The sequence below is a fragment of the Oreochromis aureus genome, linkage group 3 (assembly GCF_013358895.1).
Source record: "Oreochromis aureus strain Israel breed Guangdong linkage group 3, ZZ_aureus, whole genome shotgun sequence".
Lineage (NCBI taxonomy): Eukaryota > Metazoa > Chordata > Actinopteri > Cichliformes > Cichlidae > Oreochromis > Oreochromis aureus.
In genome coordinates, this window is record NC_052944.1 from 7,147,458 (window position 1) to 7,219,546 (window position 72,089).

General features: G+C 47.9%; 1 pseudogene; it reads left to right on the forward strand.

Moving 5' to 3' along the window:
- The first annotated feature begins 20,650 nt into the window (after nt 1-20,650).
- On the forward strand, nt 20,651-22,506 carry LOC120439112 (annotated as a pseudogene).
- Nucleotides 22,507-72,089: the final 49,583 nt, after the last annotated feature.

A 72,089-nucleotide genomic window follows, 5' to 3' on the forward strand; every position in this document is an offset into this window, starting at 1 on the left:
TCGCCGATCATAGGCGTGTCTGTCACGTGACGTATTAGCTATCGCCAATGTCAGGGCGTGACTGTTTTGTGACTTATCAGCAATCGCTGCTCGCCGGGCGTGTCGTGACGTGACGTATTAACGATCGCCAATGTCAGAGCGTGACTGTGATGTGACTTATCAGTAATCGCCACTGCGCAGGCCGTGTTTGTTATGTGACGTATGAGCAATCGCCAGTAGTTGGGCGTGTCTGTGACATAACTTATCAGCCATCGCTGCTCACACGTGGTGTGTCCGACGTGAAGTATGAGTGATCGCCGATCACAGGGCGTGTCTCTGACGTGACTTATCAGCAATCGCCGCTCGCCGGGCGTGTCTCTGACGTGACGTATTAGCGATCGCCAATTTCAGGGCGTGACTGTGATGTGACTTATCAGCAATCGCCACTCGCAGGCCGTGTTTGTTATGTGACGATGAGCAATCGCCCATAGTTGGGCGTGTCTGTGACATAACTTATCAGCAATCGGCGCCACCGGGCGTGTTCTGTGAAGTGTCGTATGAGCGATCGCCAATGTCAGGGCGTGACTGTGACAAAACTTATCAGCAATCGCCGCCGCCGGGCGTGTCTGACGTGAAGTATGAGTGATCGCCCATCACAGGGCGTGTCTCTGACTTGACTTATCACCAATTGCTGCTCGCCGGGCGTGTCTCGTGACGTGACTTATTAGAGATCGCCAGTGGCAGAGCGTGACTGTGATGTGACTTATCAGTAATCGCCACTCGCAGGCCGTGTTTGTTATGTGACGTATGAGCAATCGCCAATAGTTGTGCGTGTCTGACATATAACTTATCAGCAATCGCCCCTCACACGGGTGTGTCTGATGTGAAGTATAAGTGATCGCCCATCACAGGGCGTGTCTATGACGTGACTTATCACCAATTACTGCTCGCCGGGAGTGTCTGTGACGTGACGTATAAGCGATCGCCAATGTTACGGCGTGACTGTGATGTGACTTATCAGCAATCGCCACTGCAGGCCGTGTTTGTTATGTGACGCTTTGAGCAATCGCCAATAGTTGGGCGTGTCTTTCACATAACTTATCAGCAATCGCCGCCGTCGGGCGTGTCTGTGACGTGACGATTAGCGATCGCCAATGTCAGGGCGTGACTGTTTTGTGACTTATCAGCAATCGCCACTCGCAGGCCGTGTTTGTTATGTGACGAGGAGCAATCGCCCATAGTTGGGCGTGTCTGTGACATAACTTATCAGCAATCGCCGCTCACTGGGCGTGTCTGTGACGTGACGTATGAGCGATCGCCAATGTCAGGGCGTGACTGTTTTGTGACTTATCAGCAATCGCCACTCGCAGGCCGTGTTTGTTATGTGACGTATGAGCAATCGCCCATAGTTGGGCGTGTCTGTGACATAACTTATCAGAAATCGGCTCTCACCGGGCGTTTCTGTGACGTGACTTATTAGCGATCGCCAATGTCAGGGCGTGACTGTGACATAACTTATCAGCAATTTCCCACATGGGGTGTGTCTGACGTGAAGTATGAGTGATCGCCCATCACAGGGCGTGTCTCTGGCGTGACTTATCACCAATTGCTGCTCGCCGGGCGTGTCTGTGACGTGACGATATAGCGATCACCAATGTCACGGCGTGACTGTGATGTGACTTATCAGCAATCGCCGCTCTTAGGCCGTGTTTGTTATGTGAGGTATGAGCAATCGCCAATATTTGGGAGTGTCTCTGACGTGACTTATCAGCAATCCCCGCTCGCCGGGCGTGTCTGTGACGTGACGTATTAGCGATCGCCAATGTCAGGGCGTGACTGTTTTGTGACTTATCAGCAATCGCGGCTCGCCCGGCGTGTCTATGACGTGACGTATTAGCGATCGCCAATGTCAGGGCGTGACTGTTTTGTGACTTATCAGCAATCGCCACTCGCAGGCCGTGTTTGTTATGTGACGTATGAGCAATCGCCAATAGTTGGGTGTGTCTCTGACATGACTTATCAGCAATTCCCGCTCGCCGGGCGTGTCTGTGACGTGACGTATTAGCGATCGCCAATGTCAGGGCGTGACTGTTTTGTGACTTATCAGTAATCGCCACTCGCAGGCCGTGTTTGTTATGTGACGTATGAGCAATCGCCAGTAGTTGGGCGTGTCTGTGACAAAACTTATCAGCAATCGCCCATCACAGCGCGCGTGTCTGACGTGACTTATCAGCAATCGCCGCCGCCAGGAGTGTCTGTGACGTGACGCCTTAGCGATCGCCAATGTCAGGGCGTGACTCTGACATAACTTATCAGCAATCCCGCCGCTGGGCGTGTTTGTTATGTGACGTATTGTGGTCGCAAATTTTGAAGCCATCCTGATAACCTTCTTCCACCAACAATGTGGTGATCCAAATCCAATTAAAATCAAGACACTCAAAAAGATGCTCTGTAAAAGAGTAGAATTCTTGGAACAGAGTTTAATACACTGAATCATATGAACAGCAGGAAAAATACATACAGACATTTAGCAAGAAAATTACAAAGCAGAAAGCAAGCAAAGCAAAAAAACCCCGGGGTGTACAGCCTTAAGCACAGACAGCAGAGCAACACAGAGATGGACAGGTAGCAGCAGCAGGAGGAAAAGAGCCCTGGGGGTGTCCTCTGGTCCCCTAATATAGGGACCAGTATCACCGCCCCCTGCTGCTGGGTAACTTTCCCACACGCCCGCACAGCTGCTGGGGTCAGATAGCGCCAAGGTCTTGGCCAAAGGCCAGTCAGGACTCTGAGTACCCCTGCTCTGGCTTATCACAATAGGTCATGACACGGTCAAAGGTCACACATTAATCCTAATTATTAAATCTTATACAGCAAGTGGCACAATCTTATAACATATAATACACAGGTTACATGCTTACAGTGTGGGTTCAAAGTGTGTGTGTGTGTGTGTGTGTTTATTTTGTATGGTATTTTATCGTGATGTGTTCAGGATCTCTGTTACAATGTTACTGTTTTGGTTGTGCTGCATTAAAGATGTTAAATTAATTAATTATTAAGTAAATTATTCAAGAGAACTCTCCCCTACATTAACTGCCCTGATACAGTACCAACTTCATAAACCTCGGTGAAGCAAAAATGTCTTGTGCTTAAGACTCTACATGAAAGTTAAAATATATATGTTCAGTGCGCATAGATATATAGTGTATATAGTTACATAGTTATACATATCAAACAAAAATCCACCACAGTATGAGCAATCGCCCATAGTTGGGCATGTCTGTGACATAACTTATCAGCAATCGTCCCTCACACGGGTGTGTCTGACGTGAAGTATGAGTGATCGCCCATCACAGGGCATGTCTATGACGTGACTTATCACCAATTACTGCTCGCCGGGTGTCTGTGACGTGGCGATAAGCGATCGCCAATGTTACGGCGTGACTGTGATGTGACTTATCAGCAATCGCCACTGCAGGCCGTGTTTGTTATGTGACGCTTTGAGCAATCGCCAATAGTTGGGCGTGTCTTTCACATAACTTATCAGCAATCGCCGCCGTCGGGCGTGTTCGTGACGTGACGTATTAGCGATCGCCAATGTCAGGGCGTGACTGTTTTGTGACTTATCAGCAATCGCGGCTCGCCCGGGCGTGTCTATGACGTGACGAATTAGCGATCGCCAATGTCAGGGCGTGACTGTTTTGTGACTTATCAGCAATCGGCGCCACCGGGCGTGTTCGTGACGTGACGTATGAGCGATCGCCAATTTCAGGGCGTGACTGTTTTGTGACTTATCAGCAATCGGCGCCACCGGCGCTTCTGTGACGTGACTTATTAGCGATTGCCAATGTCAGGGCGTGACTGTGATGTGACTTATCAGCAATCTTCACTGCAGGCCGTGTTTGTTATGTGACGATAAGCAATCGCCAATAGTTGGGCGTGTCTGTGACATAACTTATAAGCAATCGCCCCACACGGGTGTGTCTGACGTGAAGTATGAGTGACAGCCCATCACAGGGCGTGTCTCTGACGTGACGATAAGCGATCGCCAATGTCACGGCGTGACTGTGATGTGATTTATCAGCAATCGCCACTGCAGGCCGTGTTTGTTATGTGACGATGAGCAATCGCCCATAGTTGGGCGTGTCTGTGACATAACTTATCAGCAATCGCCGCCGGGCGTGTCTGTGACGCGACGTATTAGCGATCGCCAATGTCAGGGCGTGACTGTTTTGTGACTTATCAGCAATCGCGGCTCGCCCGGCGTGTCTATGACGTGAGGTCAAATATCAATACAAGACTTATCTCTCTGCTTTGATGTCAAATATCAATTCCAGTCTCATCTCTCTCCTGCGATGTCAAATAGCAATACCAGATTCGCCTCTCTGCTGTGATTTCAAATATCAATGCCAGACTTGTCTCTCTGCTGTGATGTCAAATATCAAAACCAGAATCATGATTCTGCTGTGATTTCAAATAACAATTCAAGACTCGTCTTTCTGCTGTGATGTCACATATTATTGCCAGACTTGTCTCTCTCCTGTGATGTCAAATAGCAATGCAAGAGTAGATTCCCTGCTGTGATGTCACACATCAATTCCAGGTTCGTGTCTCTGCTGTGATGTCAAATATAAAAACCAGACTCGCGTCTCTACTGTGAGGACAAATATCAATTACAGATTCGCCTCTACTGCCATTTCAAATATCAATACCAGATTGCTCTCACTGCTGTGATATCACATATCAATAACAAACTCGCGCCTCTGCTGTGATGTCAAAAATCAATACCAGACTCGCATCTCTTCTGTGAATTCAAATATCAATGCCAGACATGTCTCTCTGCTGTGATGTCAAATATGAATGCCAGATTCGCCTCGCTGCTGTGATGTCAAATATCAATACCAGACTCACCTCTCTGCTGTGATTTCAAATATCAATGCCAGCCATGAATCTCTGCTGTGATGTTAAATATCAATGCCAGACTCACCTCTCTGCTGTGATTTCAAATATCAATGCCAGATTCGCGTCTCTGCTGTGATATCAAATAGCTCACACGGGGTGTGTCTGACGTGAAGTATGAGTGATCGCCGATGATAGGGCGTGTCTCTGATGTGACTTATCAGCAGTCGCCGCTCGCCGGGCGTGTCTGTGACGTGACGTATTAGCTATCGCCAATGTCAGGGCGTGACTGTTTTGTGACTTATCAGCAATCGCCGCCGCCGGTGTGTCTGTAACGTGACGTATTAACGATCGCCAATGTCAAGGCGTGACTGTTTTGTGACTTATCAGCAATCGCCACTAGCAGGCCGTGCTTGTTATGTGACGTACGAGCAATCGCCAGTAGTTGGGCGTGTCTGTGACATAACTTATCAGCAATCGCCACTCACACGGGGTGTGTCTGACGTGAAGTATGAGCTATCACCGAGCACAGGGCGTGTCTCTGACGTGATGTCACATATCAATACCAGACTCACCTCTCTGCTGTGATGTCAAATATCAATGCCAGATTCGCCTCTCTGCTGTGATGTCAAATATCAAAACCAGACTCGCGTCTCTGCTGTGATGTCAAATATCAAAACGAGACTTGTCTCTCGGCTGTGATGTCAAAAAGCAATGCAAGAGTAGATTCTCTGTTGTTATGTCAAATATCAATGCCAGATTCGCCTCTACTGCCATTTCAAATATCAATACCAGATTGCTCTCACTGCTGTGATATCACATATCGATACCAAACTCGCATCTCTGCTGTGATGTCAAAATCAATGCCAAACCCGCTCTCTGCTGTGATGTCAAATAGCTCACACGGGTGTGTCCGACGTGAAGTATGAGTGATCGCGATCACAGGGCGTGTCTCTGACGTGACTTATCAGCAATTGCCGCTCGCCGGGCGTGTCTGTGACGTCACGTATTAGCGATCGCCAATGTCAGTTCGTGTCTGTGACATAACTTATCAGCAATCTTCACTCGCAGGCCGTGTTTGTTATGTGACGTATAAGCAATCGCCAATAGTTGGGCGTGTCTGTGACATAACTTATAAGCAATCGCCCCTCACACGGGGTGTCTCTGACGTGATGTCAAATATTAATACAAGACTCGTCACTCTGCTGTGATGTCAAATATCAATACCAGACTCACCTCTCTGCTGTGATGTCAAATATGAATGCCAGATTCGCCTCGCTGCTGTGATGTCAAATATCAATACCAGACTTATCTCACTGCTGTGATGTCAAATATCAATACCAGACTCGTGTTTCTACTGTTATTTCAAATGTCACTACCAGACTTGACTCTCTGCTGTGACGTCAAATATCAATGCCAGACTCGCGTCTCTGCTGTGATGTCAAATATCAAAACCAGAATCATGATTCTGCTGTGATTTCAAATAACAATTCTAGACTCGTCTCTCGGCTGTGAGGTCAACAATTAATTCCAGACTCGACTCTCTGCTGTGATGTCACATATCAATACCAAACTCGCGTCTCTGCTGTGATGTAGAAAATCAATGCCAGACTCGCGTGTCGACTGTGATGTCAAATATCAATACCAGACTCGCGTCTCTTCTATGAATTCAAATATCAATGCCAGCGTAGATTCTCTAAGGTGATGTCAAAAATCAATGCCAAACCCGTCTCTCTGCTGTGATGTCAAATAGCCCACACGGGGTGTGTCTGACGTGAAGTATGAGTGATCGCCGATCATAGGGCGTGTCTGTCACGTGACGTTTTAGCTATCGCCAATGTCAGGGCGTGACTGTTTTGTGACTTATCAGCAATCGCTGCTCGCCGGGCGTGTCTGTGACGTGACATATTAACGATCGCCAATGTCAGAGCGTGACTGTGATGTGACTTATCAGTAATCGCCACTCGCAGGCCGTGTTTGTTATGTGACGTATGAGCAATCGCCAGTAGTTGGGCGTGTCTGTGACATAACTTATCAGCCATCGCTGCTCACACGTGGTGTGTCCGACGTGAAGTATGAGTGATCGCCGATCACAGGGCGTGTCTCTGACGTGACTTATCAGCAATCCCCGCTCGCCGGGCGTGTCTCTGACGTGACGTATTAGCGATCGCCAATTTCAGGGCGTGACTGTGATGTGATTTATCAGCAATCGCCACTCGCAGGCCGTGTTTGTTATGTGACGATGAGCAATCGCCCATAGTTGGGCGTGTCTGTGACATAACTTATCAGCAATCGGCGCCACCGGGCGTGTCTGTGAAGTGACGTATGAGCGATCGCCAATGTCAGGGCGTGACTGACAATACCAGACTTGTGTCTCTGCTGTGATGTCAAATATCAAAACCAGAATCATGATTCTGCTGTGATTTCAAATATCAATGCCAGACTCGCGTCTCTCCTGTGATGTCACATATCAGTGCCAGAGTAGATTCTCTAAGGTGATGTCAAAATCAATGCCAAACCCGTCTCTCTGCTGTGATGTCAAATAGCTCACACGGGTGTGTCTGACATGAAGTATGAGTGATCGCCGATCACAGGGCGTGTCTCTGGCGTGACTTATCAGCAATCGCCGCTCCGGGCGTGTCTGTCACGTGACGTATTAGCTATCGCCAATGTCAGGGCGTGACTGTTTTGTGATTTATCAGCAATCGCCGCTCGCTGGGCGTGTCTGTGACGTGACTTATTAGAGATCGCCAGTGTCAGGGCGTGACTGTTTTGTGACTTATCAGCAATCGCCGCTCGCAAGCTGTGTTTGTTATGTGACGTATGAGCAATCGCCAATAATTGGGCGTGTCTGTGACAAAACATATCAGCAATCGCCACTCACACGGGGTGTGTCTGACGTGAAATATGAGCAGAGATGGGCAGTAACGCGTTACAAGTAACGCGTTACTGTAATCTGATTACTTTTTTCAAGTAACGAGTAATGTAAGGGATTACTATTGCAAAAACGGTAATTAGATTACCGTTACTTTCACGTAGGAACGCTGCGTTACTGCGTTACTAAAACCGTGATTTTTTGAGAACGTCTCATGACAGTGACGTGGCGAGTGCGACGTTCAGTGACAACAGCTGTCTGCAGATCATAATATATCGAAAAGGGACAGAGTGTAGCATGCAGCGTTTAAAGCGTGGAAGTACTGACCTTATTTTGAGTTTGATTCCATAAAAGTGACAAAAACATTAGTGTCCGTTGTGCGTGGGAAGAAAACTTCTTTTACAGCGAAAAAAACCCTAAACTTCCAAGCAAGCGCCGAGTGTACTACAACGTAATGTGAAACTCACAGAGAAACTCATGATTCTTCCACTGACCGCTGCAGCACACCTGCACCAGGGTAAACCTCCGCCTAACCCAGTCCTGCTTTACAGGTGAAAATAGAGCAACAGGACCGCTAGTCTTTGATTTTATTTATTTTCTGCTGTGTTTTACTTGCATCTATTTGAAAGAGTGAGTGTAAACACAAAAAAATATTTTTTTTTATGTGCTGGAATGTGCAGAAAATAGGTTTAAATGTTAAACAAATTTCTTCCAGTCAGAGAATGTTGCATATAATTTAATTTTTGCTTGATGCATAAAGTTAAAAGATTAAAACTAATAAAACAAGTTTTAAAAAGAGACTTTTCCATTTGATTACATTTTGTATGATGAATTATGCAGGAAAAAGTAGAATTGGGCTGAAAGATCTATCGCTTTATCACCTATTCAGGTTGTAAATCGTGTTTTTAAAAAGTAACTAAGTAACTAAGTAATTAATTACTTTCAAAAATAAGTAATCAGTAAAGTAACGGGATTACTTTTTGGGGGAAGTAATCAGTAATTAGTAACTGATTACTTTTTTCAAGTAACTTGACCAACACTGAATATGAGTGATCGCCCATCACAGGGTGTGTGTCTGACGTGACTTATCAGCAATCGCCGCTCGCCGGGCGTGTCTGTGACGTGACTTGTTAGCGATCGCCAATGTCAGGGAGTGACTGTGATGTGACTTATCAGTAATCGCCACTCGCAAGCTGTGTTTGTTATGTGACGTATGAGCAATCACCAGTAGTTGGGCGTGTCTGTGACATAACTTATCAGCAATCGCTGCTCACACGGGGTGTGTCCGACGTGAAGTATGAGTGATCACCGATCACAGGGCGTGTCTCTGACGTGACTTATCAGCAATCTCCGCTCACGGGGCGTGTCTGTGACATGACGTATTAGCTATCGCCAATGTCAGGGCGTGACTGTTTTGTGACTTATCAGCAATCGCCATTCGCAGGCCGTGTTTGTTAGATGACGTATGAGCAATCGCCAATAATTGGGCGTGTCTGTGACAAAACATATCAGCAATCGCCACTCGGGGTGTGTCTGACATGAAGTATGAGTGATCGCCCATCACAGGGCGTGTGTCTGACGTGACTTATCAGCAGTGTTGGGACTAATGCGTTATTAAGTAACGCGTTACAGTAACTACGTTATTATTGTGGTAACGAGCACGGTAACTAGTTATTATGCCAAAATCAGGAACGCGTTACTCGTTACTGGGATTTAGATAGGCTCGTTACTCGTTACTTCGTGTGGCGGATATCGCGGAGCTTCCACAGATTCAATAACATTAGCAAGTGGTGGAGGCCAGCAGGTGGATGAAGGAAAAGGGAGGCAAGAGGAGAGACCCGAAGCGGCACCGGTCCGCGTGTCAGGTGAACTGAACTTCAGGTAAGAAGTTATGACCTGCAGTCTATCTGGGTCAGATATAAACCAAGTTTAGGTGGAGTTTATTTTCGGTATGCTGACATTTTCGTACTACGTGCTAGCTAGCTAGCATGACGGAGTTTCTATACAGCTGGGTGGGTGCTATGTTGCTGATGTTGAACTTTATTTTGTTCATAAGGTTAATTATTAGAGTTGCCAACCGTCCCGTAAAAACAGAATCGCCTGGTATTCAGAGAAAATATTACGCTTTCGCACTGAGGTGAAAAGGAACACAGTTTGTCCCGGACTTCAGCTACAATGAAAAAGACACAAAGCTGAAGCTGCACAGCTGCCTCTTCTTCTCTCATTCTCTCCGCTCCCGTTTCTACTTCAATCACGAAACTGATCAATGATCAGCTGATCGGCTTTTCTCTCTTGTTTATTTATCGCCCACTTTGCCAGAAAGAGGAAACCAGCGGATGTCGCGCTAAACAACAGCAGCACGTTTAAGCTTGAGCAGCTGTTGTTAGAATTTATTTAATATTAATTTCTAGTATCAGCTGATGTTTGCTGGAGCCACAGCTGTAAAGCTGCTGGTCATGATATCGGTTTGGTTATATGGTGAGAGGAAACATGCAGATGAAACCAGGAGATGTCCTTACTGAATCATCAGAGCTGAACAGGTGATGGAGAAACAGGTTTACCTTTTAGGTGACATGAATGAGTTGAAGGGAAGTTATGAGCTGTTTCTGAGAGACAAATAACACCAGGATCCTTTTCTATGTAGCTGACAGCTGGTAACTGTGCAGGGGCGGGTCTAGCAAATTTTTGCCAGGGGTCCATGTAGGGCATTAACAGGAAAGGGGGACAAGGAAATAGTTTTCTTTATTATTCTCATTTAAAATGTCTCGCTTTTAAAAAATAATTATCTGAGTCTTACAACAAACAATTGATAGATTGATACATATATACCATCAGAACAGTGTACATCACTGTCACAACAGTGTTTATTTTCATTCAAAGGCTTTATGATTTTTCCTAGTCAAAATGCCGGGACGATTTTTTTTTGTCCCAGTCCAGCTCTGTATGCAGCTCATCTGCAGTCTGGTGTTACCTACATCTTCCTATTCAGAAGGCAGAATTTCTGAGTTCTGAGTACAATTGAAAGCACCACGACTGCAGTTTTTGTGTTGGATGTAAAAAGCAGGCTAGAATCATGGCGGCGGTCAACGACGGTCCAGGCGTGATTTCTCTCGTGGAAATGTGCACATTATTTTTCCTTTCTATTGGTAGGTGCAGGGCTCGCAAAATTTCAAAATCCCTGGTAGCCCTTCGGGCAGGCACTCTTCAGTTTTTGTTTTGGGCTATAGCCCAAAATAAATTTAACTAGCCCGAAAAAAAACATGAGAACAATTTTTTGATGGATGTTTTGTTTCCTTTACAGTAATATACATTAAAGTATAATATTGTAAAGGAAACAAAACATCCATCAAAAAAATTGTTAAAACACAAATTACAACAATTGTATAAAAATTACAGTCATCTACTCAAATATTTGGAACTGTGTAGAACATGAATCAGTCTGTGTCAGATCCTGAATCTGAAATTTCCACTGAAATCACGGGTAAGAGGCAAGTGGAACCAAGATCGAGGCCATTTGCTTTTTGAAGTTTGCAAATACGGCTACATTTTGCCAGTGGTAGTTCACTCTTTGCAACATAGTACACTGTTCTAAACAGCTTTTTCAGGACTTCTTGTTGTGCTTGGTTTATTTTTAGTATGTTTTTGCAACTGCTGTTTGTTCTGGGAAAGATACTGCAGACTGAGCAACAATGCAATGAAACCAAAAAGGCTACGCTTTTTTTTGCCTCATAGTCTGATTTGTCATAAGTTTTCCGTTTTGTGGTAGGCTTTTCTTTGGCTGCCCCTTCTTCACCCTGACCTGTCTTATTTGGCTCAGCAGAACTAAAATACCTGCGTAAATCCTGCTGTTTTTACACACGTACTTACATAACGGTCAGCGATTCTCTGCGCAATCAACCTCTATCACATGTTTAAGTTTGCTGCGGGAAATTTCACTTGTCACGTTTGAATAGTAAGCTAATGAGTGATAAGACGATGCCAGAGGAATTGGTGCGCAATTAATCTGTCACTCACCAATCAGTGCTGCCGCTCACTATACACAGTTCGCACGATCGCAAAGTGAAAGTGAAAGCCAAAAGAAGAAGAAGCGCAAATTCAAACTCGATTTCACATATTGACAGAGGCTCGTCGATGCCAATGACATAATTACCCAGCTACATTTGAGAAACAATGGAACAGCATTGACATATATTTTTCCTTCCTATGATAGCCCGACGGGCAGGGCTGAGTTAGATTTTGGTAGCCCGACTGGAAAAATCAAAAGATTTTATGAGCCCTGAGGTGGCACAGTGCACTTGTGGCAAGTAAGCAAGCTAGAAGACTGGCAATCATGCTGGGTATCCAGTTACGGAAGCAACACATTAACAAGAGAATTCTGAGTAAAACCAAAGTTACTTTCCCTAGTAACTAGTTACTTTGAAAGTAACGAGTAACTTGAAGTAACTGAGTTACTTTTTTAGAGAAGTAACTAGTAATGTAACTAAGTTACTAATTTAAAGTAACTTACCCAACACTGCTTATCAGCAATCGCCGCTCGCCGGGTGTGTCCGTAACGTGACGTCTTAGCGATCGCCAATGTCATGGCGTGATTGTGACATAACTTATCAGCAATCGCCGCTCGCTGTGCGTGTTTGTTATGTGACGTATGAGCAATCGCCCATAGTGGGGCGTGTCTGTGACATAACTTATCAGCAATCGCCGCTCGCCGGGCGTGTCTGTGACGTGACGTATTAGCGATCGCCAATGTCAGGGCGTGACTGTTTTGTGACTTATCAGCAATCGCGGCTCGCCCGGCGTGTCTATGACGTGATGTATTAGCGATCGCCAATGTCAGGGCGTGACTGTTTTGTGACTTATCAGCAATCGGCGCCACCGGGCGTGTTCGTGACGTGACTTATTAGAGATCGTCAATGTCAGGGCGTGACTGTGATGTGACTTATCAGTAATCGCCACTCGCAGGCCGTGTTTGTTATGTGACGTATGAGCAATCGCCAGTAGTTGGGCGTGTCTGTGACATAACTTATCAGCAATTGCCACTCACACGGGGTGTGTCTGACGTGAAGTATGAGTGATCGCCCATCACAGGGCATGTCTCTGACGTGACTTATCAGCAATCCCCGCTCGCCGGCCGTGTCTGTGACGTATTAGCGATCGCCAGTGTCAGGGCGTGACTGTTTTGTGACTTATCAGCAATCGGCGCTCACCGGGCGTGACTGTTTTGTGACTTATCAGCAATCGCCACTCACCGGGCGTGTCTGTGACGTGACGTATTAGCGATCGCCAATAGTTGGGCGTGTCTGTGACATAACTTATCAGCAATCGCCACACACACGGGGTGTGTCTGACGTGAAGTATGAGCTATCGCCGAGCACAGGGCGTGTCTCTGACGTGATGTCAAATGTCAATTCCAGACTCGTCTCTCTCCTGTGATGTCAAATATCAATACCAGACTCACCTCTCTGCTGTGATGTCAAATATCAATGCCAGATTCGAATCTCTACTGTGATGTCAAATATCAATGCCAGATTCGCCTCTCTGCTGTGATGTCAAATATCAATGCCAGATTCGCCTCTCTGCTGTGATGTCAAATATCAATACCAGACTCACCTCTCTGCTGTGATGTCAAATATCAATGCCAGATTCACCTCTCTGCTGTGATGTCAAATATCAATGCCAGATTCGCCTCTCTGCTGTGATGTCAAATATCAATGCCAGAGTTGCGTCTTTGCTGTGATGTCACACATCAATACCAGACTTGTGTGTCTGCTGTGATGTCAAATATCAATACCAGACTTGTCTGTCTGATGTGATGTCAAATATCAATACCAGACTCGTCTCTCTCCTGTGATGTCAAATATCAATACCAGACTCACCTCTCTGCTGTGATGTCAAATATCAATGCCAGATTCGCCTCTCTGCTGTGATTTCAAATATCAATACCAGACTTGTTTCTCTGCTGTGATGTCAAATATCAATACCAGACTTGTCTCTCTGCTGTGATGTCAAATATCAATACCAGACTCGCGTCTCTTCTGTGAATTCAAATATCAATGCCAGACAACTGTCTGCTGTGATGTCAAATATCAATACCAGACTTGTCTCTCTGCTGTGATGTCAAATATCAAAACCAGAATCATGATTATGAAATCTGGAGGGAACCTCCAGGTTTCCACGCCTGCTGTGATGGATGCTTACAAGCGGGCGAGATGGATATCAGAGTGCAGGAGCCCAGGAACAGGTCCAAGAACTGAAACATAAGGAGATTGGAAAGAAAGCGTTGTGAAATTTGGAGGGAACCTCCAGCTTTCCACGCCTGCTGTGATGGATGCTTACAAGCGGGTGAGATGGTTCTTTTTCTAACTTCGCTTGGTCTTTCACTATGGGAATCGCCTCGGCGTGACCAACTACGGAAGCTCCAGTGACACCACGTCTGTCTCTGACAGACCTGTCGAGCCGTGCTCAGGGCTCCGCCCCCTCATACTAACACGGCCGACCAGCTCCTCCTAACTCATTCTCGCTTTCTTCCCGTGAGAAACTACTTTGAGCTCCCTCAGCGCATCCAGGCTAACTTGATTAGCTGCTTAACAGTTCTCAGGCGTCCCGTGTAGGAGTACGTCGCCAAACGCAGTTTTTCCGGTTAGAGTTTGGATCGTGCTGAGTAAGTCCTTCGAAAGAAGTGTACTTAGAGTTGCACTGTGGAACAGCAACCGCGTCAGGCGAGCTGTCCCAGCGGTTCCTGGTTTTAGTTAGCGAGGTAGCCGACGTTGTGTAACTCGGGCTAACGCGTTACGGCGAGCTGTTCGTTCAGTGTCCGGCTAGCATTAACTTGTTAGCAGGCCACGAACAACATTAGCGTCTCACTAGCATTAGCTTGTTAGTCGACCTAGGGCTCAGTTAGCATTAAGTTGCTAACGATATTGGCTAGAGGAGTGCAGCTAACGTGTCACGACGAGCTGACTCCCGCGGTGACTAGCTCGGATTTAACACCCGCCGCTAGTCCTAGCTACTTATGGGCTAACGTGTTGAGACAAGCCTGGTGTAGCCTAGTCTCACCAACTTTCCGCTAACCATGTCGACGGCTCCTACTCCCGCCAAAAGGTCGGAGCCGAAGGCCAAAGAGGCTGCATCCGCCTGTGCCCGCATCATGCGGTGCCACCATCTCGGGCAGGGACCCTCATCCAATGTGCATCGTCTGTATGGGTGCCAAGCATGCTCAGGCTTCACTGGCGGACCCTCAGGGTGTCACGATCTGCGGAGGCAGACCGTGCGGTGGTGTGCGTGATGGACCCAGGTGCGAACACAAGTGAGGATACGGAGTGAACTTTAAACAAAAGCGAGCCTTTATTGTGGCTGGTGAAAACAAGGCAGAAGCGCAGTGACAAAACTAAACTATAACTAAACTGGGAAAGTAATACTAGGATAAACTATGAAGATACAGGTAACCAGAACTATGAGTACAAAGGCTGACTGATACAACATGGAGGGTAGGAACACAGGAGGCCTTCTTATGTCTCAAAGAACGGTTCGCTACAGCGCCTATCCTCTGCCAACCCGACCTCGAACAACCGTTCATCGTCGAGGTGGATGCATCAGACTCCGGAGTCGGAGCAGTGTTGTCCCAACGAAAGGAGGGTAAGCTCCACCCGTGCGCCTTTTTTTCTCACCGTCTCTCCCCGGCAGAGCGTAATTATGATATTGGAGACCGGGAACTTCTCGCTATCAAACTAGCACTGGAGGAATGGAGGCATTGGCTAGAGGGAGCTACTCAACCATTCATCGTGTGGACGGACCACAAAAACCTGGAGTATCTCCGAGCATGGCGACTCAATCCCGGCAAGCGAGGTGGGCACTTTTCTTCACAAGATTCAACTTTTCAATTACTTACAGGCCGGAGCCGCAACGTGAAGCCAGACGCCTCTCCCGACTGTATGACCCTCTGAAGCGGAACCGAGCCAGGCCCAATCCTCCCAGCCTCCTGCTCCATTGGCACAGTGACCTGGGAAATCGAATCTCAAATAAAAGAAGCCCAGAAAACGGAACCAGATCCCGGGACCGGGCCCCAGGTCAGTTGTTTGTGCCTCCTCTGTTCGTTCTCAGGTACTGCAATGGGCACACGCCACCCGGCTCACCTGTCACCCAGGGGTACACCGAACCATACAATTCCTCCAGCGTTACTTCTGGTGGCCCACTTTGGCTCGGGATGCACGGGAATACGTGACCGCCTGCACGACCTGCGCCCGTAACAAGTTGTCTAACCGCCCCCTCTGGATTGCTACAACCACTACCCACTCCGGGACGGCCGTGGTCCCACATAGCCTTAGACTTTGTCACCGGACTACCCGTTTCAAAAGGTAACACAGTCATTCTAACCATTGTAGACAGGTTTTCTAAAGCTGCCCATTTCATTGCCTTGCCCAAGCTGCCTACGGCCCTGGAAACTGCTCACCTCCTCACCACGCATGTATTCCGCCTCCATGGTATTCCAGAGGACATTGTGTCAGACCGTGGCCCCAGTTCACTTCACGGGTCTGGAGGAGTTTTGCTCCGCCCTCGGTGCAAAGGTTAGTCTATCCTCTGGTTTCCACCCACAGACTAACGGGCAAGCTGAGCGGGCAAACCAAGAGCTGGAGGCGGCTCTGCGGTGTGTGGCGTCCACAAATCAAACGACCTGGAGTGAGCATCTACCATGGATCGAGTACGCCCACAATAGCCTGACTTCCTCAGCCACTGGAGTTTCACCTTTTGAGGCGTCATTAGGATTCCAGCCTCCGCTCTTTCCAGCAGTCGAGGGTGACCTCTCAGTGCCGTCTGTCCAACACCACCTGCGCAGATGTCGCCGGGTGTGGAGAGCCACCCGAGCCGCCCTTCTCCGGTCCAAGGAACGAAACAAACAGCTTGCAGACCGCCATCGGACACCAGCTCCTAAGTATGCGGTCGGACAAAAGGTATGGCTGTCCACACGCTATGTGCCCATCCGGGCTGAGTCTAGGAAACTCACACCAGCTTTTATTGGGCCATTCGAAATCAGCACCCTTGTGAACCCTGTGTCTGTTCAGTTGAAACTTCCACAGAACATGCGTGTCCACGATGTTTTCCATGTCTCCCAGATTAAGCCCATGCTCTCCAGTCCTCTGTGCCCTCCTTCCAGGCCCCCGCCTCCCGCCCGGATCGTTGGTGGGCTGCCGGCGTATGGCGTCTCCCGCATTATGGACTCCCGGCGCCGGGGGAGGGGGGTCCAGTATTTGGTCGATTGGGAGGGCTACGGGCGGAGGAGCGCTCCTGGGTGCCTCGCCGGCTGTTTTGGGTCGGCGCTGTTCCGTGACTTCCATCGCCGCACCCTGGTAAGCCCGTGGGTCGCCGGGAGGCTCCCGTTGAGGGGGTACTGTCAGGGTCCCTGTGCCTACCCGGTCGGCTCAGTATGGCTACATGTTTTTGTTTTCATTTTGCTCCTGCTCTCCTTCCTCCCTTTCCTCCTCCCTCTGCCTGGGCGGAGCTCACCTGTGGGCTCCCGCCCCTGGCCCACGCACCTGGTCGCAATGACACACCTGTGGCTCATCACGAGTGTTCCAGCTCCTTCATAAGGTGGCAGCTTTGTGTTTCTCGTCGCTGGACCGTTGTCGACTCGCGTCAGTGTAACCCCAGCTCAGTTTACTCGTGTGTTTTCTCAGCGATCTCCGTCAGTAACCCCTTTGTGTCTCTGTGAGCAGATTCCTGGACCAACCCCTGTGTTACCTGAGCGATCGTGTGTGTGCGAGGTGTGGAGTAAGCTATCGTGTTTTCTGTGGAGTGTGAAGAGGAGCGTGAGGCGTGGACGGAGTGTGTGTGGACTGTCAGCGTCTTTCCCCCATTCGTGTGTGGACCCCGGAGCCCGTCCCTTCCCCTCACTTTGTAAATAGATCACCCGGTGTTGCTGTAATAAAGACTGTTGTGCTTTTGGATTCAGAGCCTGCGCGTGAGTCCGTTCAGTCCCGCTGTGACACAGGGATGCCCACACTGTGCGTTGATGCCAGAGAAAGTCCTGAAAGGAGGCTGAGAGTAGCAGTAACGAACAGTCAGGACCCCTGCCTGTCGGCCGCTACTGCTACGAGCGATATCCATCATCCGCGAGCCTCCACAAGCTGGGCGGACATGATGGAAGAAGAGTCCCGCTCATGCCCCCATCATCGCTCGAGGACCTCCTCGATCAAAACGTGGGCGGGCGGGTGGCGAGGACGCCGGAGGGCGATGCCGACTCCGACTTCCTCGACATGGAGGACATGGATGAGGAACAGGAGGATGACTCCACCTTTCCTCCCCAGCAGTCCAGGCCACCGAGTGGGGCTGAAGTTGCACCCCCGGTGGACAGTAATTTGTACGAGGTCTGCAAACGGGCTGCTGCCAAGCTAGGCATCCCATGGCCAGCCGCCCAGGATGCCGAAGGGGCAGAACGCGACCTGTATGACGGCAAGAGGCTCCTACCAGCCTTGCCGCCATCGGCTGCTTCTGCCAGCAGTCCCGCCTGCATGAAAGAAATGAGTCGCTATTGGTCAAGCCTTTTAAAAAGCAAGCTTCCGACCAAGGGCTGCTCCAAGCTTGAGATCCAGGGGATGGGTGAACTGGGGCTGACCGAACCCCCAGCAGTGGAGCCTTCAGTGGCGTATCACCTTCACCCCAACCGCAGGGCAATCTCAGCTTCTTCTAGTGTTTCTTTGCTTCAACAAGATAGATCGCCCCACGGCGCCTATCTATCAAAGGATGTACAAATATGCTGCACAGTCAGTATGCTCGCTAATGCAGTCACACAGCTATCAGCATATCAGGCAGAAATTCTGGAAGACATGGGCCGTGAGCTTGACTCGGGTTCCCCAACCCAGCCCTCTGGGATGAAATCTGCGTGGTTAATGATCTCATTCTTCGCTCCTCCAGGGGAGCAGTCCAAGGGTGTGGCCGCGTTATGGGCCTTGCAGTCTCGGGTGAGAGAGCCTTGTGGCTAAACCTGTCAGGCCTAGGTGATGCTCAGAGGGCTGAGGTAATGGATGCAGCCTATGACCCAACCAAGGGTCTCTTTGGCCCAGCCCTGGAGAGAATGAGAGAAACAAGCACCCGCAGAAAGCAGGAGGGAGAAGCATTCAACCTCTGCTTACCCAGAAAACCTAACTCTCAGCCCCAGCAGGTGCCAAGAGCTGGCTTTGCCGCAACAGCAGCAGCTGTGAGAGGGAGACAGAGTGGGGTCAGAATGCAGAGAGGAGCAGGAGGCCAGCAGGGTGCCCACCAGGCCAAGGTAGAGAACCAAAGACCTTGGGGCAAGCATTCCTTTGCAGCGGCTGCTGCAAAGAACAAGCCGTCACACCCCGGAGAGGGGAAAAAGAAGCGGTCAGCCTAGCACACCTGCAACGTTCTGTGTCACCCCTCTTCTCCCCAAAGAGAAGGAAGGTGTTAGAAGGGGTAACCAAATCACCCAAGGTTCAGGGTCTCCAGAAGTTTCCAGTTCACCAGGAGCACCTCTCAGTCTCCTCCTCCAGTTCAGGGAGGACAGACTTGTGGACAAATGGCGCAGTGTCATCAAGCACTCCTAAGAACTCTGTCTGTGTCACCAAGCACTGCCCAGAGTCACCAGACACTTCACTGTGGTTTGGGGTAACAAAAGAAATAAAACGTGCATTTCTGCAGCCAGGCAGTTTGCCAAGGGCAGAATGTCCCCCAGTTTCAAAATAAAACAAAAGAAAATCACTGCCATTTGTCTTTGTTCCCAGCGGGGAGCTCACGCTCTTCCCGAGGGGAGAGCCCCAACTCCTTCCGGGAGACAGGGGTGACGCCACGCTACTGCGTCTTCAGAGGCCCGCCACAGCGCGGCTGGAGCGGTGGCGCGACAAGAGTTCATCCCTGGGTCTTGTCAACCATTTCCCAGGGTTACAGACTACAGTTTGCGGTAAAACCACCGAGATTCGGCGGAGTGTTGGCTTCGTGGGCCAGTGGCGACTCAGCGAATGTGCTGAAAGAGGAAATATTCTCCTGTTACACAAAAAGGCGATCAGAGCGGTTCCGAGCGAAGAAGCTCAGCAGGGCTTTTACTCCCGCTATTTCCTCATCCCGAAAAAGGACAGAACGTCGCCCGTCCTATTCTGGATCTGCATGTGTTAAGCAAGCATTTGAGAAAGTACACGCTCAGAATGCTCACACACAAGACGCTTTGTCGCTCAATTCACACAGGCGATTGGTTTGTTACAATCGACCTATCAGACGATATTTTCACATCGCCATTTATCCTGCACACAGGAAATATCTCAGGTTCGCTTATCAGAGAGTAGCGTACGAGTTTCAAACTATCCCATTCGGGCTATCCTTAGCCCCAAGGGTGTTTGGCAAATGTGGAAGCAGCGCTGTCTCCGTTAAGGAACAGCGGCATCAGAATATTCTCTTACATAGACGATTATCTAATATGCTCACGATCGCGCGAGCAGGCGATCAAAGACTCCGAGGTGGTAGTGAATCACCTCACGGAGCTTGGGTTCACAATCAACCTGGAAAAGAGCCACTTGGAACCCGCACAGTTTATAGAGTATCTGGGGCTCAGAATAGACTCCATCTCTTATCGTATGGCACTTTCAGAGCGGAGGATCGCATCCTTCACTCACTGTCTTTCCTGTTTTCAGCTGGGGAAAGTCGTGCGGTTCCGACTCTGTCTCCGCCTCCTCGGCCTCATGGCCTCGGTGATATCGGTGGTACATTTGGGGCTGCTTATGATGAGAGATTTTCAGTGGTGGGTCGCTTCTCTGCAGCTGTGCCCTCGCCGACATCTCAGTCATGGTGTAAAATAACGCAGCCGTGCATCGCGGCGGCTCTCCGGCCTTGAGGAGCCCGACAGCTCTCGCTGCGGGGGTACCTCCCGGGCAGTGTCTTCCAGGGTGACGCTGACCACAGATGCATCCCTGTCAGGCTGGGGTGCAACTATGATGGGCAGAGCAGTGAATGGCGTTTGGTCACAGAGACTCGCTCTGAATCACATAAATGTGCTGGAGCTCATGCTGGTGCTCCTAGCCTTACGGCATTTTCTGCCATATCTCCGGGACAACATGTTTTAGTGAAAACAGACAACTCCACTGTAGTTGCTTATATCAACCGCCAGGGCGGCACCTGCTCCCGGCAGCTACGCAGGTTAGCCAGGGAAATAATTGTGTGGAGCAGCACTCGGCTCCTCTCCCTTCGCCAACTCACGTGCCAGGAATTCTGAACAGGGGGCGGACCTCCTGTCCAGAGGAAATCCACTGTTCGGAGAATGGAGGCTTCACCCACAGGTGGTGGAGCAGATTTGGCAGAGATACGGCCGGGCTGCCGAGATCTCTTCGCCTCACGAGAAAACACACAGTGCCCTCTGTTTTTCTCCCTATCAGACGCAGATGCGCCACTGGGCGTGGATGCGCTGGCCCATCCATGGCCAAAAACTCTGCTGTATGCTTTCCTCCCTCAGCCTGATCTCCCAACACTGATCAGAGTGAGGGATCAGGGGCTGTCACTGATCTTAATAGCTCCACGGTGGCCATCCAAACACTGGATAGCAGAAATCATCCAGCTTCTGGTGGATTTGAGCCATGGCCACTCCCCATCCACAGGGACCTTCTGTCTCAGGCGCGTGGGAGATATACCATCCCCATCCAGAACAGGTTGCTCTCTGGGCCTGGCCCGTGAGAGGTGGAATTTGAAGGCAGCAGGCATGCCTCCGAAGGTTATTGAAACCATTCAGAATGCCAGAGCCTCCTCCACTCGTTCCATTTACAGCAGTAAATGGTGTGTTTTTGGGAGTGGTGCCATGAAAAGCAGATTATCCCTTTTCAGTGTTCAGTGGTGGAGCTGTTGTGTTTTCTTCAGGACTTGCTGGACAAAAGGAGAGCTTTTTCCACCATAAAGGTCTATTTAGCAGCTATTTCAGCCTGCCACGTGGGTTTTGGTGATAAACCTGCTGGTCAGCACCCCTCGTATGTCACTTCATGAGAGGGGCGTCCGAACGCCCCAGTTTCTAGACCACTGGTCCCTTTATGGGATCTGTCAGTCGCTTTTGGACGCCTCTCCACCACCCCTTTGAGCCCATTGGGGCAGTGGGGTTGAAGTTTCTCTCTCTTAAACCACTCTGCTGTTGGCTCTAACCACAGCCAAGCGAGTTAGTGAATTACAGGCTCTGTCTATTCACCCCTCTTGTCTACAGCTGGCCCCAGGACTGACTAAAGCACGCCTGAGGCCCAACCCTGCCTTTGTCCCTAAAGTGTTGGAAACGTCATACAGGTGCTCTACAGTAGAGCTCCTGGCTTTTCACCCTCCATTCTCTTCAGAGACGGAGCAGAGGCTGAACACTTTGTGCCCTGTGCGGGCGTTGGGGACTTATCTTGACAGAACAGCTGGATTCAGGAAGTCGGATCAGCTGTTTGTTTCCTGGGCCTCCCTCACAAGGGCAGGCCCTTATCACGCCAGAGGCTAGCTCATTGGATTGTAGAGGCCATAGCTCTGGCTTATAGCTGTAAGGGCTCGCAGGCCCCCGGGACTTCGAGCTCACTCCACTAGGGGTGTGGCCACATCCTGGGCTTTGTTCAGAGGTGTATCAGTCCAGGATATTTGTGCGGCAGCAAGCTGGGCTACGCCGCACACGCTTGTCCGGTTTTATCGGCTGGATGTTGCACAGTCATCCCTGGCTCAGGCAGTGCTGGATTCTGGTGCCTCAGGTTCGACCTGAGATCCTGGAGTAGTACTGGAGTGTGGCTTCGGGAGCTGGCACAATCCGGGAGTGGGCCATATCTCCCATAGTGAAACACCGAGCGGTTAGAAAGAACGCTGGGTTACTTAACGTAATCCCTGGTTCTTTGATAAGAGAGTGAGGTGTTTCACCAACACTTCCTCCTTGCTTAGGCACGGAAAGAAATCTGCTTGGAATGAGATAGGAGGAGCTGGTCGGCCGTGTTAGTAGTATGAGGGGCGGAGCCCTGAGCACGGTTCGACAGGTCTGTCAGAGACAGACGTGGTGTCATTGGAGCTTCCGTAGTTGGTCACGCCGAGGCGATTCCCATAGTGAAACACCTCACTCTGTTATCAAAGAACCAGCGCCACGCTAAGTAACCCAATGATATCAGAGTGCAGGAGCCCAGGAACAGATCCAAGACCTGAAACACAAGGAGAGTGGAAAGAAAGCGTTGCTAGAAATCTGGAGGAACCTCCAGGTTTCCACGCCAGCTGTGATGGATGCTTAGAAGCGGGTGAGATGGATATCAGAGTGCAGGAGCCCAGGAACAGATCCAAGACCTGAAACACAAGGAGAGTGGAAAGAAAGCGTTGTGAAATCTGGAGGGAACCTCCAGGTTTCCACGCCGGATGTGATGGATACTTACAAGCGGGTGAGATGGATATCAGAGTGCAGGAGCCCAGGAAGAGATCCAAGACCTGAAACATAAGGACATTGAAAAGAAAGCGTTGTGCAATCTGGAGGAACCTCCAGGTTTCCACGCCGCTGTAACGCACACTTACAAGCGGGTGAGATAGATACCAGTGTGGAGGACCCAGGAAGAGATCCAAGACCTGAAACATAAGGAGAGTGGAAAGAAAGCGTAGGCAATCTGGAGGAACCTCCAGGTTTCCACGCCGCTGTGACGCACACTTACAAGCGGGTGAGATAGATACCAGTGTGGAGGACCCAGGAAGAGATCCAAGACCTGAAACATAAGGAGAGTGGAAAGAAAGCGTTGTGCAATCTGGAGGGAACCTCCAGGTTTCCACGCCGGCTGTGACGGACACGTAGAAGCAAGTGAGATGGATACCAGTGTGCAGGAGCCCAGGAACAGATCCAAGAACTGAAACATAAGGAGATTTGAAAAAGAAAGCGTTGTGAAATCTGGAGGGAAACCTCCAGGTTTCCACGCCGGCTGTGATGGATACTTACAAGCGGGTGAGATGGATATCAGTGTGCAGGAGCCCAGGAAGAGATCCAAGACCTGAAACACAAGGAGAGTGGAAAGAAAGTGTCGTGAAATCTGGAGGGAACCTCCAGGTTTCCACGTCGGCTGTGACGCACACTTACAAGCGGGTGAGATAGATATCAGAGTGCAGGAGCCCAGGAAGAGATCCAAGACCTGAAACACAAGGAGAGCGGAAAGAAAGCGTCGTGAAATCTGGAGGGAACCTCCAGGTTTCCACGCCGGCTGTGACGGACACTTAGAAGCGGGTGAGATGGATACCAGTGTGCAGGAGCCCACAAACAGATCCAAGACCTGAAACACAAGGAGAGTGGAAAGAAAGCGTTGTGCAATCTGGAGGGAACCTCCAGGTTTCCACGCCGGCTGTGACGGACACTTAGAAGCGGGTGAGATGGATACCAGTGTGCAGGAGCCCACAAACAGATCAAAGACCTGAAACACAAGGAGAGTGGAAAGAAAGCGTTGTGCAATCTGGAGGGAACCTCCAGGTTTCCACGCCGGCTGTGACGGACACTTAGAAGCGGGTGAGATGGATATCAGTGTGCAGGAGCCCACAAACAGATCCAAGACCTGAAACACAAGGAGAGTGGAAAGAAAGCGTTGTGCAATCTGGAGGGAACCTCCAGCTTTCCACGCTGGTTGTGACGGACACTTAGAAGCGGGTGAGATGGATATCAGTGTGCAGGAGCCCACAAACAGATCCAAGACCTGAAACACAAGGAGAGTGGAAAGAAAGCGTTGTGCAATCTGGAGGGAACCTCCAGGTTTCCACGCTGGCTGTGACGGACACCTAGAAGCGGGTGAGATGGATATCAGAGTGCAGGAACCCACAAACAGATCCAAGACCTGAAACACAAGGAGAGTGGAAAGAAAGCGTTGTGAAATCTGGAGGGAACGTCCAAGTTTCCACGCCGGCTGTGACGGACACTTAGAAGCGGGTGAGATGGATATCAGAGTGCAGGAGCCCAGGAAGAGATCCAAGACCTGAAACACAAGGAGAGTGGAAAGAAAGCGTTGTGAAATCTGGAGGGAACCTCCAGGTTTCCACGCTGGTTGTGACGGACACTTACAAGCGGGTGAGATAGACATCAGAGTGCAGGAGCCCAGGAAGAGATCCAAGACCTGAAACACAAGGAGAGTGGAAAGAAAGCGTTGTGAAATCTGGAGGGAACCTCCAGCTTTCCACGCTGGTTGTGACGGACACTTAGAAGCGGGTGAGATGGATATCAGAGTGCAGGAGCCCAGGAACAGATCCAAGACCTGAAACATAAGTGGAGTGGAAAGAAAGCGTTGTGCAATCTGGAGGGAATCTCCAGGTTTCCACGCTGGTTGTGATGGACACTTAGAAGCGGGTGAGATGGATATCAGTGTGCAGGAGCCCAAGACCTGAAACACAAGGAGAGTGGAAAGAAAGCGTTGTGCAATATGGAGGGAACTTCCAGGTTTCCACGCCGGCTGTGACGGACACTTAGAAGCGGGTGAGATGGATATCAGAGTGCAGGAGCCCAGGAACAGATCCAAGACCTGAAACATAAGTGGAGCGGAAAGAAAGCATTGTGAAATCTGGAGGGAACCTTCAGGTTTCCACGCTGGTTGTGAAGGACACTTACAAGCGGGTGAGATAGATATCACACTGCAGGAGCCCAGGAACAGATCCAAGACCTGAAACATAAGTGGAGCGGAAAGAAAGCGTTGTGAAATCTGGAGGGAACCTCCAGCTTTCCACGCTGGTTGTGACGGACACTTAGAAGCGGGTGAGATGGATATCAGAGTGCAGGAGCCCAGGAAGAGATCCAAGACCTGAAACACAAGGAGAGTGGAAAGAAAGCGTTGTGCAATCTGGAGGGAACCTCCAGGTTTCCACGCTGGCTGTGACGGACACCTAGAAGCGGGTGAGATGGATATCAGAGTGCAGGAGCCCACAAACAGATCCAAGACCTGAAACATAAGTGGAGCGGAAAGAAAGCGTCGTGCAATCTGGAGGGAACCTCCAGCTTTCCACGCTGGTTGTGACGGACACTTAGAAGCGGGTGAGATGGATATCAGAGTGCAGGAGCCCAGGAACAGATCCAAGACCTGAAACATAAGTGGAGCGGAAAGAAAGCATTGTGAAATCTGGAGGGAACCTCCAGGTTTCCACGCCGGCTGTAATGGATAGTTACAAGCGGGTGAGATGGATATCAGAGTGCAGGAGCCCAGGAAGAGATCCAAGACCTGAAACACAAGGAGAGTGGAAAGAAAGCGTTGTGCAATCTGGAGGGAACTTCCAGGTTTCCACGCTGGTTGTGACGGACACTTAGAAGCAGGTGAGATGGATATCAGTGTGCAGGAGCCCACAAACAGATCCAAGACCTGAAACTCAAGGAGAGTGGAAAGAAAGCGTTGTGAAATCTGGAAGGAACCTCCAGGTTTCCACGCCGGCTGTGACGCACACTTACAAGCGGGTGAGATGGATACCAGTGAGCAGGAGCCCACAAACAGATCCAAGACCTGAAACATAAGGAGATTGGAAAGAAAGCGCTAGAAATCTGGAGGAACCCCAGGTTTCCACGAAGGCTGTAATTGATAGTTACAAGCGGGTGAGATGGATATCAGAGTGCAGGAGCCCAGGAAGAGATCCAAGACCTGAAACACAAGGAGAGTGGAAAGAAAGCGTCGTGAAATCTGGAGGGAACTTCCAGGTTTCCACGCCGGCTGTGACGGACACTTAGAAGCGGGTGAGATGGATATCAGTGTGCAGGAGCCCAGGAACAGATCCAAGACCTGAAACATAAGGAGATTGGAAACTAAGCGTTGTGAAATCTGGAGGGAACCTCCAGGTTTCCACACCGGCTGTAACGGACACTTAGAAGCGGGTGAGATGGATATCAGAGTGCAGGAGCCCAGGAACAGATCCAAGACCTGAAACATAAGTGGAGCGGAAAGAAAGCGTTGTGAAATCTGGAGGGAACCTCCAGCTTTCCACGCTGGTTGTGACGGACACTTAGAAGCGGGTGAGATGGATATCAGAGTGCAGGAGCCCAGGAAGAGATCCAAGACCTGAAACACAAGGAGAGTGGAAAGAAAGCGTTGTGCAATCTGGAGGGAACCTCCAGGTTTCCACGCTGGCTGTGACGGACACCTAGAAGCGGGTGAGATGGATATCAGAGTGCAGGAGCCCACAAACAGATCCAAGACCTGAAACATAAGTGGAGCGGAAAGAAAGCGTTGTGCAATCTGGAGGGAACCTCCAGGTTTCCACGTCGGCTGTGACGCACACTTACAAGCGGGTGAGATAGATATCACAGTGCAGGAGCCCAGGAACAGATCCAAGACCTGAAACATAAGTGGAGCGGAAAGAAAGCATTGTGAAATCTGGAGGGAACCTCCAGGTTTCCATGCCGGCTGTGATGGATAGTTACAAGCGGGTGAGATGGATATCAGAGTGCAGGAGCCCAGGAAGAGATCCAAGACCTGAAACACAAGGAGAGTGGAAAGAAAGCGTTGTGCAATCTGGAAGGAACCTCCAGGTTTCCACGCCGGCTGTGACGCACACTTACAAGCGGGTGAGATGGATACCAGTGAGCAGGAGCCCAGGAAGAGATCCAAGACCTGAAACACAAGGAGAGTGGAAAGAAAGCGTTGTGCAATCTGGAGGAACCTCCAGGTTTCCACGCCGGCTGTGACGCACACTTACAAGCGGGTGAGATGGATACCAGTGAGCAGGAGCCCAGGAAGAGATCCAAGACCTGAAACACAAGGAGAGTGGAAAGAAAGCGCCAGCAATCTGGAAGGAACCTCCAGGTTTCCACGCTGGCTGTGACGGACACTTAGAAGCGGGTGAGATGGATATCAGTGTGCAGGAGCCCAGGAAGAGATCCAAGACCTGAAACATAAGGAGATTGGAAACTAAGCGCCAGTGAAATCTGGAGGAACCTCCAGGTTTCCACACCGGCTGTAACGGACACTTAGAAGCGGGTGAGATGGATATCAGAGTGCAGGAGCCCAGGAACAGATCCAAAACCTGAAACACAAGGAGAGTGGAAAGAAAGCGCCAGTGCAATCTGGAGGAACTTCCAGGTTTCCACGCCGGCTGTGACGGACACTTAGAAGCGGGTGAGATGGATATCAGTGTGCAGGAGCCCACAAACAGATCCAAGACCTGAAACACAAGGAGAGTGGAAAGAAAGCGTTGTGCAATCTGGAGGGAACCTCCAGGTTTCCACGCTGGCTGTGACGGACACTTAGAAGCGGGTGAGATGGATATCAGAGTGCAGGAGCCCACAAACAGATCCAAGACCTGAAACACAAGGAGAGTGGAAAGAAAGCGTTGTGAAATCTGGAGGGAACCTCCAGGTTTCCACGCTGGTTGTGACGGACACTTACAAGCGGGTGAGATAGACATCAGAGTGGAGGAGCCTAGGAAGAGATCCAAGACCTGAAACACAAGGAGAGTGGAAAGAAAGCGCCAGGAAATCTGGAGGAACCTCCAGGTTTCCACGCTGGTTGTGACGGACACTTAGAAGCGGGTGAGATGGATATCAGAGTGCAGGAGCCCAGGAACAGATCCAAGACCTGAAACATAAGTGGAGTGGAAAGAAAGTTGCTGAAATCTGGAGGAACCTCCAGGTTTCCACGCTGGTTGTGACGGACACTTACAAGCGGGTGAGATAGACATCAGAGTGGAGGAGCCTAGGAAGAGATCCAAGACCTGAAACACAAGGAGAGTGGAAAGAAAGCGTTGTGAAATCTGGAGGGAACTTCCAGGTTTCCACGCCGGCTGTGACGGACACTTAGAAGCGGGTGAGATGGATATCAGTGTGCAGGAGCCCACAAACAGATCCAAGACCTGAAACACAAGGAGAGTGGAAAGAAAGCGTTGTGCAATCTGGAGGGAACCTCCAGGTTTCCACGCTGGCTGTGACGGACACTTAGAAGCGGGTGAGATGGATATCAGTGTGCAGGAGCCCACAAACAGATCCAAGACCTGAAACACAAGGAGAGTGGAAAGAAAGCATTGTGCAATCTGGAGGGAACCTCCAGCTTTCCACGCTGGTTGTGACGGACACTTAGAAGCGGGTGAGATGGATATCAGTGTGCAGGAGCCCACAAACAGATCCAAGACCTGAAACACAAGGAGAGTGGAAAGAAAGCGTTGTGAAATCTGGAGGGAACCTCCAGCTTTCCACGCTGGTTGTGACGGACACTTAGAAGCGGGTGAGATGGATATCAGAGTGCAGGAGCCCAGGAACAGATCCAAGACCTGAAACATAAGTGGAGTGGAAAGAAAGCGTTGTGCAATCTGGAGGGAACTTCCAGGTTTCCACGCCGGCTTTGACGGACACTTAGAAGCAGGAGAGATGGATATCAGAGTGCAGGAGCCCAGGAACAGATCCAAGACCTGAAACATAAGTGGAGGGGAAAGAAAGCATTGTGAAATCTGGAGGGAACTTCCAGGTTCCCACGCCGGCTGTGACGGACACTTAGAAGCGGGTGAGATGGATATCAGTGTGCAGGAGCCCAAGACCTGAAACACAAGGAGAGTGGAAAGAAAGCGTTGTGCAATATGGAGGGAACTTCCAGGTTTCCACGCCGGCTTTGACGGACACTTAGAAGCGGGTGAGATGGATATCAGAGTGCAGGAGCCCAGGAACAGATCCAAGACCTGAAACATAAGTGGAGCGGAAAGAAAGCATTGTGAAATCTGGAGGGAACCTTCAGGTTTCCACGCTGGATGTGACGGACACTTACAAGCGGGTGAGATAGATATCACAGTGCAGGAGCCCAGGAACAGATCCAAGACCTGAAACATAAGTGGAGCGGAAAGAAAGCGCCAGAAATCTGGAGGAACCTCCAGCTTTTCCACGCTGGTTGTGACGGACACTTAGAAGCGGGTGAGATGGATATCAGAGTGCAGGAGCCCAGGAAGAGATCCAAGACCTGAAACACAAGGAGAGTGGAAAGAAAGCGCAGTGCAATCTGGAGGAACCTCCAGGTTTCCACGCTGGCTGTGACGGACACCTAGAAGCGGGTGAGATGGATATCAGAGTGCAGGATCCCACAAACAGATCCAAGACCTGAAACATAAGTGGAGCGGAAAGAAAGCGTTGTGCAATCTGGAGGGAACCTCCAGGTTTCCACGTCGGCTGTGATGGATAGTTACAAGCGGGTGAGATGGATATCAGAGTGCAGGAGCCCAGGAAGAGATCCAAGACCTGAAACACAAGGAGAGTGGAAAGAAAGCGTTGTGCAATCTGGAAGGAACCTCCAGGTTTCCACGCCGGGTGTGACGCACACTTACAAGCGGGTGAGATGGATACCAGTGAGCAGGAGCCCAGGAAGAGATCCAAGACCTGAAACACAAGGAGAGTGGAAAGAAAGCGTTGTGCAATCTGGAGGGAACCTCCAGGTTTCCACGCCGGCTGTGACGGACACTTACAAGCGGGTGAGATGGATACCAGTGAGCAGGAGCCCAGGAAGAGATCCAAGACCTGAAACACAAGGAGAGTGGAAAGAAAGCGTTGTGCAATCTGGAAGGAACCTCCAGGTTTCCACGCCGGCTGTGACGGACACTTAGAAGCGGGTGAGATGGATATCAGTGTGCAGGAGCCCAGGAACAGATCCAAGACCTGAAACATAAGGAGATTGGAAACTAAGCGTTGTGAAATCTGGAGGGAACCTCCAGGTTTCCACACCGGCTGTAACGGACACTTAGAAGCGGGTGAGATGGATATCAGAGTGCAGGAGCCCAGGAACAGATCCAAGACCTGAAACACAAGGAGAGTGGAAAGAAAGCGCCAGTGCAATCTGGAGGAACTTCCAGGTTTCCACGCCGGCTGTGACGGACACTTAGAAGCGGGTGAGATGGATATCAGTGTGCAGGAGCCCACAAACAGATCCAAGACCTGAAACACAAGGAGAGTGGAAAGAAAGCGTTGTGCAATCTGGAGGGAACCTCCAGGTTTCCACGCTGGCTGTGACGGACACTTAGAAGCGGGTGAGATGGATATCAGAGTGCAGGAGCCCACAAACAGATCCAAGACCTGAAACACAAGGAGAGTGGAAAGAAAGCGTTGAAATCTGGAGGAACCTCCAGGTTTCCACGCTGGTTGTGACGGACACTTACAAGCGGGTGAGATAGACATCAGAGTGGAGGAGCCTAGGAAGAGATCCAAGACCTGAAACACAAGGAGAGTGGAAAGAAAGCGTTGTGAAATCTGGAGGGAACCTCCAGGTTTCCACGCTGGTTGTGACGGACACTTAGAAGCGGGTGAGATGGATATCAGAGTGCAGGAGCCCAGGAACAGATCCAAGACCTGAAACATAAGTGGAGTGGAAAGAAAGCGTTGTGAAATCTGGAGGGAACCTCCAGGTTTCCACGCTGGTTGTGACGGACACTTACAAGCGGGTGAGATAGACATCAGAGTGGAGGAGCCTAGGAAGAGATCCAAGACCTGAAACACAAGGAGAGTGGAAAGAAAGCGTTGTGAAATCTGGAGGAACTTCCAGGTTTCCACGCCCGGCTGTGACGGACACTTAGAAGCGGGTGAGATGGATATCAGTGTGCAGGAGCCCACAAACAGATCCAAGACCTGAAACACAAGGAGAGTGGAAAGAAAGCGTTGTGCAATCTGGAGGGAACCTCCAGGTTTCCACGCTGGCTGTGACGGACACTTAGAAGCGGGTGAGATGGATACCAGTGTGCAGGAGCCCACAAACAGATCCAAGACCTGAAACACAAGGAGAGTGGAAAGAAAGCATTGTGCAATCTGGAGGGAACCTCCAGCTTTCCACGCTGGTTGTGACGGACACTTAGAAGCGGGTGAGATGGATATCAGTGTGCAGGAGCCCACAAACAGATCCAAGACCTGAAACACAAGGAGAGTGGAAAGAAAGCGTTGTGAAATCTGGAGGGAACCTCCAGCTTTCCACGCTGGTTGTGACGGACACTTAGAAGCGGGTGAGATGGATATCAGAGTGCAGGAGCCCAGGAACAGATCCAAGACCTGAAACATAAGTGGAGTGGAAAGAAAGCGTTGTGCAATCTGGAGGGAACTTCCAGGTTTCCACGCCGGCTTTGACGGACACTTAGAAGCAGGAGAGATGGATATCAGAGTGCAGGAGCCCAGGAACAGATCCAAGACCTGAAACATAAGTGGAGGGGAAAGAAAGCATTGTGAAATCTGGAGGGAACTTCCAGGTTCCCACGCCGGCTGTGACGGACACTTAGAAGCGGGTGAGATGGATATCAGTGTGCAGGAGCAGGAGCCCAAGACCTGAAACACAAGGAGAGTGGAAAGAAAGCGTTGTGCAATATGGAGGAACTTCCAGGTTTCCACGCCGGGCTTGACGGACACTTAGAAGCGGGTGAGATGGATATCAGAGTGCAGGAGCCCAGGAACAGATCCAAGACCTGAAACATAAGTGGAGCGGAAAGAAAGCATTGTGAAATCTGGAGGGAACCTTCAGGTTTCCACGCTGGATGTGAAGGACACTTACAAGCGGGTGAGATAGATATCACAGTGCAGGAGCCCAGGAACAGATCCAAGACCTGAAACATAAGTGGAGCGGAAAGAAAGCGTTGTGAAATCTGGAGGGAACCTCCAGCTTTCCACGCTGGTTGTGACGGACACTTAGAAGCGGGTGAGATGGATATCAGAGTGCAGGAGCCCAGGAAGAGATCCAAGACCTGAAACACAAGGAGAGTGGAAAGAAAGCGTTGTGCAATCTGGAGGGAACCTCCAGGTTTCCACGCTGGCTGTGACGGACACCTAGAAGCGGGTGAGATGGATATCAGAGTGCAGGATCCCACAAACAGATCCAAGACCTGAAACATAAGTGGAGCGGAAAGAAAGCGTTGTGCAATCTGGAGGGAACCTCCAGGTTTCCACGTCGGCTGTGACGCACACTTACAAGCGGGTGAGATAGATATCACAGTGCAGGAGCCCAGGAACAGATCCAAGACCTGAAACATAAGTGGAGCGGAAAGAAAGCGTTGTGAAATCTGGAGGGAACCTCCAGGTTTCCATGCCGGCTGTAATGGATAGTTACAAGCGGGTGAGATGGATATCAGAGTGCAGGAGCCCAGGAAAAGGTCCAAGACCTGAAACATAAGGAGATTTGAAAGAAAGCATTGTGAAATCTGAAGGGAACCTCCAGGTTTCCACGCTGGTTGTGACGGATACGTACAAGCGGGTGAGATAGATATCAGAGTGCAGGAGCCCAGGAAGAGATCCAAGACCTGAAACACAAGGAGAGTGGAAAGAAAGCGTTGTGAAATCTGGAAGGAACCTCCAGGTTTCCACGCTGGTTGTGACGGACACTTAGAAGCGGGTGAGATGGATATCAGAGTGCAGGAGCCCAGGAAGAGATCCAAGACCTGAAACACAAGGAGAGTGGAAAGAAAGCGTTGTGAAATCTGGAAGGAACCTCCAGGTTTCCACGCCGGCTGTGACGCACACTTACAAGCGGGTGAGATGGATATCAGAGTGCAGGAGCCCAGGAACAGATCCAAGACCTGAAACATAAGTGGAGTGGAAAGAAAGCGTTGTGAAATCTGGAGGGAACCTCCAGGTTTCCACGCTGGTTGTGACGGACACTTAGAAGCGGGTGAGATGGATATCAGAGTGCAGGAGCCCAGGAACAGATCCAAGACCTGAAACATAAGGAGATTGGAAACTAAGCGTTGTGAAATCTGGAGGGAACCTCCAGGTTTCCACGCCGGCTGTGACGGACACTTAGAAGCGGGTGAGATGGATATCAGAGTGCAGGAGCCCAGGAACAGATCCAAGACCTGAAACACAAGGAGAGTGGAAAGAAAGCGTTGTGCAATCTGGAGGGAACTTCCAGGTTTCCACGCCGGCTGTGACGGACACTTAGAAGCGGGTGAGATGGATATCAGTGTGCAGGAGCCCACAAACAGATCCAAGACCTGAAACACAAGGAGAGTGGAAAGAAAGCGTTGTGCAATCTGGAGGGAACCTCCAGGTTTCCACGCTGGCTGTGACGGACACTTAGAAGCGGGTGAGATGGATATCAGTGTGCAGGAGCCCAGGAACAGGTCCAAGACCTGAAACTCAAGGAGAGTGGAAAGAAAGCGTTGTGCAATCTGGAGGGAACTTCCAGGTTTCCACGCCGGCTGTGACGGACACTTAGAAGCGGGTGAGATGGATATCAGAGTGCAGGAGCCCACAAACAGATCCAAGACCTGAAACACAAGGAGAGTGGAAAGAAAGCGTTGTGAAATCTGGAGGGAACCTCCAGGTTTCCACGCTGGTTGTGATGGACACTTAGAAGCGGGTGAGATGGATATCAGAGTGCAGGAGCCCACAAACAGATCCAAGACCTGAAACACAAGGAGAGTGGAAAGAAAGCGTTGTGAAATCTGGAGGGAACCTCCAGGTTTCCACGCTGGCTGTGACGGACACTTAGAAGCGGGTGAGATGGATATCAGAGTGCAGGAGCCCAGGAAACAGATCCAAGACCTGAAACACAAGGAGAGTGGAAAGAAAGCGTTGTGAAATCTGGAGGAACTTCCAGGTTTCCACGCCGGGTGTGATGGATACTTACAAGCGGGTGAGATGGATATCAGAGTGCAGGAGCCCAGGAAACAGATCCAAGACCTGAAACATAAGGAGATTGGAAAGAAAGCATTGTGAAATCTGAGGGAACCTCCAGGTTTCCACGCTGGTTGTGACGGACACTTAGAAGCGGGTGAGATGGATATCAGAGTGCAGGAGCCCAGGAACAGATCCAAGACCTGAAACACAAGGAGAGTGGAAAGAAAGCGCCAGAAATCTGGAGGAACCTCCAGGTTTCCACGCTGGCTGTGACGGACACTTAGAAGCGGGTGAGATGGATATCAGAGTGCAGGAGCCCAGGAAGAGATCCAAGACCTGAAACACAAGGAGAGTGGAAAGAAAGCGTTGTGCAATCTGGAGGGAACCTCCAGGTTTCCACGCTGGCTGTGACGGACACTTAGAAGCGGGTGAGATGGATATCAGAGTGCAGGAGCCCAGGAAGAGATCCAAGACCTGAAACATAAGGAGATTGGAAAGAAAGCGTTGTGAAATCTGGAGGGAACCTCCAGGTTTCCACGCCGGCTGTGACGGACACTTAGAAGCGGGTGAGATGGATATCAGAGTGCAGGAGCCCAGGAACAGATCCAAGACCTGAAACACAAGGAGAGTGGAAAGAAAGCGTTGTGAAATCTGGAGGAACCTCCAGGTTTCCACGCTGGCTGTGACGGACACTTAGAAGCGGGTGAGATGGATATCAGAGTGCAGGAGCCCAGGAACAGATCCAAGACCTGAAACACAAGGAGAGTGGAAAGAAAGCGTTGTGAAATCTGGAGGAACCTCCAGGTTTCCACGCTGGCTGTGACGGACACTTAGAAGCGGGTGAGATGGATATCAGAGTGCAGGAGCCCAGGAACAGATCCAAGACCTGAAACACAAGGAGAGTGGAAAGAAAGCGTTGTGAAATCTGGAGGGAACCTCCAGGTTTCCACGCCGGCTGTGACGGACACTTAGAAGCGGGTGAGATGGATATCAGAGTGCAGGAGCCCAGGAACAGATCCAAGACCTGAAACACAAGGAGAGTGGAAAGAAAGCGTTGTGAAATCTGGAGGAACCCCCAGGTTTCCACGCCTGGCTGTGACGGACACTTAGAAGCGGGTGAGATGGATATCAGAGTGCAGGAGCCCAGGAACAGATCCAAGACCTGAAACATAAGGAGAGTGGAAAGAAAGCGCCAGAAATCTGGAGGAACCTCCAGGTTTCCACGCTGGCTGTGACGGACACTTAGAAGCGGGTGAGATGGATATCAGAGTGCAGGAGCCCAGGAACAGATCCAAGACCTGAAACACAAGGAGAGTGGAAAGAAAGCGTTGTGAAATCTGGAGGAACCTCCAGGTTTCCACGCTGGCTGTGACGGACACTTAGAAGCGGGTGAGATGGATATCAGAGTGCAGGAGCCCAGGAACAGATCCAAGACCTGAAACACAAGGAGAGTGGAAAGAAAGCGTTGTGAAATCTGGAGGGAACCTCCAGGTTTCCACGCTGGTTGTGACGGACACTTAGAAGCGGGTGAGATGGATATCAGAGTGCAGGAGCCCAGGAACAGATCCAAGACCTGAAACACAAGGAGAGTGGAAAGAAAGCGCCAGAAATCTGGAGGAACCTCCAGGTTTCCACGCCGCTGTGACGGACACTTAGAAGCGGGTGAGATGGATATCAGAGTGCAGGAGCCCAGGAACAGATCCAAGACCTGAAACACAAGGAGAGTGGAAAGAAAGCGTTGTGAAATCTGGAGGGAACCTCCAGGTTTCCACGCCGGCTGTGACGGACACTTAGAAGCGGGTGAGATGGATATCAGAGTGCAGGAGCCCAGGAACAGATCCAAGACCTGAAACACAAGGAGAGTGGAAAGAAAGCGTTGTGAAATCTGGAGGGAACCTCCAGGTTTCCACGCTGGTTGTGACGGACACTTAGAAGCGGGTGAGATGGATATCAGAGTGCAGGAGCCCAGGAACAGATCCAAGACCTGAAACACAAGGAGAGTGGAAAGAAAGCGTTAGAAATCTGGAGGAACCTCCAGGTTTCCACGCCTGGCTGTGACGGACACTTAGAAGCGGGTGAGATGGATATCAGAGTGCAGGAGCCCAGGAACAGATCCAAGACCTGAAACACAAGGAGAGTGGAAAAGAAAGCGTTGTGAAATCTGGAGGAACCTCCAGGTTTCCACGCTGGCTTGTGACGGACACTTAAGAAGCGGGTGAGATGGATATCAGAGTGCAGGAGCCCAGGAACAGATCCAAGACCTGAAACACAAGGAGAGTGGAAAGAAAGCGTTGTGAAATCTGGAGGGAACCTCCAGGTTTCCACGCCGGCTGTGACGGACACTTAGAAGCGGGTGAGATGGATATCAGAGTGCAGGAGCCCAGGAACAGATCCAAGACCTGAAACACAAGGAGAGTGGAAAGAAAGCGTTGTGAAATCTGGAGGGAACCTCCAGGTTTCCACGCTGGCTGTGACGGACACTTAGAAGCGGGTGAGATGGATATCAGAGTGCAGGAGCCCAGGAACAGATCCAAGACCTGAAACACAAGGAGAGTGGAAAGAAAGCGTTGTGAAATCTGAGGAACCTCCAGGTTTCCACGCCGGGTGTGACGGACACTTAGAAGCGGGTGAGATGGATATCAGAGTGCAGGAGCCCAGGAACAGATCCAAGACCTGAAACACAAGGAGAGTGGAAAGAAAGCGCCAGGAAATCTGGAGGAACCTCCAGGTTTCCACGCTGGCTGTGACGGACACTTAGAAGCGGGTGAGATGGATATCAGAGTGCAGGAGCCCAGGAACAGATCCAAGACCTGAAACACAAGGAGAGTGGAAAGAAAGCGTTGTGAAATCTGGAGGAACCTCCAGGTTTCCACGCCGGCTGTGACGGACACTTAGAAGCGGGTGAGATGGATATCAGAGTGCAGGAGCCCAGGAACAGATCCAAGACCTGAAACACAAGGAGAGTGGAAAGAAAGCGTTGTGAAATCTGGAGGAACCTCCAGGTTTCCACGCTGGCTGTGACGGACACTTAGAAGCGGGTGAGATGGATATCAGAGTGCAGGAGCCCAGGAACAGATCCAAGACCTGAAACACAAGGAGAGTGGAAAGAAAGCGTTGTGAAATCTGGAGGAACCTCCAGGTTTCCACGCTGGCTGTGACGGACACTTAGAAGCGGGTGAGATGGATATCAGAGTGCAGGAGCCCAGGAACAGATCCAAGACCTGAAACACAAGGAGAGTGGAAAGAAAGCGTTGTGAAATCTGGAGGAAACTCCAGGTTTCCACGCCGGCTGTGACGGACACTTAGAAGCGGGTGAGATGGATATCAGAGTGCAGGAGCCCAGGAACAGATCCAAGACCTGAAACACAAGGAGAGTGGAAAGAAAGCGTTGTGAAATCTGGAGGAACCTCCAGGTTTCCACGCCGGCTGTGACGGACACTTAGAAGCGGGTGAGATGGATATCAGAGTGCAGGAGCCCAGGAACAGATCCAAGACCTGAAACACAAGGAGAGTGGAAAGAAAGCGTTGTGAAATCTGGAGGGAACCTCCAGGTTTCCACGCTGGCTGTGACGGACACTTAGAAGCGGGTGAGATGGATATCAGAGTGCAGGAGCCCAGGAACAGATCCAAGACCTGAAACACAAGGAGAGTGGAAAGAAAGCGTTGTGAAATCTGGAGGAACCTCCAGGTTTCCACGCCGGCTGTGACGGACACTTAGAAGCGGGTGAGATGGATATCAGAGTGCAGGAGCCCAGGAACAGATCCAAGACCTGAAACACAAGGAGAGAGGGAAAGAAAGCGTTGTGAAATCTGGAGGAAACCTCCAGGTTTCCACGCTGGCTGTGACGGACACTTAGAAGCGGGTGAGATGGATATCAGAGTGCAGGAGCCCAGGAAGAGATCCAAGACCTGAAACACAAGGAGAGTGGAAAGAAAGCGTTGCTAGAAATCTGGAGGAACCTCCAGGTTTCCACGCCGGCTGTGACGGACACTTAGAAGCGGGTGAGATGGATATCAGAGTGCAGGAGCCCAGGAACAGATCCAAGACCTGAAACACAAGGAGAGTGGAAAGAAAGCGTTGTGAAATCTGGAGGGAACCTCCAGGTTTCCACGCTGGCTGTGACGGACACTTAGAAGCGGGTGAGATGGATATCAGAGTGCAGGAGCCCAGGAACAGATCCAAGACCTGAAACACAAGGAGAGTGGAAAGAAAGCGTTGTGAAATCTGGAGGGAACCTCCAGGTTTCCACGCCGGTTGTGACGGACACTTAGAAGCGGGTGAGATGGATATCAGAGTGCAGGAGCCCAGGAACAGATCCAAGACCTGAAACACAAGGAGAGTGGAAAGAAAGCGTTGTGAAATCTGGAGGGAACCTCCAGGTTTCCACGCTGGCTGTGACGGACACTTAGAAGCGGGTGAGATGGATATCAGAGTGCAGGAGCCCAGGAACAGATCCAAGACCTGAAACACAAGGAGAGTGGAAAGAAAGCGCTGTGTGAAATCTGGAGGGAACCTCCAGGTTTCCACGCTGGCTGTGACGGACACTTAGAAGCGGGTGAGATGGATATCAGAGTGCAGGAGCCCAGGAAACAGATCCAAGACCTGAAACACAAGGAGAGTGGAAAGAAAGCGTTGTGAATCTGGAGGAACCTCCAGGTTTCCACGCTGGCTGTGACGGACACTTAGAAGCGGGTGAGATGGATATCAGAGTGCAGGAGCCCAGGAACAGATCCAAGACCTGAAACACAAGGAGAGTGGAAAGAAAGCGTGTGAAATCTGGAGGAACCTCCAGGTTTCCACGCCGGCTGTGACGGACACTTAGAAGCGGGTGAGATGGATATCAGAGTGCAGGAGCCCAGGAACAGATCCAAGACCTGAAACACAAGGAGAGTGGAAAGAAAGCGCAGTGCAATCTGGAGGAAACCTCCAGGTTTCCACGCTGGTTGTGACGGACACTTAGAAGCGGGTGAGATGGATATCAGAGTGCAGGAGCCCAGGAACAGATCCAAGACCTGAAACACAAGGAGAGTGGAAAGAAAGCGTTGTGAAATCTGGAGGAACCTCCAGGTTTCCACGCCTGGTTGTGACGGACACTTAGAAGCGGGTGAGATGGATATCAGAGTGCAGGAGCCCAGGAACAGATCCAAGACCTGAAACACAAGGAGAGTGGAAAGAAAGCGTTGTGAAATCTGGAGGGAACCTCCAGGTTTCCACGCCGGCTGTGACGGACACTTAGAAGCGGGTGAGATGGATATCAGAGTGCAGGAGCCCAGGAACAGATCCAAGACCTGAAACACAAGGAGATTGGAAAGAAAGCGCTGTGCAATCTGGAGGAACCTCCAGGTTTCCACGCTGGTTGTGACGGACACTTACAAGCGGGTGAGATGGATATCAGAGTGCAGGAGCCCAGGAAGAGATCCAAGACCTGAAACACAAGGAGAGTGGAAAGAAAGCGTTGTGAAATCTGGAGGGAACCTCCAGGTTTCCACGCCGGCTGTGACGGACACTTAGAAGCGGGTGAGATGGATATCAGAGTGCAGGAGCCCAGGAAGAGATCCAAGACCTGAAACACAAGGAGAGTGGAAAGAAAGCGCCAGAAATCTGGAGGAACCTCCAGGTTTCCACGCCGGCTGTGACGGACACTTAGAAGCGGGTGAGATGGATATCAGAGTGCAGGAGCCCAGGAAGAGATCCAAGACCTGAAACACAAGGAGATTGGAAAGAAAGCGTTGTGAAATCTGGAGGGAACCTCCAGGTTTCCACGCCTGGCTGTGATGGATACTTACAAGCGGGTGAGATGGATATCAGAGTGCAGGAGCCCAGGAAGAGATCCAAGACCTGAAACACAAGGAGAGTGGAAAGAAAGCGTTGTGAAATCTGGAGGAACCTCCAGGTTTCCACGCCGGCTGTGACGGACACTTAGAAGCGGGTGAGATGGATATCAGAGTGCAGGAGCCCAGGAACAGATCCAAGACCTGAAACACAAGGAGAGTGGAAAGAAAGCCAGAAATCTGGAGGAACCTCCAGGTTTCCACGCCAGGCTGTGACGGACACTTAGAAGCGGGTGAGATGGATATCAGTGTGCAGGAGCCCAGGAACAGATCCAAGACCTGAAACATAAGGAGAGTGGAAAGAAAGCGCAGAAATCTGGAGGAACCTCCAGGTTTCCACGCCTGGCTGTGACGGACACTTAGAAGCGGGTGAGATGGATATCAGAGTGCAGGAGCCCAGGAACAGATCCAAGACCTGAAACACAAGGAGAGTGGAAAGAAAGCGTTGTGAAATCTGGAGGAACCTCCAGGTTTCCACGCCGGCTGTGACGGACACTTAGAAGCGGGTGAGATGGATATCAGAGTGCAGGAGCCCAGGAACAGATCCAAGACCTGAAACACAAGGAGAGTGGAAAGAAAGCGTTGTGAAATCTGGAGGAACCTCCAGGTTTCCACGCCTGGCTGTGACGGACACTTAGAAGCGGGTGAGATGGATATCAGAGTGCAGGAGCCCAGGAACAGATCCAAGACCTGAAACACAAGGAGAGTGGAAAGAAAGCGTTGTGAAATCTGGAGGAACCTCCAGGTTTCCACGCCAGCTGTGACGGACACTTAGAAGCGGGTGAGATGGATATCAGAGTGCAGGAGCCCAGGAACAGATCCAAGACCTGAAACACAAGGAGAGTGGAAAGAAAGCGTTGTGAAATCTGGAGGAACCTCCAGGTTTCCACGCCGGCTGTGACGGACACTTAGAAGCGGGTGAGATGGATATCAGAGTGCAGGAGCCCAGGAACAGATCCAAGACCTGAAACATAAGGAGAGTGGAGAAAAAGCAGGAAATCTGGAGGAACCTCCAGGTTTCCACGCCGGCTGTGACGGACACTTAGAAGCGGGTGAGATGGATATCAGAGTGCAGGAGCCCAGGAACAGATCCAAGACCTGAAACACAAGGAGAGTGGAAAGAAAGCGTTGTGAAATCTGGAGGAACCTCCAGGTTTCCACGCTGGCTGTGACGGACACTTAGAAGCGGGTGAGATGGATATCAGAGTGCAGGAGCCCAGGAACAGATCCAAGACCTGAAACACAAGGAGAGTGGAAAGAAAGCCAGGAAATCTGGAGGAACCTCCAGGTTTCCACGCCGCTGTGACGGACACTTAGAAGCGGGTGAGATGGATATCAGAGTGCAGGAGCCCAGGAACAGATCCAAGACCTGAAACACAAGGAGAGTGGAAAGAAAGCTTGTGAAATCTGGAGGAACCTCCAGGTTTCCACGCTGGTTGTGACGGACACTTAGAAGCGGGTGAGATGGATATCAGAGTGCAGGAGCCCAGGAACAGATCCAAGACCTGAAACACAAGGAGAGTGGAAAGAAAGCGTTGAAATCTGGAGGAACCTCCAGGTTTCCACGCCTGCTGTGATGGATGCTTACAAGCGGGTGAGATGGATATCAGAGTGCAGGAGCCCAGGAACAGATCCAAGACCTGAAACACAAGGAGAGTGGAAAGAAAAGCTTGTGAAATCTGGAGGGAACCTCCAGGTTTCCACGCCAAGCTGTGACGGATACTTACAAGCGGGTGAGATGGATATCAGAGTGCAGGAGCCCAGGAACAGATCCAAGACCTGAAACACAAGGAGATTGGAAAGAAAGCGTTGTGAAATCTGGAGGGAACCTCCAGGTTTCCACGCTGGTTGTGACGGACACTTACAAGCGGGTGAGATGGATATCAGAGTGCAGGAGCCCAGGAACAGATCCAAGACCTGAAACACAAGGAGAGTGGAAAGAAAGCGTTGTGCAATCTGGAAGGAACCTCCAGGTTTCCACGCTGGCTGTGACGGACACTTACAAGCGGGTGAGATGGATATCAGAGTGCAGGAGCCCAGGAAGAGATCCAAGACCTGAAACACAAGGAGAGTGGAAAGAAAGCGTTGTGAAATCTGGAGGGAACCTCCAGGTTTCCACGCTGGTTGTGACGGACACTTACAAGCGGGTGAGATGGATATCAGAGTGCAGGAGCCCAGGAAGAGATCCAAGACCTGAAACACAAGGAGAGTGGAAAGAAAGCGTTGTGAAATCTGGAGGAACCTCCAGGTTTCCACGCTGGCTGTGACGGACACTTAGAAGCGGGTGAGATGGATATCAGAGTGCAGGAGCCCAGGAACAGATCCAAGACCTGAAACACAAGGAGAGTGGAAAGAAAGCGTTGTGCAATCTGGAGGGAACCTCCAGGTTTCCACGCCGGCTGTGACGGACACTTAGAAGCGGGTGAGATGGATATCAGAGTGCAGGAGCCCAGGAACAGATCCAAGACCTGAAACACAAGGAGAGTGGAAAGAAAGCGTTGTGAAATCTGGAGGGAACCTCCAGGTTTCCACGCCAGCTGTGACGGACACTTAGAAGCGGGTGAGATGGATATCAGAGTGCAGGAGCCCAGGAACAGATCCAAGACCTGAAACACAAGGAGAGTGGAAAGAAAGCGTGCCAGTGAAATCTGGAGGAAACCTCCAGGTTTCCACGCCTGCTGTGACGGACACTTAGAAGCGGGTGAGATGGATATCAGAGTGCAGGAGCCCAGGAAGAGATCCAAGACCTGAAACACAAGGAGAGTGGAAAGAAAGCGTTGCCAGCAATCTGGAGGGAACCTCCAGGTTTCCACGCCGGCTGTGACGGACACTTAGAAGCGGGTGAGATGGATATCAGAGTGCAGGAGCCCAGGAAGAGATCCAAGACCTGAAACACAAGGAGAGTGGAAAGAAAGCGTTGTGAAATCTGGAGGAACCTCCAGGTTTCCACGCTGGCTGTGACGGACACTTACAAGCGGGTGAGATGGATATCAGAGTGCAGGAGCCCAGGAACAGATCCAAGACCTGAAACACAAGGAGAGTGGAAAGAAAGCATGGAGGAACCTCCAGGTTTCCACGCCAGCTGTGACGGACACTTAGAAGCAGGTGAGATGGATATCAGAGTGCAGGAGCCCAGGAACAGATCCAAGACCTGAAACATAAGGAGAGGGAAAGAAAGCGTTGAGAAATCTGGAGGAAACCTCCAGGTTTCCACGCTGGTTGTGACGGACACTTAGCAGCGGGTGAGATGGATATCAGAGTGCAGGAGCCCAGGAACAGATCCAAGACCTGAAACACAAGGAGAGTGGAAAGAAAGCGCCAGAAATCTGGAGGAAACCTCCAGGTTTCCACGCCTGGTTGTGACGGACACTTAGAAGCGGGTGAGATGGATATCAGAGTGCAGGAGCCCAGGAAACAGATCCAAGACCTGAAACACAAGGAGAGTGGAAAGAAAGTGCTGTGAAATCTGGAGGAACCTCCAGGTTTCCACGCTGGTTGTGACGGACACTTAGAAGCGGGTGAGATGGATATCAGAGTGCAGGAGCCCAGGAACAGATCCAAGACCTGAAACACAAGGAGAGTGGAAAGAAAGCGTTGTGAAATCTGGAGGAACCTCCAGGTTTCCACGCCAGCTGTGACGGATGCTTACAAGCGGGTGAGATGGATATCAGAGTGCAGGAGCCCAGGAAGAGATCCAAGACCTGAAACACAAGGAGAGTGGAAAGAAAGCGCTGTGAAATCTGGAGGAACCTCCAGGTTTCCACGCCGGCTGTGACGGACACTTAGAAGCGGGTGAGATGGATATCAGAGTGCAGGAGCCCAGGAACAGATCCAAGACCTGAAACACAAGGAGATTGAAAAGAAAGCATTGTGAAATCTGGAGGAACCTCCAGGTTTCCACGCCGCTGTGACGGACACTTAGAAGCGGGTGAGATGGATATCAGAGTGCAGGAGCCCAGGAACAGATCCAAGACCTGAAACATAAGGAGAGGGAAAGAAAGCGCTAGAAATCTGGAGGAACTTCCAGGTTTCCACGCCTGCTGTGACGGACACTTAGAAGCGGGTGAGATGGATATCAGAGTGCAGGAGCCCAGGAAGAGATCCAAGACCTGAAACATAAGGAGAGGGAAAGAAAGCGCCAGAAATCTGGAGGAACCTCCAGGTTTCCACGCCTGCTGTGACGGACACTTAGAAGCGGGTGAGATGGATATCAGAGTGCAGGAGCCCAGGAAACAGATCCAAGACCTGAAACATAAGGAGAGTGGAAAGAAAGCGCTGTGAAATCTGGAGGAACCTCCAGGTTTCCACGCCGCTGTGACGGACACTTAGAAGCGGGTGAGATGGATATCAGAGTGCAGGAGCCCAGGAAACAGATCCAAGACCTGAAACATAAGGAGAGGGAAAGAAAGCGTTGTGAAATCTGGAGGAACCTCCAGGTTTCCACGCCTGCTGTGACGGACACTTAGAAGCGGGTGAGATGGATATCAGAGTGCAGGAGCCCAGGAACAGATCCAAGACCTGAAACATAAGGAGAGTGGAAAGAAAGCGTTGTGAAATCTGGAGGAACCTCCAGGTTTCCACGCCAGCTGTGACGGACACTTAGAAGCGGGTGAGATGGATATCAGAGTGCAGGAGCCCAGGAAGAGATCCAAGACCTGAAACACAAGGAGAGTGGAAAGAAAGCGCCAGAAATCTGGAGGGAACCTCCAGGTTTCCACGCCTGCTGTGACGGACACTTACAAGCGGGTGAGATGGATATCAGAGTGCAGGAGCCCAGGAACAGATCCAAGACCTGAAACATAAGGAGAGTGGAAAGAAAGCGCAGTGAAATCTGGAGGAACCTCCAGGTTTCCACGCCTGCTGTGATGGACACTTAGAAGCGGGTGAGATGGATATCAGAGTGCAGGAGCCCAGGAACAGATCCAAGACCTGAAACATAAGGAGATTGGAAAGAAAGCGCCGTGAAATCTGGAGGAAACCTCCAGGTTTCCACGCCAGCTGTGACGGATGCTTACAAGCGGGTGAGATGGATATCAGAGTGCAGGAGCCCAGGAACAGATCCAAGACCTGAAACACAAGGAGAGTGGAAAAAGAAAGCCTCCAATCTGGAGGAACCCCAGGTTTCCACGCCTGCTGTGATGGATGCTTAGAAGCAGGTGAGATGGATATCAGAGTGCAGGAGCCCAGGAACAGATCCAAGACCTGAAACACAAGGAGAGGGAAAGAAAGCTTGAGAAATCTGGAGGAACCTCCAGGTTTCCACGCTGGTGTGACGGATGCTTACAGCAGCGGGTGAGATGGATATCAGAGTGCAGGAGCCCAGGAACAGATCCAAGACCTGAAACACAAGGAGAGTGGAAAGAAAGCGCTGTGTGAAATCTGGAGGAACCTCCAGGTTTCCACGCCAGCTGTGATGGACACTTAGAAGCGGGTGAGATGGATATCAGAGTGCAGGAGCCCAGGAACAGATCCAAGACCTGAAACACAAGGAGAGTGGAAAGAAAGTGTTGTGAAATCTGGAGGAAACCTCCAGGTTTCCACGCTGGCTGTGATGGACACTTAGAAGCGGGTGAGATGGATATCAGAGTGCAGGAGCCCAGGAACAGATCCAAGACCTGAAACACAAGGAGAGTGGAAAGAAAGCGTGAAATCTGGAGGAACCTCCAGGTTTCCACGCCTGCTGTGACGGACACTTAGAAGCAGGTGAGATGGATATCAGAGTGCAGGAGCCCAGGAAGCGATCCAAGACCTGAAACATAAGGAGAATGGAAAGAAAGCGTTGTGCAAATCTGAGGAACCTCCAGGTTTCCACGCCAGCTGTGACGGACACTTAGAAGCGGGTGAGATGGATATCAGAGTGCAGGAGCCCAGGAACAGATCCAAGACCTGAAACACAAGGAGAGTGGAAAGAAAGCGCCAGTGAAATCTGGAGGAACCTCCAGGTTTCCACGCCAGCTGTGACGGATGCTTACAAGCGGGTGAGATGGATATCAGAGTGCAGGAGCCCAGGAACAGATCCAAGACCTGAAACACAAGGAGAGTGGAAAGAAAGCGCAGGAAATCTGGAGGAACCTCCAGGTTTCCACGCCAGCTGTGACGGATGCTTAGAAGCGGGTGAGATGGATATCAGAGTGCAGGAGCCCAGGAACAGATCCAAGACCTGAAACATAAGGAGATTGAAAAGAAAGCGCTAGAAATCTGGAGGAACCTCCAGGTTTCCACGCCAGCTGTGATGGATGCTTACAAGCGGGTGAGATGGATATCAGAGTGCAGGAGCCCAGGAACAGATCCAAGACCTGAAACATAAGGAGAGGGAAAGAAAGCGCTAGAAATCTGGAGGAACCTCCAGGTTTCCACGCCAGGTGTGATGGATGCTTAGAAGCGGGTGAGATGGATATCAGAGTGCAGGAGCCCAGGAAACAGATCCAAGACCTGAAACATAAGGAGAGTGGAAAGAAAGCGTTGTGAAATCTGGAGGGAACCTCCAGGTTTCCACGCCTGCTGTGATGGATGCTTACAAGCGGGTGAGAGGATATCAGAGTGCAGGAGCCCAGGAAGAGATCCAAGACCTGAAACACAAGGAGAGTGGAAAGAAAGCGCCAGTGAAATCTGGAGGAACCTCCAGGTTTCCACGCCTGCTGTGATGGACACTTAGAAGCGGGTGAGATGGATATCAGAGTGCAGGAGCCCAGGAACAGATCCAAGACCTGAAACACAAGGAGAGGGGAAAGAAAGCTGCTAGAAATCTGGAGGAAACCTCCAGGTTTCCACGCCTGCTGTGATGGACACTTACAAGCAGGTGAGATGGATATCAGAGTGCAGGAGCCCAGGAACAGATCCAAGACCTGAAACATAAGGAGAGGGAAAGAAAGCGTTGTGAAATCTGGAGGAACCTCCAGGTTTCCACGCCTGCTGTGATGGATGCTTACAAGCGGGTGAGATGGATATCAGAGTGCAGGAGCCCAGGAACAGATCCAAGACCTGAAACACAAGGAGAGTGGAAAGAAAGCGTTGTGAAATCTGGAGGAACCTCCAGGTTTCCACGCCTGCTGTGATGGACACTTAGAAGCGGGTGAGATGGATATCAGAGTGCAGGAGCCCAGGAAAAGATCCAAGACCTGAAACACAAGGAGAGTGGAAAGAAAGCGCCAGAAAATCTGGAGGAACCTCCAGGTTTCCACGCTGGCTGTGACGGACACTTACAAGCGGGTGAGATGGATATCAGAGTGCAGGAGCCCAGGAAGAGGTCCAAGACCTGAAACACAAGGAGAGTGGAAAGAAAGCTGCTGTGCAATCTGGAGGAAACCTCCAGGTTTCCACGCCTGCTGTGATGGATGCTTAGAAGCGGGTGAGATGGATATCAGAGTGCAGGAGCCCAGGAACAGATCCAAGACCTGAAACACAAGGAGAGTGGAAAGAAAGCGCCAGCAATCTGGAGGAAACCTCCAGGTTTCCACGCCTGGCTGTGATGGATGCTTACAAGCGGGTGAGATGGATATCAGAGTGCAGGAGCCCAGGAAGAGATCCAAGACCTGAAACACAAGGAGAGTGGAAAGAAAGCGTTGTGCAATCTGGAGGAAACCTCCAGGTTTCCACGCCAGCTGTGATGGACACTTAGAAGCGGGTGAGATGGATATCAGAGTGCAGGAGCCCAGGAACAGATCCAAGACCTGAAACACAAGGAGAGTGAAAAGAAAGCGTTGTGAAATCTGGAGGAACCTCCAGGTTTCCACGCCTGCTGTGACGGACACTTAGAAGCGGGTGAGATGGATATCAGAGTGCAGGAGCCCAGGAACAGATCCAAGACCTGAAACATAAGTGAGGGAAAGAAAGCGCCAGAAATTTGGAGGAAACCTCCAGGTTTCCACGCTGGTGTGTGACGGATGCTTAGAAGCGGGTGAGATGGATATCAGAGTGCAGGAGCCCAGGAACAGATCCAAGACCTGAAACACAAGGAGAGGGAAAGAAAGCGTTGTAAATCTGGAGGAAACCTCCAGGTTTCCACGCCTGCTGTGATGACACTTACAAGCGGGTGAGATGGATATCAGAGTGCAGGAGCCCAGGAAGAGATCCAAGACCTGAAACACAAGGAGAGTGGAAAGAAAGCGCCAGTGAAATCTGGAGGAAACCTCCAGGTTTCCACGCCAGGTTGTGACGGACACTTAGAAGCGGGTGAGATGGATATCAGAGTGCAGGAGCCCAGGAAACAGATCCAAGACCTGAAACACAAGGAGAGGGAAAGAAAGCGTTGTGAAATCTGGAGGAAACCTCCAGGTTTCCACGCCAGCTGTGACGGATGCTTAGAAGCGGGTGAGATGGATATCAGAGTGCAGGAGCCCAGGAACAGATCCAAGACCTGAAACATAAGGAGAGGGGAAAGAAAAGCATTGTGAAATCTGGAGGAACCTCCAGGTTTCCACGCCAGCTGTGATGGACACTTACAGCGGGTGAGATGGATATCAGAGTGCAGGAGCCCAGGAACAGATCCAAGACCTGAAACATAAGGAGGGAAAGAAAGCGCCAGTGAATCTGGAGGAACCTCCAGGTTTCCACGCCAGCTGTGATGGATGCTTACAAGCGGGTGAGATGGATATCAGAGTGCAGGAGCCCAGGAACAGATCCAAGACCTGAAACACAAGGAGAGTGGAAAGAAAGCGTTGCTAGAAATCTGGAGGAAACCTCCAGGTTTCCACGCCAGCTGTGATGGACACTTTACAAGCGGGTGAGATGGATATCAGAGTGCAGGAGCCCAGGAAGAGATCCAAGACCTGAAACACAAGGAGAGTGGAAAGAAAGCGTTGTGAAATCTGGAGGAACCTCCAGGTTTCCACGCCAGCTGTGATGGATGCTTACAAGCGGGTGAGATGGATATCAGAGTGCAGGAGCCCAGGAACAGATCCAAGACCTGAAACATAAGGAGATTGGAAAGAAAGCGTTAGGAAATCTGGAGGAACCTCCAGGTTTCCACGCCAGCTGTGATGGATGCTTACAAGCGGGTGAGATGGATATCAGAGTGCAGGAGCCCAGGAAGAGATCCAAGACCTGAAACACAAGGAGAGTGGAAAGAAAGCGCCAGGAAATCTGGAGGAACCTCCAGGTTTCCACGCCCAGCTGTGATGGATGCTTACAAGCGGGTGAGATGGATATCAGTGTGCAGGAGCCCAGGAACAGATCCAAGACCTGAAACATAAGGAGAGGGAAAGAAAGCGCCAGGAAATCTGGAGGAACCTCCAGGTTTCCACGCCAGTTGTGACGGACACTTAGAAGCGGGTGAGATGGATATCAGAGTGCAGGAGCCCAGGAACAGATCCAAGACCTGAAACACAAGGAGAGTGGAAAGAAAGCGCCAGAAATCTGGAGGAACCTCCAGGTTTCCACGCCAGCTGTGATGGATGACACTTACAAGCGGGTGAGATGGATATCAGAGTGCAGGAGCCCAGGAACAGATCCAAGACCTGAAACACAAGGAGAGTGGAAAGAAAGCGCTGTGAAATCTGGAGGAAACCTCCAGGTTTCCACGCCTGACTGTGACGGATGCTTACAAGCGGGTGAGATGGATATCAGAGTGCAGGAGCCCAGGAACAGATCCAAGACCTGAAACACAAGGAGATTGGAAAGAAAGCGTTGTGAAATCTGGAGGGAACCTCCAGGTTTCCACGCCAGCTGTGATGGATGCTTACAAGCGGGTGAGATGGATATCAGAGTGCAGGAGCCCAGGAACAGATCCAAGACCTGAAACATAAGGAGAGTGGAAAGAAAGCATTGTGAAATCTGGAGGAAACCTCCAGGTTTCCACGCCTGCTGTGATGGATGCTTACAAGCGGGTGAGATGGATATCAGAGTGCAGGAGCCCAGGAACAGATCCAAGACCTGAAACACAAGGAGATTGGAAAGAAAGCGTTGTGAAATCTGGAGGAAACCTCCAGGTTTCCACGCCAGCTGTGATGGATGCTTACAAGCGGGTGAGATGGATATCAGAGTGCAGGAGCCCAGGAACAGATCCAAGACCTGAAACACAAGGAGATTGGAAAGAAAGCGTTGTGAAATCTGGAGGAACCTCCAGGTTTCCACGCCTGCTGTGACGGACACTTACAAGCGGGTGAGATGGATATCAGAGTGCAGGAGCCCAGGAAGAGATCCAAGACCTGAAACACAAGGAGATTGGAAAGAAAGCGCTAGAAATCTGGAGGAACCTCCAGGTTTCCACGCCAGCTGTGATGGATGCTTAGAAGCGGGTGAGATGGATATCAGAGTGCAGGAGCCCAGGAACAGATCCAAGACCTGAAACACAAGGAGATTGGAAAAAAGCGTTAGAAATCTGGAGGAAACCTCCAGGTTTCCACGCCTGCTGTGATGGATGCTTATAAGCGGGTGAGATGGATATCAGAGTGCAGGAGCCCAGGAACAGATCCAAGACCTGAAACACAAGGAGATTGAAAAGAAAGCGCTAGAAATCTGGAGGAACCTCCAGGTTTCCACGCCTGCTGTGATGGATGCTTACAAGCGGGTGAGATGGATATCAGAGTGCAGGAGCCCAGGAAGAGATCCAAGACCTGAAACACAAGGAGAGTGGAAAGAAAGCGTTGTGAAATCTGGAGGAACCTCCAGGTTTCCACGCCAGCTGTGACGGACACTTAGAAGCGGGTGAGATGGATATCAGAGTGCAGGAGCCCAGGAACAGATCCAAGACCTGAAACAGAAGGAGATTGGAAAGAAAGCGCTGTGAAATCTGGAGGAAACCTCCAGGTTTCCACGCCTGCTGTGATGGATGCTCAGAAGCGGGTGAGATGGATATCAGAGTGCAGGAGCCCAGGAACAGATCCAAGACCTGAAAAACAAGGAGATTGGAAACAAAGCGTTAGAAATCTGGAGGAAACCTCCAGGTTTCCACGCCTGCTGTGATGGATGCTTACAAGCGGGTGAGATGGATATCAGAGTGCAGGAGCCCAGAAACAGATCCAAGACCTGAAACACAAGGAGATTGGAAACAAAGCGTTGTGAAATCTGGAGGAACCTCCAGGTTTCCACGCCAGCTGTGATGGATGCTTACAAGCGGGTGAGATGGATATCAGAGTGCAGGAGCCCACGAACAGGTCCAACACCTGAAACATAAGGAGTTTGGAAAGAAAGCCTCCTGAATTCTTGAAATTTTTAAAGATGGTTCATCTCCCAACCCAGAAGATGGATATTTAGCCCCCAGCGAATGCCCGCCGGTTTTTTTTTTTTTAGTTTAACTGATGAAGATTCATAAAATGTAAAAAAATGCTGAGCAGGAGCTGAATAAAACTGGTCATACACTGTGCGATCTTTTCAGTCACGTTATTCAGCTTCTGCTCAAACTGCACGATTGATTCGCAGGGGTTAGAAGTTCGTAGGTAATGCTGGGCATACACTGTGCGATTTTTGGCTAATTTTGAGCCGAGTCTTTCAGTCATGCGACCGTTTTGGTGATCGGCCCGAGTTTTGCCTTCATCGTGCATCGTGTTGTATACATGGGGTAACAAGAAGCGATTAACACCGACCAGCTCCCGATCATCAATCGTTTGGTCATAAGAAAATCAAGCCTGTTTGAAATCCTGTCGGCCATCGTGAGGGTCACTGCAGCCTCTCACACTGCGCACGCGCAAACACAGAAATGAAGGCGAAAAGACGGAGCAGCACAGTAGTGCAGCATGTGATCTGGACACAAGCGATGAAAGCACAACTTGTAGAACTTTTGCAAGCTCTTCCGAGCCTTTTCGATGTCTCCTCACAAAATTATCACGACCACAACAACCGTGAAAATATTTGAATGGACATTGCTGCTCAATCACAGCTGCCTGATCAATATTTTTCATTAGCAATTTAGCACAGTTGATGGTGGTGGTGTGTGTGTGTGTGAGTGAAAGACAGAGAGGGAGAGAGAGGACAGATTGATGCTTAGTGTGAGCACTCAGGTCGCATCAGAGCATCGGGCGTATAGTGTGAGACCCTGCATCGTGACCTACGAACTTCTAACCCCTGCGAGTCAATCGTACAGTTTGAGCAGGCGCTGAATAACGCCACTGAAAAATCGCACAGCGTATGCCCAAAGCTCCGCCGATGCTGATGGAAATGGACAAAACGTTAAGAAACGCAAAGCCAGAGGAACAGACTAACACACACTAATGCTGTTTTTGACTTCTATTTATGCCCTCAGTAGGCGTGACCTAACGGCCGCACTTCAAAGCACGGCCGAACTTCAAAGCACTCAGCCTTTTGACGCGTCATGTAATCTTCCTTCTAATGGCGCAACTCCTCCCACTCATTCATAATCCGACCTCCGCGTTTGCACTCGTCCCACAAGAGTTTCCCAAATTTGAACATCACTGATGTTCATCGGATTTACAGAGTGACGACAAACCCCGTCGTCAGCATGTTAGATAAAGGATTTAAGTTATATGCTGCATCATATATACACAACTACGAAGGTAAGAAAACGTAAATTAACCGACAAAGAAACGTTAGCTAACGTGAAATGCAAACACTACGTTACTCCGCTATGTGTTTCATTTGATGTCAATTTCTACATTACATGTTTCCTTAAACGGTGTTTATAGTTGAGGTTTAACTAATGTCACTTTTGTTGTTAGACACTTTTATAATAGCGTTAGGTAGTTGGCTAACTAAGCAGGTAGTTAACTACCCAATGCTACTCTTGCTACGTGTAAAGTATATATGTTTAAGACGTGTTGACATGAGTAGTACAGAAATAATGCTAATGGTTCTTGTATCTTTATTCAGTGTCCAAAAAACACAGGTTGACAGGGGAGGTCGGTGTGAGAGCCCTGTGCTACAGGTCAACGAGGAAGAGTGAGGCACCACACAGACTAAGTGTAGGCAGGAAGCTGTGTAAAGTTGTTAATCCCTGTTCAGTGGGGTTCAGTTCATTTAAGCATTAGTTAAGTTCATTCCTGAAGGCCCATCAACTTGAATGTTTTCCTTGTCCCCTGCTTTATCACACCTAATTTGACTAGTCAGATGTGTTTGGGTGATCAGAAACAAATTTACACCAAGTTAATACTGCAAATATACACAATCTAAGTTATTACAGTTATCAAGGATGGTTAAATTGTTTTAATAGGGAGAGAAGGAAACACTAAGCATTCAGGAGGGTAAGCCTGTAGGGGTCAGTAACCATAACACTGAACTATGTTCCTGTTTGGCTCTTCCATGAAGATGATGTTACATTTTAATTTTAGTTCTTTCTTCTTAGATTAAGCTTCTGGATTCATCGCCAGTGCTCCTGTGTGGCAGGTGCTGTTATGTGCAATCACACAGTGGCACTGCTCTTCCAAACAGCACACTACTCACAACTCAGAGTGCCGGTTGTCCCCTGTGCATAGCTGCACCGAATCTGAACAGCAATGGCACAAGCCACGGACAGTGGTAATTTAAATAAGGTTAAAGTTTTTGAATTAGACCATGTTTACATATGAACAGCAACACCATCCATAGTAAATGTGTCTTCTGTTAGGTGTGAAGCCAGGACCTATCAACTCTATGATCTTCACTAAGCCGGTACCAAATAGGATGGCCCAGACTGGAGTACGGTAATTAGATTTGTAAAATTTGGTTTCCTGTGTTACAAATGCATGTTGCTATTTGTTCATACATGCATGTGTCAGAATAGGTATTAATTTACATACAACATTACACTTTCTGAAGACGGCTAACTCAGTCATGTACATATATACATCCCAGTCTCTAACTTATGCACCACTGTTTCACACTTTTTAGTTTAGTTGTTGTTCAGTATAATAACCTTCTTCCTTACATTATTGTCATTGATGTTTTCTTTAGAGTGGATTCTACAGAGGCATTGTGGGTCCATTACCAGATCCCTGACCTGACAAGCCCCTTGTGGAAAGTGCCTTTGGGCTGGTGCAGGAGGGCAGTGTTCTGTCATGTCAGCAGCCGGTTTTGACAACCCGGTACATCACACTACACCGTGATGCACCACCAACACCGCACTTGCCTCTGGAGGGTATGACATCAAGGAAACCCTGCTCGCTCAGACAGCCTGTGATATTTTCTCAAACCGCTGCGCTGAACAAGTTTCCAAAGAACATGCTGTGTGACACAATAAATATCCTTTAACCTGTTAACCTGTGGCTTCTGGAAGAAACTCGGTGAGTCAGTCACTGCAAACACATTTGTATCATCAAGTGTTTGTCAAATGAAAATGATATGTTTTTCTACACTTAGGATAATTTTCTATGTTGCAGTGCAGTAAAGTGCATGTTTCTTCTGTGTTCAATCATACATGTTCTAATTGTTATAAACAGAAAAATCTTTTCTTACTTAACTGCTTGATTCTTAACTTGTTTAACTGAAACATGATGAAATGTCATAGTATTATTTTTTTTAAATGTCCTTGGCAGTGCATGTGTCCGCATTGTAACTTACTAATAAAAAGTCCTGTGTGTACTTTGGTGTGTGTTTTATGTTATTTTATTGCAAATAAATAATAGTCATTTGATTTTACAGTTACACACAATCTTATATCTCTGGCATGGCATGGCAAGGCAATATCGGGTACATGCAATTTGAAACCTGACATTCCAGAGCAAAGCATGAAGCACACAGCACGTGGTCAACGTGACTCATATGGAGACTGACAACATTACAAGGAATAAAGGAAAATTGAGGACTTAGCCACAGAAAAGACTTTTTTCTTTTTTTGTTACAATAACTCGAAAAAGGTCAACTATGATTTTTAAATTAATATCATAGGTGTGAGTTTAGAGTTCAGATTTTTCTGCACATTCTTTCTTTTTGTATTTAATTATGATGGTAAATACATTTTGCAACATATCTGCCTGCACTTGCACTTGCTCTTAAAGTAGGAACAGTTCACCTTTCCAGCTGTATTTTTAATACTGATGAGTTTACTTTAATTGTTAGCCTATTGGTCAAAATGTATTGTTCTTCTGATTCATGTGTAATGCTTTTCTCAAATAATACATCCACATTTCAGCACGTAAGCAGCTGTTTGTCTCAGTATTACCTGATAACATACTGAGGCCTGCTGATCACGAAGTATGTGGGAAATAAAAGCATGTTAGGAAGAGACTAGGGCCATTTTCAGTTCGCGCCTGCTTTCTCTCCAACGCCTTGGCTCAAAGAATGTGCTGATGCTGAAGTTGACCTCGACCTTGTGAGCCAATTTTTGTTTCATGTCCCACTTCACATGCTGCAGATGCTCCTGCAGCTCAGTCTTCTCATTGTTTGCAGGATAACCATTTCATTTGAGGAAGAGGAGCAGGAATGTAGTCCAAAGACAAATGGATGTGGAGAGGAACACTGGGACTTTCTCTTTCTATCTCTGTTTTTTTCAGTTGCTAGTTTCCCTCAAGAGGAATGAGCTCATGTTTGTGGGCTCTGTTGCCACATGTTGTGGTTCACTTTCTAGAATAAGGATGAGTTAGTTTCTGGTCAGACCACAGAGAAGCAGCCAGAAAGAAAACGTGCTTCCCTGTCAAGAACAAACACAAAACATTTGCATGACTTAGTGTAATTACTTGAGTACAGAGATTAGACTTAAAGTAGGATCATAATAATTTGTGATTTTTAAAAAAATTATTGTCAAAGGAACTTATTATGCTCATTTCCTTTTTTAAAACAATTCCTGCATTTTACCAGAGCGGTTTTGCATGATTCACAGTTTTAAAAAATCCTTAGCTTTTTGGCTGAGATGAGCATTTAGAGACATTCCATTCACCTGAAGTAATTTACAGCCAATAGTATAGCAAAACTGCCTGAACGAGGCATGACGGAGACACACTTTCGTGTTTTTTTTATGCAAAATTCTGACCCTACCTTCTGAATGTTGCTCATATTGTTTTTCCAGTCTTCTAATTTCCAATTTTGGTGAGCCTGTGCTGTCTTAGTTGACAGGAGTGGGACCTGATGTAGTCTTCTGCTGTTGTAGACCATCTGCTACAGGATTCAATGTGTTATTCAGAGATGTCTTTCTACACACCTTGGTTGATATGAGTGGTTATTTGAGTTATTTCTGCTTTCCTATTATCTTGAAGCAGTCTCGCCATTCTCCTCTGACCTCTGACATCAACAAGGCATTTTTACTCAAAGGACTGCTGCTCACTGCATATGTTCCTCTTTTAATCCCCAGAGATGGTTGTGTGGGAAAATCCTAGCAGATCAACAGTTTCTGAAATACTCAGACCAGCCTGTCTTACACCAACAAATATGCAAAGTTTAAAGTTACCTAACTCACTTTTCTTCCCCAAAAAAGTATGTGGATCCTTTAATATAACTGGAAGAATTTCTATCCTGCTTGTTCAGAATCATTATTGCTTAGGAAAAGAAATGCACAGAGAATACTTTTGCTAAATGTAGTCTTTTCGGTGAGGTGAGGTTAGGATAGCACTTCAAGTGCAGCATCATCCTGGATTTAGGTGTCAAGACTGATATGCATCTTTCTCTCCCTGTGGCTTTTTACATCTGGAATCAAACAGAATTGCAACTCATGAAAGAATTGTTTCCATACAAACATGCAGACTGCCTTCCAGTTTAACTCCACCCTCAGCTTGTATAAAACCCTTTATAGTTCACTCTGTCTCCCTGCCCCAAAAAGCCACAGTACAACCAGAGATTATATATGCCAAGTAATGAGATGAAGAATAGGGACGATGGCATGTGGAGTTGATGCTGAGGAGAATTTACAACATCTGCCTTCTTTGTTGTGGCAAATGCATGAGTTGGACCAATGTTTTGGTTAATTTCATGTCTGAACCAGATATGAAGAACCCTCGGTTTCTTGTTATGAAACTGAGTGCTCTTATGGGATGAACAAGAAAATAATCTCATATATTGTAATTCAGAAAAAATGAGAAATGAGAAAAATATATATATAAAAAAAAGCCAAAAGAAAACACCGGTCATATCTTTAGAAAGCAACATTATGCCACAGACTGTCACTGTTGTGAGTCCATCCATTAGTTTGCAAAAACTTGTTATGAAGCCTCAAGCTGTGCACTTTTGCCGTGACAGTCTAGACATGTTGAATCTGGGATGTGACAAGTGAGTGTGGATTTCACTGTTTAATTGAGGCACACGCTCAAAGGCTTGCAAGTTGTCAGTTACACAAAGGAGAACATAATTTATACAATGAAAGTCACATTGTATTAAATAAGACTTGAAACTAGTGACTCTGGCCACGAATTCATCAGGAAAGTGTTTCCTGAGGTTGTGGATCAAAGTCTTTGTTTTCCAGACTTCCATAGAAGAAGAATTATTTTCGAAACCAAATGAGTTCCTCCTCACGGCCATCAGGAATACTGAAAGCTGAATTACTGGCTTCACTTTCCAAACGCCAAAGCTACATTCATGTTTTATATGCAGTCTATGGTTCTGGCATTTATTGTTACTGTGACTGTGGAGTGTCCCTTGTGTTAACGGCACAAACTGCTGACAACAATCCATGAACGCTCCAACCTCCTGAAAGAATTCACTGTCAAAGTCTTGTGTTCATCTATGGTAGGTCAGCTACACAGTATTACACAGGTGGTTCTAATGTTAAAATCTTTCTCCTGAGATACAAAGTTTTGAATTATCATGTGCCATGATAACTTACAGATCTCACTGTGCCATATTATCCCAGTAGAGCACTTTGATCAACGACTACAGGCTTGCTTGTCGTTCCTAGAGCCTCTAAAAGTAGAATGCGAGGCAGAGCCTTCAAGTCTCAGGTTCCTTTGTAGAACCATTTACACTTTTGGATTCAGGAGACAGACGTCCCCTGTATTTTTAAGGTTAGAATTAAAGTGTTCCTTTTGAAACATCACTTAGTTATGCATCTTACATCAGTCTGTTGGAGGCCTTCCCATGATGGACACAGCATTTCTTCTCCACGTGTCTATGTGCCACTGCTGAACGTCATTAACAATGCCCTCTCTCTCTGTAGTCTGTGTTTTGTTGATTGTTCTTCCTCTTTTATGTTTTTTCTTTAACCTAAGAGCTTGGTTCTGCTGAATGGTTCTTCCTATTAAATGGGAGTGATTTTTGGACTTCTCTCTGGTATTGTATGGCCTAGCTCAGGGGTCGGCAATGGCTCTTTAGTCATTGGCTCTGTAACTGAACTAGCTCCGCCTGGTTTGGGCAAATAAATTAGAAGCATTTAGCTGAAGTGTATTTTATTTATGTTAGTTCTTTTTAACTCGGAGTTCTAAATTGACTGATTATTGTGATATTGAAATATAAAAATAAAAAATTATATTCTATTATTTTTTCATCGCTCAAAATAAGAGTCACACTCGCGGAAGTCGATATGTACCAGAAAGAGATTTGAACAGGCATTTATCGAGACTTTCAACCCCAGGTAGGCCAATTATGGATCTTCGGATCCACATTATGTCAGCAGCTGTTCTCCACCGTGAACTAAAGACAAAAACACCGTTCACGCCTGACAGATGACAGCTTACAGTCCTCGTAAACTGACTTCATGTGTGTAAAAGTAGTCCCTCTTGCGGACTCTGTGCGCAGAGGTTCAGGAGCAGAAAGTCCCATTGTAAACAAATCACGGCAGACCCGATTCGATGTTTCCATGAACATGCTTTTTTTGAGCATCTCTTTATTGGGCACTTTTCTTTTCACACACGGTTGCTGTAGCTGCATACAGCCGGCTGTAGCTTTTCAGCTCACAGCCCGACATACACCACCAACACAGCACAGATAGCGCAGACGTAAAGGCAGCGAGGCGTGATTGCGGGTGTCGCTCAGGTGCGCGATTTCGCCTCCAATTCCTGCAGCGGCGCCGCAAACCACGCCCCGCCGCACGCATTAACCAGGTAAAATACATAATTAGGCAGAATTTTGCAAATATCTATTTTTCATCTTTCAGCAGCATAGTGCTTTTTCCAATTATTTTTAAGAGTCAGGTCAAGGCTCCAACAGCCCAAAGGCGATATAAGGGTGGCGGCTGACAACAGTTTTTGTTTGCTACATGGATCATTTTAGTTCAGCTGGGTGTCTTTCCTTTTGTTATATTTCTTTAAGAGTTCAAAATGTGTTGATTACATAAATATAATTTAATTTTCTCCATAGCACTTCATGGATTTCATAAGCAGCACACCTTTAGTTGTTCACACAAAGCATAAAGATAAAAACAATATATATATATACAGTGTTATCTTCATTTTAGATGTCAAAAGTATTTATGGGTCCCAGTGTTTTCTTTTTTCGTCAAACCGGGTCCAAATGGCTCTTTCTTGGGTGTAAAAAACTTGCAGACCCCTGTCTGCCTAAAGGATGATAATGTGATGGGAGTGCCTTCCTCTCCTCCATGCTGATGTTGGATGCTGGGGCTTTGCGTTGCTGAGACAGACCAAACGTCTGCCCGTAGTTGCTCTGCTTCCACGCCTGCAATATTGTTCTTTCAAATTGCTCTTTCTGTGGCTGTGATCAGTTCCACTAGCGGGATTTGTGTTGGCGTCACAGCAAAATTCAAACCTTTAGCAAGGATGTTTTTCTCTGTTTGGGTGAGCTGTCTGTCAGACAAATTCTTCACCCACTTGTCCACATCCTCGGTATGGCATCCTTCTCTCTTCTGACCACTGAGGACACTCTTTGTATTTTGCTGTGGTTTCCGACGCACAACAAGTCAAACTCTGTTGCCTGGTTTTAGACTTCTCGTGCTGTGCTAGACGATCCTTCTCGGTGAATTCAAACACCTTTTTAAGAGCATTGTCATCTAGAAGCATTGTAAGTCTCTGTCGGATCCACTCCTCTTCAGATTTTAACACGTCGATGGTAAAACTTGTTTGCCTCACCCGTTCATTAAGCAGCTTTTAGCAGACTTTTAGGAGTAATCCTGTCTTGTCGGCATCTGAGGCTGAATCTCAGGTGGTTCCTGTAATCAGCCATCTTGCATGCTGTTTGCTCATACTGATGTACTGATCTACTTACCTGGATGATTGAGCATGCATCAAGACGTTATACTTAGAAAGTGTTAGTACATTTGTGAACACTACTCTTCAGTAGCGCTGAATGCTAAAAGAAGCAGTTGCCATCTTTCTGATATTATTTTAGGATGAGCAGGGATGTTTTTCAGTTTTTGTGACATTAAAGAGAGAAGACCTGTTAGAAAGTCTTTTCAGAGTGATTGGATCAATCTTTTCAACCTGCAAAATCAAACTTTTCTGATTTGTTGTAAGTGAGCGCTCTACCATTTGAGCTAATCCCCCATGGATGCATCGGTTTGATCACACGAATGCTACTCTCTCCTTGAAATGCCTAAGGAAACAACTGACTGTGGCGTACTGAAAGGAGGAACTATCCCAGTATAATTTCCAGAAGCACATGTGTCCGTTCTCTGCACTGCGCATCTGCAGCTCTACAACGCCACAGCATGTGTGATCAGTTAAAGGTCACTACAGTTGACTCGTCTTAGAGTACTGCACCTCTAGTTATTAAGTTAAGTTAAGCATGTAAACAGGGTGACCCAAGGTCTCACAGTGGTTTGATCCGAAACCTCTGCTGATAATGACCCATGCCTTTTTTCAGTAAATGGTAAAAGTTACTACACCCCTCCCTGTTGTCATTGGCTGTGGTTTATGCTGTGGTATATGATTTATTTTTGGTGCAGCGTCAATACACAGTCCGAAAATATCTGTTCAATAAACCAAATTAATTTTACTTTCATCTCTGAAATACTCTGTATGTATTTGCTGGTGATTCACTTCAAAGTCCGACCTTTCTCACATATTTGAAGACTATTTATCAGTGTCTGATGACGTCACTGGGGTTGACTCATGTGGGGATTAGCTCAAATGGTAGAGCGCTAGCTTAGCATGTCAAAGGAATTTGCAAAGAAAAGCGTCTGGACTTCTTTAAGTTGCCTGAAGACGTTTCACCTCTCATCCGAGAAGCTTCTTCAGTTCTAAGGTCAAATGGCCGAGAGTCCCAGATTTAAAACCCAGTGGGAGTATCCCCAAAGAGGGACAAAGGACCACCTGGTGATCCTCTAATCACATGAGCCAAGGTGTGAGAGCGGGTGTGGGACCTAATCAGCCAGGGTTTCGGGTGAGCTCATTGTGAAACCTGGCCCCACCTTGTCATGTGAATTCCTGAGGTCAGATGGCCCAGGATGTGAGTGGGCGTTAAGGGGAGGAACTCAAAACTGGATTATAGATGGCAGACAGTTGGTGTCGTAAACCACCGCCTCTGTTCAAAGATGGTCGCTCACAGTGGACATAGATGGCCTCTTTCACTCCTCTTTCAAACCATCTGTCCTCTCTGTCCAAAATGTGAACATTGGCATCCTCGAAAGAGTGACCTTTATCCTTAAGATGCAGATGGACTGCTGAGTCTTGTCCTGTGGAGGTGGCTCTTCTATGTTGTGCCATGCGCTTGTGAAGTGGCTGTTTAGCGGGATTGATGCCCGCATCCTCCAAAAGACTTTTCTTTTAGGCATCGTCACAAAAACATACAAGTTTGCACAGTGAAATCCTCTCATCACCTACCCAAACAGACATTGTCTTTTTACTGTACATGTTCAAGCATACAATGGTAGCCCAACATCACAGAACTCTCAAATGACATTAAACAGTGGCTGTCAACTGAGCGGACAATCATAATGAAGCAGTTCATTTTATTTTGTAGAGTCAAGCGGCTCGTGATATTATTGGCCACCAGATGGCACCAAAAACGACGGTGCTAAAAAAAGCTTTGAGTAATGAACCCTTTTTCTATACAAGCTTCAGTGTTTCAGAAAACTTAATTTGGCCATCACGAGTAACCAACTACCTCATACACATAAAACTTAGAGTGTATTCAAAGTAAATAAAGTTTATTTATTTATTATACAAACTTTAAAGAGCTAATCCCCTGTGTCTCCTGCGGTAGCAAGATCACAATGCAATGACGTGTGCCACTGAAAATATATGAAGACATATGAGTTATTATTTGTCAGACTATATCAATTGCCCATTGATGATGGCTAAAGATTACATTGCTGTTTTCTGTGAAGGATATATTCCTGAGTCTCGTGACGTACTAATGAAAGCCCAGTAACAGTAAGGTCTGGTAGGGGTAGCTAGTCACAGGGATTTAAGGGATTTGTTCACTCTGCAAATTAAATGTTTTCATGATGAGGTTTAAAGTGAAACACCTGTTTGGAGGATGCGGGCGTCGATCCCGCTACCTCTCGCATGCAAAGCGAGCGCCTACCATTTGAGCTAATCCCCTGTGGTTGCAACGTACACATGTCACATGATCTGTGGTGTTTCAGAGCTGCACATATGCAGTCCTGAGTACAGACACACCAGGGCTTTGCTTATGAACCTAGAACTGGGATTGCTCCTCTTTCCAAAAGTAGTTTAATGACATTTAGCTTCTAGTAGGGGTACCTGGTCACATGAACGTTTCAAATATTGTAAAGGCCATGCCCAGAATATCAAGTCAACACAGCACTTGAAATGATCTGTTACTTAGAAAATGAATAAACTGCAATTGAAAAGTCTGGCTCATTGTCTTGAAAGGCAGAGTGCTCGTTTTGAATGGACAACTGTTCCTTGTTGCCCAAACTGCCACACTGCAAATTGGTTTTTGTATATTTTTTTCTTATCCAGGTAAGGAAATCCTGAAACATTTGTTCTCTTAAATTCTCTATAAGTAATTCTCTATATGATTACTTTGATTTCAGTTATCCAAAACTCCCTATACAGAATATCCAGTGAATGCAGCATTTGAAACGAACTTATACTTAGAAATCCCAAAAAGTTGATTCTGTTCATCTGGACGTAACGTTTTCAGTGGGAGAAATGTTTCGTCACTCATCCGAGTGACTTCTTCAGTCTCAGCTGACTGCAGGTTCCCCCAATCTTATAAACAGCACATTTGCATAATGAATGAAACTAGCACCACTGAACGAACAATGAGCTGGGAGGTCATTTCCTTAAACATGAGTAGTATGCAGATCTCATGACCACTGATCAATGGCCACTGATCAATGACCATGAGTACATTCACAGAGAGTTGGGGAATGGCTGCAAACACAGCATGGTAAGATGGCGAAAGATGTACCCTTAGGCCCCCTCCTCGATTCAGAGATGATCTTTTCCTTTTCACGTAAGTGGCCTCCTTGACTCCTCGCTCAAACCAGCATTCCTCCCTGTCCAGGATGTGTACATCCTCATCATTAAAAGAGTGTCCACTGGCCTGTAGGTGTAAATAGACTGCGGAGTCCTGGCCTGACGAGGCAGCTCTTCTGTGTTGTGCCATCCGCTTCGCCAGAGGTTGTTTGGTTTCCCCGATGTATAAATCCGGCAATCCTCATGGCACTTAACAGCGTGCAATATATTACTCTGTTTGTGTTGGGGCCCCGGTCCTTGGGGTGGACCAATTTTTGGCGCAGTGTGATTTGGGGTTTAAAAGCCACAGAGATGCTATGTTTATAAAAAATACGTCTCAAATGTTCTGATACTTCTGATGCATACGGGATCACTACAGGTTTTCAAGAAGACAGCTGTCCTTCTCTCCTGGATCGGCTGGAGCTTTCTTTAGGTGCCTTCCCAGCTTTGACAAAAGTCCAGCTGGAGTAACCACATTTACTCAGGGCCTTCTTGATGTGATGTTCTTCTGCTTCTCTGTTGGGACAGCGGTCTGTTGGGATGGTGTTCGCTCTCTGTTGTAGCGTCCTGATGACAACCAGTTTACGCTCCTTTGGATGATGATAGTCAAACCGTAAATACTGATCCGTATGCGTAGGTTTACGGTACACATCAGCTTTTAGATGTCCCCCATTACTGATGGAAATGTCACAATCTAAGAAGGCTAACCTGCTACTTCAGACAGTCTATCACCCTCTTCCTGTAACCATTTCCTGGGTCCTAGGGGCTCATAAGTATTTTCGTCACTGAGCAGTGTCAAAGTGTTCTCATGATGGTCTTGCTGGTTTAGCAAAACTGTGCACCTACCTTTTGTCTGCCTGAAGGACGATAATGTTGTTGTCATTACTAAGTGATGTGAGTGCCTTCCTCTCCTCCATGCTGATGTTGGATGCTGGGGGCTTTGCTTTGCTGAGACCGGCCGAAACGTCCGTCCGTAGTTGCTCTGCTTCCACGTCTGCAATGTTGTTCTTTCAAATTGCTCTTTCTGCATCCTTCTCTCTTCTGGCCGCTGAGGACACTCTTTGTATTTTGCTGTGGTTTCCGCTGAGGACACTCGTACACAACAAGTAATTCAAACTTCCTTTGTTGCGGTTTTAGACTTCTCGTGCTGTGCTAGACAAGCCTTCTCGGTGAATTCAAACACCTTTTAAGAGCATTGTCATCTAGAAGCATTATAAGTCTCTGTTGGATCCACTCCTCTTCAGATTTTAACACGTCGATGGTAAAACTTGTTTGCCTCACCCGCTCATTAAGCAGCTTTTAGCAGACTTTTAGGAGTAATCCTGTCTTGTCGGCATCTGAGGCTGAATCTCAGGTGGTTCCTGTAATCAGCCATCTTGCATGCTGTTTGATCATACTGACGTATTGATCTACTTACCTGGATGATTGAGCATGCATCAAGATGTTATACTTAGAAAGTGTTAGTACATTTGTGAACGCTACTCTTCAGTAGCGCTGGATGCTAAAAAGAAGCAGTTGCCATCTTTCTGATGGTAAATGGCCTGCATTTGTATAGCGCTTTACTCAGTCCCTAAGGACCCCAAAGCGCTTTACACTACATTCAGTCATTCACCCATTCACACACTGGCAATGGCAAGCTACATTGTAGCCACAGCTGCCCTGGGGCGCACTGACAGAGGCGAGGCTGCGGGACACTGGCGCCACCGGGCCCTCTGACCACCACCAGTGAAGGTGAACCACATTGAAGTTCACCTGTTTAAACAAATCTACATTTTATTATTTCAGCAGTACATGTGCAGCATTTTAGTGGCACATATAAACAGTACACAAAGTAAAAAGCTCTGTGAGTTTTCAGGTGAAATCCTTTTTAATTCCTAAGCTCTTCTATCTGTTATGAGCTGCACAGTGTTATAAAAGATACACAGAACACAGCCAAGACACAACATACCTGCATCTGTGATTTTCTAGCTTTTTGAACCAAAGAAAAGCAATGCATAACAGAACAATCAGATCCTTTCACTATATGGGGTTAAGTGTTTTTTTAAATTTATTTTGTCACCAATCTGCAGCTCTTTTTATTTAGAAATGTCCAAAGAAATTAAGTCTGCTGAAAAATACAGAGAATATGATCTGTAAAAATCAACATGCTTTTTTTTTCAGTTCAGTCTTACATTCACTGACTTTAAAAAAATTGCAATTTTTGTCCCTTTACTTCTTGTTTGTTAAGTTGGAAATGAAATGGCACAAAATCCAATTTGAATTTGAGCTGGAAAGAAAAGCTGAAGAAACTGCCACTTGGATGCTATGAAGATATACTGTAACTTTAATTAAAAACATGTTAAAATTACAAATAAAAAAACATGTATAAATACTGTAGTATACTACAAACTGCCCTTTATTTTCTAAAAAACTAATGCCAGTACAAAATGATTTACTTAAAAAAAATTCAACCTTCTTTTGCTTGTTTTTATGGTTAACTTAACATATCGGTTTTTAAAGGAGATGACAAACAAACAGAGAGAAAAATATGGAAGGAGTCAAGGGTGTTATCTTTGGCTGTTGTTTTATAAAGAAAGTAATAACTCTGGAGCCAAAGTGCTGAATCTGACGCCTCTAGAAGATAAATGAGAGACATCAGGCCCAAGCTCAGAGGCCTGGCCGCCACACAGTCGTACGGAAAGCTACAGATGTTGCTGTGCACAAAAGTGTGCAGCTGTGTATTTACTTTCATTTATGGACCTGTGAATGGGATGGAAATTATACAACTAAAATTCTGATTGGTTCCATTAATCTGTGGATAAATATATAACTAGAAATGTAACCATTTTGCATTTCAAATTTCTAACACTCTAAATCGGTTTATTAACTTTACTATGTCAAATTTGATTGGATCCTGTTTTAACTGCAAATTATTGTTGCTATAGGCATTTCCCCACTTTGGCAACTTTCTTTAGCAAATTTAATTTAATATATTTGTGAAATGTGAAGGATTACATAAGGTGGAGTCAGAAAAACAGCTCAGCGAGGCCATTTTTCATGCGTGATGAGGGTGTTGAGGAGGTTCAGTGTCATGGTGAGCTGCAGCATTTCACATTTCATTTGCTTTATCGCTTCCTGTGCTCCGAAAAGAATTTCCACATATCCTTCTGCCTGATGTCTAAGAAGAATTTGAATGAGAATGAAATAATCTGCTGTAAAATTCAGACAGGAGTTTACTCTTCAACGCACAACTATTTATGGAGATTTCTACAATAAAAAATATCTCCATTATATGATATCGATGCAGGCAGTGTTTGTGTGGGAGTGGCTTAGGGCTGCAATCACAGACTGGATTCAGTGACATAGCCTGAAAAAGTGAAACAGTCTCAAACCTGCATTCTTTTTAATGGCCAGCAGGGGGTGAAAATATAAGTCTACAAGCCTATTTGCAGATCTTTAACCTCAGTGAACACTTTTTACCAGATTCACGGCTTCAGAGTATTTTTTTTTAATATAGTACAATCTTTATTTTCTAAATTGTAGTTTCATTGAGGATAAAATAGTAAAGCAGGGCCTGCCTTTGGATGTGGTTTCTTTCTTCAGCATTGAGTTTCTCAGACAGATTCTCCCATGCTTTTCATGACTAGTTTCAAAAACACAAAAACAGTAATGCCACTGGCCACAATGCTCACTTTTATATACAATCCAATGGTCTACTTTCCAGATTAAATTTATACAAATTTAGATTTTATGCAGAGTAAATAGAAAGTCAAAGATGCAAAGTGATGCAAATACAATATTTCAAATATTTTAAGAACAGGTAAAAAAAAAAAAAAAAAAAAAACCCATCATGCTTGGCAGTAAAAGCCTGTGTGCAGTACAAACTTACTGCTGCTTGTACAGACCTGCAGCTGAAAGATTTACCTTTGCTTTAATGTAGAAAACAACAACAAAAGAAGATGTCAGTTATTGGTTGTAACTGTATTTGTGAAAGATACAAAAGGCAAAACTTTGGTCTGAACACTGTATTGTTGAAACATTTATTGGCATTAGTGATTTATCTAATGATTATTTGTTGTTGTTTCTTCTATAAAATATTAAAAATACAAAATCCAGTCACACAGAAAGTTTAAGAAGATAATGTGAAGAGTTTTTGTTAATGTACTGATTAGCTGACAAACTATTTGACCTCTAATGTGTTATATATCATTAAATAGAATGAGCAACAATACAGATGTTTAATCGTTGTTGCATATATTAAAGTGATTATGAAAAAAAGCCCAGCAGCCCAGAGTTTTCATTGCCTTTCACTATTATGCAGACACGATGGAGGTATGTAATGTAATGCAGATGTCACATGTGATGATTTAATGTGATCAGCTAGCCAAAGAACACTGATACTGTATGCAGATGTAATCGATGACAGAAGGTATTATGTGGTGCATTCACAAGATTATGAGAAAACTTGACCTCTGACCTTGATCTTGAAGTCAAAGTAACTGTGATTTGAATTTGTGGAAAAATTTTAGTAGACACACCCACAGCATCAAGTTCGACACCATACATCAACTCATTCACAAGTTATCACATTCACAATCTCGGCACTCAAGTTTGTGAATGTGATAACTCAGAATGTGATGAACACAGCATCAGTTTGATTAATACACAAAGGATGGCATCAGTTTGAAAATTAAAGTAACTTTAAAAGTGGCTGCATGACAAAGGATGACGTAGTGCCAATTCCTTTTCTGGTACAATGACAGGTTTTTGAGTGGCAGGAAGGATGAAGACTCCCAGTTTGTAATTTCCTTGTTTCCACCCACTCATTGCCAAATCTTTATTTTCTCCTGCTTTCATCCATGTCATTAAAATTTGTCATCTTTAATTTTCTTGGTGTTTAAATGTTGTTTTATCTCATTTGTTCACCTTTTTCTTATTTTCTGCCTTGTCCAATCCCTGTGTTCTCATGTTATTCTCTTTGTTAATTTGTTTTCGTTTGGGTCTTTTTAAATGTTGCTTTTGTTTTGTTATAATTTTTTCCACATGCATCTAGTTCTTGTTTCCTCTTCGTATTTCTCATGTTTTTGAGATTTTCTTGTTGTATTTTGTTTTTTGTTCATGCTGTTCTTTTGTGCATTTTTTCCTCATTGTGTTTCCCCTCACAGAACCAAAACTGATTTCTAAAGAAATACAATTTAAGTATCAGCTTGAACACGAGCCTTTCATCATTTTAAGAAAACTTAACCTGTTAGATTGACCTTGAGGTCCTTTGAGATTACTGAAATTTAAAATCACCTGAGATTGTTAATAGATAAACACGGTATCAGTTCCTACATCACCTCATTCACAAACTTGTTTGTCTATGCCACCATTATCAGCCTTTTAGGACTGAGGGGTAAAAACTTGTTGGTTCTATTAAATTTAGTATGAGCAGCTTTCATATTTAACATTTCATAAATTGAGTTTGTATTATCATCACAATAATGAGTAGGGCATAAATGTTTTATAAACAATGTGTCCTGTTTCATTTACATTTCACTCTGTTTGCCACTTTATATGGATTAACATGGAATAACCAAATGGAAAAGGTATATTGTTTTATTTCATGTTTATTTATTTTAAAATGAAAGCAAAGATAACATGCAGAGGTCTTCCTCCAGCGAGCTCTAACTCACGGCGAAAAAGTTAAGTCCACTGGTGATGAAAGCGTCATGAAATCTGGAGGGAACCTCCAGCTTTCCACGCCAGCTGTGATGGATGCTTACAAGCGGGTGAGATGGATATCAGAGTGCAGGAGCCCAGGAACAGATCCAAGACCTGAAACACAAGGAGATTGGAAAGAAAGCGTTGTGAAACCCGATGTCAAATATCAATGCCAGATTAAGCCTCTCGACTGTGATTTCAAATAGCTCACACGGGTGTGTCTGGACGAAGTATGATGATCGCCGATCACAGATTTCGTGTCTCTGACGTGACTCATCAGCAATCGATCACAGAAACGTGTCTGTAACGTGGTGTATTAGCTATCGCCAATGTCAGGGCGTGACTGTGACATAACTTATCAGCAATCGCCGCTCCCCAGGCGTGTCTCCGGCGTGACGTATGATGATTGCCAGTGTCAGGGCGTGACTGTGTTGTCACTTATCAGCAATCGCCACTGCTTGCAGGCCAAATTTGTTATGTGACGTATGAGCAATGATGCCAATAATTGGGCGTGTCTGTGACATAACTTATCAGCAATCGCCACTCACACGGGTGTGTCTGATGTGAAGTATGAGTGATCGCCACTCACAGGGCGTGTCTCTGACGTGACTTAAAGCAGCAATCGCCGCTCACCGGGCGTGTCTGTGCGTGACTTATTATATCATCGCCAATGTCAGGGCGTGACTGTGATGTGACTTATCCGTAATCGCCACACTCACTGCAGGCCGTGTTTGTTATGTGACGTATGAGCAATACGCCAATAGTTGGGCGTGTCTGTGATGACATAACTTATCAGCAATCGTGATGTCACTCAATACCAGACTTGTGTCTCTGCTGTGATGTGAGTTATCAATACCAGCACAGGGGGCGTGTCTCTGCTGTGATGTCAATATATCAATACCAGACCCGCGTCTCTGCTGTGATGTCAAATAGCTCACACGCGGGTGTGTGATGAATTGCTGAGTGATCGCCGATCACAGGGCGTGTCTCTGACGTGACTTATCAGCAATCGCCACTCGCAGGCCGTGTTTGTTATGTGACGTATGAGCAAACGCCAATAGTTGGGCGTGTCTGTGACATAACCTGTGATGTCACATATCAATACCAGACTCGCGTCTCTGCTGTGATGTCACACATCAATTCCAGGTCCGTGTCTCTACTGTGAGGTCAAATATCAATACCAGACTCGCGTCTCTGCTGTGATGTCAAATAGCTCACACGGGGTGTGTCTGACTTGAAGTATGAGTGATCCCCGATCACAGGGCGTGTCTCTGACGTGACTTATCAGCAATCGCCGCTCGCCGGGCGTGTCTGTAACGTGGCATATTAGCTATCGCCAATGTCAGGGCGTGAGTGTTTTGTGACTTATCAGCAATCGCCGCTCGCCGGGCGTGTCTGTGACGTGACGTATTAACGATCGCCAATGTCAGGGCGTGACTGTTTTGTGACTTATCAGCAATCGCCACTCGCAGGCCGTGTTTGTTATGTGACATATGAGCAATCGCCAATAGTTGGGCGTGTCTGTGACATAACTTATCAGCAATCGCCACTCACACGGGGTGTGTCTGACGTGAAGTATGAGTGATCGCCGATCACAGGGTGTGTCTCTGACGTGACTTATCAGCAATCGCCGCTCTCCGGGCGTGTCTGTGACGTGACTTATTAGAGATCGCCAATGTCAGGGCGTGACTGTTTCGTGACTTATCAGCAATCGCCACTCACACGGGGTGTGTCTGACGTGAAGTAAGAGCTATCGCCGAGCACAGGGCGTGTCTCTGCTGTGATGTCAAATATCAATACCAGACACACCTCTCTGCTGTGATGTCAAATATCAATACCAGACTTGTCTCTCTGCTGTGATGTCAAATATCAACACCAGACTCGCGTCTCTGCCGTGATGTCACATGTCAATGCCAGAGTAGATTCTCTGCTGTGATGTCAAATATCAATGCCAGACTCGCGTCTCTGCCGTGATGTCACATATCAATGCCAGAGTAGATTCTCTGCTGTGATGTCAAATATCAATGCCAGACTCGCGTCTCCGCTGTGATGTCAGATATCAAAACCAGAATCATGATTCTGCTGTGATTTCAAATAGCAATTCTAGACTCGACTCTCTGCTGTGATGTCACATATCAACACCAGACTCGCGTCTCTGCCGTGATGTCACATGTCAATGCCAGACTTGTCTCTCTGCTGTGATGTCAACAATTAATTCCAGACTCGCGTCTCTGCTGTGATGTCACATATCAATGCCAGAGTAGATTCTCTGCTGTGATGTCAAATATCAATACCAGACTTGTCTCTCTCCTGTGATGTCAAATAGCAATGAAAGAGTAGATTCCCTTCTGTGATGTCACACATCAATTACAGGTTCGTGTCTCTGCTGTGATGTCAAATATAAAAACCAGACTCGCCTCTCTACTGTGAGGTCAAATATCAATGCCAGATTCGCCTCTACTGCCATTTCAAATATCAATACCAGATTGCTCTCACTGCTGTGACATCACATATCAATAACAAACTCGCGTCTCTGCTGTGATGTCAAATATCAATGCGAGCCTCACGTCTCTGCTGTGATGTCAAATAGCTCACACGGGGTGTGTCTGACGTGAAGTATGAGTGATCGCCGATCACAGGGCGTGTCTCTGACGTGACTTATCAGCAATCGCCGCTCGCCGGACTTATCAGCAATCTGTAACGTGGCGTATTAGCTATCGCCAATGTCAGGGCGTGACTGTTTTGTGACTTATCAGCAATCGCCGCTCGCCGGGCGTGTCTGTGACGTGACGTATTAGCGATCGCCAATGTCAGGGCGTGACTGTTTTGTGACTTATCAGCAATCGCCACTCGCAGGCCGTGCTTGTTATGTGACGTATGAGCAATCGCCAGTAGTTGGGCGTGTCTGTCACAAAACTTATCAGCAATCGCTGTTCACACGGGGTGTGTCTGACGTGACTTATCAGCAGTCACATCATAGGCCGTGTCTCTGATGTGACTTATCAGCAGTCACATCATAGGCCGTGTCTCTGATGTGACTTATCAGCAGTCACCGCTCGCCGGGCGTGTCTGTCACGTGACGTATTATCTATCGCCAATGTCAGGGCGTGACTGTTTTGTGACTTATCAGCAATCGCCGCTTGCCGGGCATGTCTGTAACGTGATGTATTAACGATCGCCAATGTCAAGGCGTGACTGTTTTCTGACTTATCAGCAATCACCACTCGCAGGCCGTGCTTGTTAT